The 72,089-nt window shown below is 39.0% G+C and overlaps 1 protein-coding gene across 1 annotated transcript; it reads right to left on the bottom strand.

Annotated features, from left to right (window-relative positions):
* Positions 1–24,522: 24,522 nt before the first annotated feature.
* Positions 24,523–42,593, bottom strand: LOC118806508 (probable polypeptide N-acetylgalactosaminyltransferase 8). The gene is made up of 11 exons (XM_036567938.1): positions 42,356–42,593; positions 32,985–33,357; positions 31,062–31,228; positions 30,641–30,824; positions 29,848–30,045; positions 28,227–28,341; positions 27,955–28,140; positions 26,802–26,939; positions 26,551–26,646; positions 25,951–26,118; positions 24,523–24,940 (listed from the first exon to the last, which is right to left on the bottom strand). The coding sequence occupies exons 1-11, from the start codon at positions 42,543–42,545 to the stop codon at positions 24,806–24,808; spliced, it is 1,950 nt and encodes a 649-aa protein (XP_036423831.1). The 5' UTR covers positions 42,546–42,593; the 3' UTR covers positions 24,523–24,805.
* Between the last annotated feature and the right edge of the window lie 29,496 nt (positions 42,594–72,089).

Below are 72,089 nucleotides of genomic sequence, written 5' to 3'. Positions count from 1 at the left end.
GGAGATTTATTTCGGCATAATAGAATCCGTTATCTTGTTAACTATCAGGCTAACGATAACTGTTCAGCCCTGTATTGGAAAAGAGGTTTATGTCAGAATCAGAATATAAGTTTGTATATAAGATGGTGCACACACACTCACACATGTATTTTGCTTATGTGACTCACCTGTCATTGTTTTTAAAATGGGGTTTACCTTATGTTTAGTCAAACTGCATTTATGTTAAACATTATGGTCTTCAAGTGTCAAGCGGTAGAAGTAATTATTATACATCGATTTTGATGCTCAATAATGCACAAACCCTAGACAGGGAATCCTGATAGCTATATTGATTAAAAGAACGTTGATGTGACTTAAATATTGTAGTTGGTTTCAAACTAAAATAATGTTCACAAGATTAAAACAAATAGCTAAATATGAGTAAAATAATATATATTATTGTAAGACTATTAAATTTCAGCCAAAATAATGCACTGCTATGTTCTGCCACATGGTGAGATAAAACATTAAGGTAAAGCAATAAAACATTGAAGTAAAGCTTATGTTTAAGATAAAATGTTAACATGGTCTTTCATTTAATTTTATGTAAATGTCCTCTTTGTTTATAGGTTAAGGCTTACCAAAGTTGTTGAGTGCCATGTTTTAAAGGATTCTGTGGCATGTTCTAAGTCTCTGGTAAGTGCATTTTTATGATCCAGATTTGATATTTGTATTTAACTATGAGGCTATTTGTTGTGTAAAGCTACTTTTTATTTATTTGTTTTATTGTTCAAATTAATAATCATTTTTCAGTCTCTAAGATGATCGGGATTTTGATGTTCATATGTTTCTTTTATCTGTTCCTTGCACGCTTGTCAAGTTTTTTTTTAAACAGTTGAAGGTATATTCTAACAAGTGCAATCAATATGTTCAGGTGAAGAATGTCCATCGTAAAGGAGAATCCATCATAAAAGCTCTTTTTCCGCACCTGAATGAGCACATCACCATCATTCTAATTCACTTCTAATTTCTAACTAATTACTTCATATTTGTGCTCTTTTAAATACTGTGTGTGTCTTCCAGGCACCTCAGTTCTAATATCAATTGCTAATAACATTTGCTTAATAAAATCAGCCCCCTCCCATCTGTGTAGTAAATCCAAATCGTAACGCGCCGTTGATGTGTTAGTATGTTAGCACCAACCATAGATTGTAGGTGCTAGTGTGAGAAGAGTGAACTAGAACTATCCATTTTGTAATGTGTATTTTACCATTGAATGGAGTTTTGTGGAGATGGGGGCTGATTTTATGTAGATTCATCATAAAATAAGTATTTGATATTAAAAAAACTGTCGGCGGTGCCTGGAAGTATTTAGAAGAGCTCAAATGACAATATATAATTATTTATAAATAAATAAAATTATAAATAAATAAACTTACTTTTTATGGAGCAAGAGTACGATGACGTTCAGTATTAATAACAAGATTCAATTTGTAGGACATTCATGGTGAAGACATATTGAGAGACCAGCACAGCACTGAAATGGGCATTTATGTCATCAGAAGAGGGTGGAGCTCTTGGAGAATATGAAGAGTTGATGCTGATGGAAACATTATTGTAGGAAACATCAAATCAGTTGCACCAGACTGCAGTAATGCTTGGAGTAATTTATGCACTGAATATGGCTCACCACAATGGGCGGAAATGCTGCTATGAATTTGTACATTCCTCATGCCAAAGGATGGTGCAAAGCTCTCCCCTAATATTCTTGGTTTGGAAAACAAAATCTTGCGATAGTCAAAGTAGGTTGTCCATTCTGGAAATGTATGGAACTTTTCACACTAGCTTCTGCTTTGATTGAAAGGCAATGGGCTTTTGAACAACGCTTAAGTCACATGAAACAGGAATGGCTGTATTTGTCAACATCTCTTAAAATTCAATGACATTTCATTGATTTTCTATACAACATGTCAAGATCCTGGTCATGTTTAAGAACAATTTGTCTTAAAACAGCATGCAGTTAAATTTTAGAGTCTTTTTTGCTAAAGCTGTACAAAGTAGCCTTTTGAACAGTTTGAGCTCTATAAATTTTCACCCCAAATTTGCAAAGTCTAACAAGCAAAATAAGGTTGTGCTAACTGGAGGCAGTGCTTTGACAAGAAGGCTGTACTCTGTAGGCACTATTTCTGGGGCATTATTTTGATCATTGATGACAATTGGATATTGTATAAAGTCATATAACATTAATACTGTGTTATTGTGCTGTTCTTTTTTAAATATCTGCTGTTGTAAAGTTGCACTTAAGGTTGGTGCTATCATTACATAATTACTGAATGTTACTTCATTGTTTCAGAAATTCTGGGCCATTACTTAAGACTTAATTAATTGTGATGAAAGGCACACGCATTTAGGTGAATGTGTTTATAATTGCAGTGCTCTGTTTGAAGCTTATTGTTGTATGTAAAGTTGCATTTTAGCTTGTGTTGCCTGCAAGACAAGCAATAATGTATTGATAGCTGTGCAGTTTTAGAGAAGTATTTAGTCTATTTTTTACTACTCAGCTTTATTTTGTCTACAGTCTTGTTTTATTACGTAATATTCAGTGTTTTTCTATAGTGGTAAAGCAAATGTGTATTTTAGTTGATCCTAATATGCATGTGCATCTGATGTACCTTAATAAAGTCACTGTAATTTTTTTTTGTCATGATAGTCATTGTCTTGACCATGTGTTTAAATAGATGGAACATTAATAACTGTAGTTGAAGTTTGATTTGTGAAAATTAACATTTAAAATTTCACATTAATAAATGCTCTGTGATATAATTAAGGAAATACATCAAAATTTAGTAGTTTTACTAAAAAGTTATTTAACAATCTACATAATTTAATGAAATAGCATGAACATGATTAAATTTAGTTAAAAGGAAATTTTACAAAATATAATTAAGCTGACAAAACGTAAAAGCAATGAGTAAATGTCATCAGAAAGGCATCAAAATTTGAGTTGTTTTAACTAAAGGTTATCTACAATCTACGTAATTTGCTAGAAGAAAGTAGAAAGAACATGATTCATTTTAGTTAAAGTTACTGAAGTTATTGAAGTAAATCCTGCAAAATATAGTTAAGTTGACATTGCTTATAGGTAATGAGTAAATGTTACTCAAATTATATATCTGAATGTAGATAATTTAATTTCGTGCAACGCTTTGACGAAAAAAAATTAAGTAAATTCAGAGAGTCAGAGAGTGATGAGCATGTGGTAATTTTTGTAGTTTTGATTATAAATTCTGTTTTTGTCGAATTATTGCTCAGACATGTGCTTCAGCTAACTGAGCCATGGTAGCGAAATAGCTAGCTTAAACTCACCCTCGGCAGCAAAGTTGGATTATAAAAAAAACGTATTATTTCATTTTTATATGTTCGGCTTGTGGGGTCTGCAGCCGTCTAAGGCAAGAGAAGATTAATACACTTTAAAACCTGTTTCAGAATAAACAGAGTGGAAAGCGAGCCCTTGTGTCCGACTGTATGATGACCGAATAGTGGTCGTTACACTATCAATGAAGTCGGGCCGGGTCGCCTCCAGAGCACTGACAGTAGCCTGATAACGAAGCAATGTTTTTTTTTTTTTATTATTTGAGGGTTTTTCCCATTTCGTAGGGCAAGATTTCAACCACTAGGGTGACACTCGAAAACAAGGGGTAGGAGTAGAAGAAAAGAAGAAATGGGATTGGGCCAAAGGGTTAAAACTAGATCTATTGATTTATTTATTAGCCTAGATTGTATATTATAGCATAGACATTGCATTTCTTTACTGTTTCTGCATAGAAACAACTAGCATGTCGCGCGTGTCACGCGGCAGAAATAGACCCAAAGCTTATTTTTGCGCTTCACATGGTGTTTAATATAGGAGCTTATTGCGCGCGGCACTGCACCGTTTCTGGTGTGAAATGGCGGCGCGCGCGACGCTGTGCCTCGACGCGCTCCTGTGCGGTGCTTTTTCTGTGCGTTTTTGTTTTAAGCTTGTTAATAAAGGTTCTTTCATTTTAATACCATGCATTTTATATTATTCCTAGTTTAATGTTTTTATAATTATTATTGTTAATGCACCGTTAGGATTGCTGCCCAATTTCGTTGCACTCTGTACAATAACAATAATAAGAGAGAGAGAGAGAGAGAAAGCTCTTTTTTAAGGGTGTAATCATACTGCTGATTTTTTCAAATTTTTTTTAATTCCTCATTGTATAAAAATATTTTATAATTCACTTTCTGGCTTGTTATATACTACAGACACATATCAAATAGATTTTGTTTTATTATTGTATACTTTTATATTATAAACTGATAATTAACACTGTCTTTTCTCTTCTGTATTGATCTTGGCTTTGTATTTTTTTGTTTTTTTGTTAAGTTTTAATATATGGATCATGTTTGTAGTGCTTTGACAATACAAATGTAAATTTGTCATGTCAGTACAGTAAACCTGAACTGGACTGAACTGAGAGAGAGAGAGAGAGAGAGAAAGAGAGAGGAGAGAGAGAGGGAGGGGAGATGACACGATTTAGTAAGAGAGAGAGAGTGAGAGAGAGAGAGAGGAGAGAGAGAGAGAGAGGGGAGATGACACGATTTAGTGAGAGGAGAGAGAGAGAGAGAGGGGAGATGACACGATTTAGTAAGAGAGAGAGAGAGAGGGAGAGATTTAACTCAGCTTTATTTCAAATTTAAACAATTGAAATAAAATAAGAACTTGAAGACTAGATGAGAATCACCATCATCGACACAGCACAGTACATCACTCTGTCCCCACACATCATAACCTCCTCTACCTGATCTACCAGCCTGTAACACTCATACTCCACTCTAATCTGCCGTCAGCCATTTTAACATCAGCTCAGGATTCACACAGCCAGCACCTGCGGCCTTCTTCCTCCTCGTCTTCCACACAGACAGTTTTGCCGTCCCTACATATAATTTAAAAGACAAGTCCTGCACTTCAATAGAAAATCTATCAGAGCATTCCTCACAAAAGGCATCAAAACAGCCTTTTAAAAAGAGAAACAACCCAGCACAGCGCACAAACAGATGCTCAACAGACCCTTTCTGAGCACAAAACCTACCCCTGTCCCTGTTCAGTTGAGTCACACGCACACACAAAGAAAGAGAAAGAGAGAGAGAGAGAGAGAGAGACAAAGCGACGTGGAAGCCGAGGCAGGCAACGTCTCCTCAGAGGTAGAGAGGGTGTAAACAAGCAAAAGTGCCCAGAATAATCTCATTGTCCACTCTTTATGAGGGTATTTAAATAAAAAATTATCAACAGGCAATTCTTCTGTCCTCTCAATGACACCAGCATAGTCATATTAATGATTAAAAGTTAACCAAAAGTTAATGATGAACAGATATTTCAGGGCCAAAAAGACCCTTTCAGTAAAGGTTTAGCCCCCTATTTCATCTGTTAATCTCTAGTGATGCCCCTGTCCTAATCCCTATATAGTGCACAACATAAATCATGGAACTTTGAAGCTTTGGTGCTCAAACAGTGCACTGAATGTTAAATAGGCAGTTGTGACTCTTATGGCTGAATCCCAAAGGCTTTCTATTACAGATACTGCACTATTTTGGTGTGGAAGTTATTTTTTCAATACATTACACATGGAGAAGGAAGCCATTTGAGAGACTTTTCAGATTATAAACTAAGTCAGTTCCAGGATATGATGTCAGACTTCAAATTTAAGAGACAGGGTAAAATAAAAATAACAGGAAAAAAATGCAGAAAACCCATCATCACTGACAAAATAAGTCTAATAATGAAGAGGGCAATTAGCTAGACCAACTAGAAAGCTAGTTGGTCTAATTTATAGAAGTACCAACATAGTCTACACACGACACTCAAAGAAATGAACCAGGATTACATTTTAAATAATAATAATAATAATAATAATAATAATAATACTAAACACATAAAAGTATCTCTCTCGTGCTCATAGCAGTCTTTGAATCAGATCAGGCCACCTGAATACACTCACCTATTTTTTTGACCCTTTGCTCGATTCCCTCCAGTTTCTTTAAAATGGCATCATAACCGGTCTTCTGAACTCTGCTGCTCTCTATGAAGCTCTGCTGATGTTTGGAGAAATAGACATACCACACCGTGTACAGCACAAGCACCAAAGCGCACAGGAAACCCACTCCTTTAATCACAGTGAAGCCCCTCATTTTCAGAGGAGAACTCCAGCAGTCCTTTGTGCCTGCGTGTTCTCTGAGACTGAGGTGACGGTCTGAAAACACCTGTGCTCTGGTAACGATAGAAACCTCTGCAGGAAGTGGTTGTCAGCGGCAATGTAACGAGTCACAATATCTCAGATGCTGATGACTAAAAACGGTTTTGAGGTTTTATTGGAGAAAGAGGAAGATCCAACCAAAAGCCAAAAGGCACATTTGGCAAAAAATTAACACAAGCAGAGTAAAAAAATAAAAAAAAATCTGAAAAGGCAGAGCAGCACAAAAACAGCTAGACCAAAAAGGAATCAGGTGAAAAACACAACAGGGCAGTCAGTTAAACAATGCTCAGTGAAACTGAGGCGATACCTGGCAATGAAGCAGCAACCAACAAACAATATTTATAGAGTTAGACTCAGTTACCAGTAACCAGGAGATGCTGATCTAGGATAGGCTGGTGCGTGAGAGTTCTGAGTCGTGATCCTCCACTGAATTCTGGGAGTTGGAGTTCGGGAGCACACGAATCGGAGGGAGGGGTGACAGGCCAGGTCTGCAAAGACCGGGCCTCAGCTCAGTTCATGGTAGAACAGTCTTGGCTTATCATCCCCCCCAGATTTTTTAAAATTAACCCGTAAATTGTGCAGTTGCTTTAACATGAGAATTCACACAATAGTAAAATGTGCAATGATGCAGCAATTTTGATTAGCTTGTCTTAAAAACAAAATCATTAAAAAAAACCCAAACACTGTATTTAACAGAACTTGAAAAAATGTACATCAAACATACCTTTTACACATTTCCTCTAAAATGTTCTGCTAGCACAGAAACATTTTAAGGGTAGCGCTTTATTTTATGGTGTAGTAAGTAACAAGTACTTCTAAATATGTAGTACTTACAAGTAATTTTCTGGCGTGTTTTGCACATAAATGCAAAACTAACAGGTATTTACAGCAGAACAAGAGACACAGGCGATGTTCAGACACACTCGTTTATTTTGGAACAGAAGGCCCTTTTTATTCACTTAGACGCAGACATGAGAGGGAGTTGATCAGTACAGAGATGAACAAGAAACGGGAAACCACATTGCTGCCAGGAAATGTACTTGCGGGTCAAGACGTTCTATCCTGACACAGACATATGATGATGAATGTAATGAAGGTGTGCTTGTAGTACAGCTTTGAACAAAAAAGATTAAGATTAAGAAAATCCATGGAATTTCCTTTGAAACAGTAAATCATCTATTCTTACAAAAGTACAGTATGGTGCTCCACAAGGCTATGTTTTAGGACCCTTATTATTCACATTATATATATGCTACCACTGGGTACCATTATCAGTAAACATGGCATCAATTTCCACTGCCATGCTGATGACACACAATTGTATATATTGACCTAAACAGATGATGAACCTCGACTTGATAAAATTGAGGACTGTGTAAAAGACATAAAAGATTGGATGTCAAGTAACTTCCTCCTACCCAACTCAGACAAAACAGAGGTTCTTCTTCTTGGTCCAAAAGCTGCTGGAAACAAACTGTCTAATTAATGCTTAAACTTAGTAGTTTCTCAGTTGTGTCAGGTACATCTGTAAAAAACCTTGGTGTCACAATAGATCCTGATTTGTCCTTTAATATGCACATGACCAATATTACTAGAATGACTTTCCTGCATCTCTGCAATATTGCTAAATTAAGAAATGCACGATCTCTACAGAATGCAGAAAAGCTAGTTTTCATGCATGTATTACCTCAAGGCTAGATTACTGTAATGCCCCGTTGTCTGGCTGTTCCAGCAAAAGCTTTAACAAGCTTCAGGTAGTCCAGAACGCTGCAGCCAGTCCTCACAAGAACCAGAAAGTTTGACCATATCAGCCCAGCTTTATCAAATCTACATTGGCCTCCAGGTAATTTCCACATTGATTATTAAAGTCTTTTACTGACTTATAAAGCATTAAATGGCTTCACCCCTCAGTACCTGAGTGAACTTCTCTCTTATTATGAACCATCACGCCTACTTAGATCACAGGGTGCTGGATTACTATTAGTATCTAGAATTAATAAAGTTAAATGAGAGGGTAGGGCCTTTTTATACGAAGCCCCGCAGCTTTGGAATAATCTTCCAGTCAGTGTTCGTGACTCAGACACAGCCTCAGTTTTTCAACTCTAGGCTAAAAACCTGTTTGTTTAGTCGAGCTTTTGCTAATTAGCTTTTCCTGTTAAAGGGTGCAGATTTGGGGGGTTCATTGGCATAGAGTATTATGCTAAACTGGGAGTGTTGGTGCTGTTGTCCTGCTGCTCTCATGCCTTCACTGTTATACTAACACTGTTAGAGCTTGGCCTCTGTTTCACTCGCTGTGTGTGTGTCTGCCAAGTTGAACAGCTTCCCATCCTGTGTGGTCTGATGCTGTTGCTTCATCTGTCTTTAACAAGTTCCCCATTTGAGTCTTGGTTCCTCTCAAGGTTTCTTCCTCTTGCTCTTAGGGAGTCTTTTCTTGCTACTGTCGCCATTGGCGATGCTCACTGGGGACTTGGACCTGGATTTTTTTCTGTAAAGCTGCTTTGTGACAACACCTGTCGTAAAAAGCGCTATATAAATAAACTTTGACTTGATTTCTTGATAATACAAGAAATTATAAGTATTAATTTAGAATCATATAAGAAAAAGACACAGATCAAATTAAAAGATGAACACCTCCAGACGTAGAGTTTTAGTTAAATGCAAAGTTTAAGAGATACGTTTTCAGATGCTTTTTAAATTGAGTGCTGAGCTTGACTGTCTAATAAAAGGTGAATTGAGCTCCACAACGTAGAAGCAGAATAACTGAACGAGTCTCTCCATGTTTTCTGTATTTTACAGAAGGTGTTTACAGAAGGCCACTTATCTTCAGATCTAAAATCCCATGCTGGAATATAAACAGACACTCATGCTGTGATGTAAGCAAACAAAGCAGAACTGAGATAGAAGAGGCCGAACTTTGGCAAGATTTCTCAAATGATAAAAATCTGCTTTATTGACTGCGTTTACATGCGGCATGAAAGAGAGATCAGAGTCTAAGATTACACCCAGGTTTCATACTTTAGGTTTAGTATACGAAGCTAAAGCACAAAGAAAAGCAAAGGCCCTAAAACTGAACCTTGAGGGACTCCACAAGAAATGCCATATCTTTTTGATGAATGATTTCCCATTGAAACCGTGAACTGCCCATTACCTGAATATGATTTAAACTTAAATTCTAAACGAAGCCCAAGAGGCATTCAAAAAGTTGAATAAAAATCTTGTGGCCAATGGTGTCAAAAGCTACTCTCCGATCTAATAAAACCAGAAGGATTTTGTGCACCAGGTCATTCACAACATGAACCACTGCTGTCTCAGTACTATAGTTAAAACAAAAACCTGACTGAAACTTCTCATATACTTTGGTTGATATTAGACATGCATTTAATTGTTTATAAACAACTTTTTTATGACTTTCCTTAAAAAAAAGCATGTTTGAAACAACGTTATATTGTTATATGACACAACATCATATAATTATTATATTCAAGATTCATTCAAGATTCAGGATTCTTTATTGTCATTTCACAAAGTACAACAAAATTGGGTAGCAATCCTAAAAGTGCATAAACAAAAAAAGATTAAACTAGTAATAAAGGAAAAAAATATAGGCTAATGTAAATATATAAAATGCAAGATATTAAAAGAAAGACTGTATTTTTAAATGATTTAAAAAAGTAAAAATAGAAAATTAAACTAAAATAATTTAAAATACAATTATAAAAGTAAAATAAAGTGAGTGGATATAAAATAATGTGGCAGCTATAATGTATAAAATAGATAATATAATATACAATATGTGTAATGTTTTGGTACCACTTTGCACTTAATAACGTTGTGGAAAAAACATTTCCACAGCTTTGCTCTTGAAACAGAACTAAAAACAAAACTCAAAACACCAGGTTTAGCAGGAAAAGGCACAGTTCTTTTATTGAAGATTAGGGCTTTTCAGCATCAAGCGTTAATCTTGAGTTGGTCGGCACACAACTAACAAATACTCGCTTTTTATACTCTGTTATGCTATTTATATATTTTGGAGTATAGGAGGCAGAAGTTGACCCCTCCTTGCCCTTCCTACATATTTCAAACTTCTTTCACACCATTATCTCCAAAAGTCATGCCTATTTTCACCACCCGTTATTCCAAACCATGGAGTAATATATTTTTTAAAATGTTGAAGGCCAAGGCCATCCTCAGGCCTAAAACTTTGTTTTTTTTTTGTTTGTTTCATTACATTTTGGATTTATATATTTTGATTTCTGCTACATATGCACTTCTCCCCTTTTCCCAATAATAATTTCAATATTCTCATGATATAAACAGACATTTATCTGTATGTGAGTGTCCTATCAACTCACAGTCGACACCTCAAGGCCATTCACAGAAAGCATCCTGGTATATACCAGGTATGTTTCAGGTTTTGCTTATTCAGAATTTCAGTAAATACATGTATATTTGATAGAGAAGTGCAGAATAAAGTGAAGTAAGTAGCTTTACTCCAGCACTGTGGGCATCTTTACAGCTGCAAATACCACCACAAAAGCGCGATGCCTGATCACATGGACATCCAATTAAATGGAGATGTTTTGATGTTTCTCGAGCTGAATTACTGAAAGTAATGATTTTTGATTTCTGTGAGCGCTGTCTCTGTTTCAAGGCCAGTCAAAATGTTATGCTCTCTGCCAAGCTTTTGCAACCTTCTGATCACATCTTTGCCATTGTTCCTGTCCCCCATTGTCTCAATCCTTTAGCCACAGCAAACCAATGTTTCATTGTGAAATTTAAGCTGCCACAGAATTATGGACTTGCAGGACATGTACAGGCTATGCATTCTGTTGAACTGGTTAGGTAGGTGCTGAGCTGAGAGTGATCAGAAGAAAATTCTAAATAAAGGCAACGCACACTTCCACAATCCAGTACCCACCCAACCAGCTCAAGAGTTTTCATATAAGTTGTAAGGAACGTATTACCCTCTTAGAGATAAGAGCAATTTTCCTCTCTCATGCCGGTTATTGAGTCAAAATGAAGAGCGCACTGCAGACTGACAGCCGATACAGGGTCAGTCCTGTTTAGCATAACATTAACTGACACCCTAAAACACTGATCTTCAGTTAGTCACTAAATATATTCACTACTCTTATGAGATTGTCACAGTGGGTTATTATTGGTTAGTCATTTAAACATGGATGACTTGTTAATTCCTTCTGAAAGTGTAAAAGATCTGAACTAAACCACATAAGTAAGGAGAGTAATATCAACCACTGTCTCTTCAGTGTCTGCCTGAGTGTTCATATCGTCATAGCCTGTAGGCATCTTGACAGCCGGACAGAATACAACACTGCAATGACCGCTTACACGCCCACACATTCAAATGGGCACAGAATATTTCTCAAGCTGCATTTTTGAAGGTAGTAAATTTTGTTTTCTAAGCACTGTCTCTGAATTATGGCCAGTCAAATTATTATGCTGTCTGTTAACAGTGAACCAATGTTTGAATCTAAAGCTTCAGCTGCTGTTAAAGGGTGTACACTTCAACGAATCACTGATCTTGATTTCTTTTACATTTCTGGGATCTTGCATGAGTGATTCATTGAAGTGGAGCATTAATTCTGACCATATCATAAAAAAAATCTCAACAAAGGTTGTTCTTTTTGAGACAATTAAAAAATATATGAAGCCAGAAAAGATCTATTGGTTAAATTTTATTCATCCATTATTGAGAGTGTTCTCACGTCATCTATTACAGTGTGGTATGGAAATGTAAATATCCAGACTCAGAATAAAAAGCAAGGCATTGTTAGTAAAGCTTTAAAGATCATTGGAATATCACTTCCCTCAGCTGATTGTTTACTTTCAGCACACTCTGAAGTGAGCGAAGAGCATAATTACAGATTCCTCTCATCCAGCGAACTGTATTTTTTCAAACTCTTCCTTCTGGGAGATGCTATAGATCCATAAAAAACAACCTAGCTTTAGAAGCTTTTTTCCCCCACTGCTTTAAGGTTACTAAACTCCTCTGAGTAGTGTAAATATAGTCTGACTGTAAGATTTCCAGCCTCTGTAAGAATTCACACATGAAATTACTGTACTTTTTCATGATTTTCTTATGTTAAATCTTCTATACTGTGTATTGAATTGTATAGTGTTTACTGTACATGTGTTATGTTGTATGTTTATGTGTATTGTGTTACAACAGAGTTGAAATTACATCTTGTTGTACTGGATACAGTTACCACTGACATGTCATGTGGCAATAAAACGAGTCGAGTTAAGTCAATGATAAATCTTACCTGGTTATTGCTTCTTTGTCATTGCTTTATCGGTTTGAGTTTAACCAAATATACGCCCCACGATCCATCAGTTTAAAATCAAACGCAACTCTTTTATTGTATGTCTATAATTTTTAACAGCAGCTTTTGCTGAGAGCCGGTAGAGTCAGTCGTTAAAACAGTCGTTACTGTACGGTGCTGTTAGAAGAGAAGGAGAGCCAGCTCTACTGATGAATTACCTCGTTTGTTCACAGAGCACGTTCCCATCAGCAGTGAACTGAACAGTGTTCGCTTCGAAGCAAACCGAGACCCGCGGGTTTCTGCCAGACCGGTTCAGCTGTTTGCTGCAGACCTGAATACGGGTGGAGTGGTCATACATGTCAAAACGGAGCGAACTAAAGGAAAAGGTATGATAATTTTACACCAAACAAACTTTAAACAGATTTTTAACTATCAAGTTAATCTTTTTCCCACTTAAGTTTTTATGACATTGCCATTACTGGCCCACTACAAGCTACTGCCTCCCTCCCTTAGGCCAGCAAACACTAGAGGGTGCAGCCCATAGGTTGAGAAACCCTGAGATAGAGTACATTGATTTCTGCCAGTCCAAAGCCAAAAAAACAAATTATAATTTAAAAAAAAAATTGTCATTAGTGGTCTGCAAATTTGGTACTTACAATGAGCCTCATTCAGTATTATCTTTCTAAGTTTCATCTTAAATGTCTTCTTGAAAAAGTCTATGTCACATTTATGATGTGTTCTTGAGCCACAGAATTGTTCACACCTTTGTGCTGTTGACTGTATGTAGATTCTGTTCTTATCTAAGAACAAATCCTAAACAAGAAAACACTGGTGAATGTCAGAAAACTGCATACTTGGGTTTTGAGAAGAAATTTCTTTGTAAGAATGATTGATGAGTGAGGTCTAATGTTCTTTAATTACAAAAGCTAAAGCAAAGGTCTACTTCAATGCATAGAGTCATCAAAGGTAAGACACAGTTTTTAATGCCCACCCTGGCAGAATGATTTAGCTCAGGATAATTTTTAATTTTGCTCTGTTGTTTTTTCCTTATCTTTTTGCACCTCAGCTGTCTGTCAGATTTTAACTCAGCTATGTCGTCTGCAGTGGGAAGAAGTTGGCAGGTGTAAACAGCCTTAAAAGACAAATATGTGAGCAAAAGGCTCACAAGCTCTCTTCACAACATGCATTTAATGAATGAAATAAGGTAGTAAACAAGTAAAAATGTACTGTTTGTCTGGTTTCTATACACATTGCATTACAAAACCCTCTGAATCCAACATAAACCAGTCCCAGAACAGAAAATGCATCCATTACATTTATTTTACTGTTTCAAAAGATAAATAACAAATCATCACCTTACATTATTAGTGCTCATATAGCATGAATGGAGCATAGCTTTGCCTTATCTTTTTGCTGAAATGGCTGCTACCTAGTTACAGAACCATTAGCTATTCATTTAGCTAACATATGTAAACTGGTTTAAAATAGACAAATTGCTCAATAAAACGCCAACATTTTTGACAACAAAATTTTGACTTGTGCTCTGACATAAAATATGACTATATCAGGCAAATAAATAAACTTGAAACAATTTTTAACAAGTATTTCTACTTAAAAAGGAAGATATATGAGCTGAAGGTTTGCAAACACAAGCTCTCTTTGCAGGGTGATTTTAATGAAGGGGAAGAGACTCAGTTGTTCCCCTTACTGCTCTCTATTTCCCCTCCTTGAGAGAAACACTTATGTGGAATTAAAAAAAAATCTTTTGATAAATTCTGTTTCCCTTCCTTGCAAGTATTCAATGTTCATGGAAAACAGACCATAAATGTTTGTTGTGATGCAAATTTGTGTCTTTGAATAGAATACGACTGTCTGAGATGATACTAGATTACAAGTTAATAAGGGTACTTATTATATGATATGATAAAAGGGTACTTTTGTCATAGAAAATGAAAAATAAAACACTTTGGCATGATTTTATGTTTGAAACCTTTAAAACTGTAACATGTTGTTTTTTTTGTATTTAAATGTTTTTGAAGTATTCAAATAATTGAAAAATGTTGGTTTGTAATTTCTGATTTCCTTAAATGTCAGGCAGCACAAACAACAAAGGACTTTGATTTTGATATGCATTTTAAGAAAGAGTCAGCAGGGTATTTATTGCCTCTTAAAGAAGACTCTTTCATTGTGTAATGACAAGGTCAGTAGCTTTTCATCACAAATATTGAAAGGCTTTATTTAACTGGTTCAGTTTGTGTGACACAAAAAAACAAAAAAGTGTAATAAAAAATTATTACAATAATGTTTATTTAGTTTAAAAAATGTATGTATAAATATGAGTTCAAGGACAAAGGTCTGCATGATTATCCAAGTACAAAAATAATTTTACACAAATTTGTACAAAGACACATTTTCAGTTTTGGTAAATAACTTTAAAATATAATATTTTTATTTACATGTAGTTGCACCACCTGACATTTTCTCTGCGGTAAAATTGTGATCATATTGAAAGCCTTACAGGCCACTGACTCATGGACTACTACACCTATAAATATTATGTTTACTGTATGTATAATCCACAATAATAATGTGCCCTTTACAAGCATTCATATATTCACTAAACTACTCTTACAACAGTGTAATATATGTAGTGACTGTGTAAGTGAGATGTCATGCCTCTCTTAATGCCGCTGTAGGAATTAACCCTGTTGTCGACGAGCAAGACAACGCCACAGAGAGAAACCGAGTACAGTGACAGAGCCGTCTGCAGCCGCCGAAGCTTAGCGCCACCACTGCCATGTCGGCGATGTTTGCAGAAGTCCAGCACGTTGGCACGTACCAGCCGAAGATTGTGCATGGTCTTCAGTTGAGCTCCTGAAGGTGCAGAATATTGATGAAGAATGAAATGGAGAAACATTAAAGGAATGTGTTAAGCAAATATGATGCAGCTAGTTAGCAATATCACAAAATGTCTGGGCTAACTGGTCCACCTGTTAGTTTTTATTAATTATTGGCAATGTTAGCAGTCTTATGTGAAGTAAGGATTCTCTGCATAGATTACATCACACATAACATTACTCGTCATACCTTATTCAAAATGCATCAGAATGCTTTGAGATGGAATTCATTATACATACATTATCCAATCCTCTAATGTCAGCAAATAGGAAATACTGGAAACAGCAGTGAGACACTGAATACACTGAATAACAGTTCTAAAGATCAATATTATTTTTAAGATCTCAAGACCGTCACCCATGTATAACCAACTGTCACAGTAAATCAGGTCATGCCCATGCAAGCACGTATGAGAGACTTGGCAGAACGTATCCAGGCATATTGAAAACCCTTTGGAAATGAAAGTAAATTACTGTACTGAGCACTGCACCTCAAGCACCTCACTGCAACATAAACCAGAGCACAGTACCTTATTCTCCTCACTGCAACATAAACCAGAGCACAGCACAATAATCTCCTCACTGCAACATAAACCAGAGCACTGTACCTTAATGCCCTCACTGCAACATAAACAAGAGCACTGTATCTTAATCTCCTTACTGGAACATAAACCAGAGCACAGTACCTTATTCTCCTCACTGCAACATAAACCAGAGCACTGCACCATAATTTCCTCATTGCAACATAAACAAGAGCACTGCATCTTAATCCCCTCACTGCAGAACAAACCAGAGCACTGCACCTTAATATCCTCACTGCAACATAAACCAGAGCACTGCACCTCAACCCAACCATGCAGGACAAACCACAACACTGCATTTAATCCCCTCACTGCAAGACAAACAAGAGCAATGTGCTTTGGTTTCATCACTGCAACATAAACCAAAGTACTCTCCCTTAAACTCCTTACTGCAACACAAACCAGAGCACTGCACCTTAACCCAACCATGCAGGACAAACCACAACACTGCATTTAATCCCCTTGCTGCAAGACAAACAAGAGCAATGCACTTTGGTCTCATCACTGCAACATAAACCAGAGCACTGTCCCTTCAACTCCTCACTGCAACACAAAACCAGTTTCTCTTATATACTTCTAAAGCATATTTGCTGCCAAAATAGAAAACTGCATTATGGGAAAGATTCCTGTTTCCCGCATTATTTGCTAGAATAAAATTAAACAAAAACATATCTTGTCTACAGGACCTACTTAAACATCTGTATAATGTAACTCTCCAGCCGGTGGAGTAAAAATATTCCAGATGGTTTCCTAAAATAAGATTTGGAAGATTATGGAGTTTGGAAGAGGGGCGTTTGTTACTCTATGTGGACTGTAGAACACTTCTTTTACGCAGTCTTGAGGAGCATCCTGCATTTGCCTCTTTGTGAGTGGCTGCTGTGTGTGCCCGCTCCATTGTACTCATAATCTCAGCACTGCATCTTCTGACTCAGCCATTTGTTATCTTTGCTTCCCACAGAAAGCTGACAGGATGGATGGCTTGAAAGGACAACAAAGCTGCCAAGTTCCCACACTGACAGAAAGATAGGAACCTAATTCCATTTAATAATTGACTCAAAAATGTTAATGTGGCTAACGATAGATAAAAGATACAAAGAAACAGTTTAGCATGATGTCAACTGGCTTTTACGCCTCATGAACAGTGGTATTTCTGGATGAAGATTTTGGAGTAAATTTCACACTTATTCACTTCCACTAGTAACTTTCACTTGGAAATAATATGCTCTAAGAGCTTGAATGATTACCAGTTTTAAAATATGCAGCTTCTAATTCTAGATAATGGATTTCAATATTAAATAAATCGTAGTCATTTAACCCTTTTATGAACATTTTTTTTACCATTGTATGTATATATCATCGCTGTCCAAAGAAAAACATGTATCTCCATTTTTGGCCATTTTTATTTTTCTGTGTCATTTGAACACAAAGTTCTCCTTTACATCGTGTGAAAATGTCATGATGACTGGACCAATAGAAATGCCCCAAAATCATTCAGAATAAAATTACATTACATTAAAACTTAGTGGCGTTTTTGCCCTCTCCTGTAAAGTTACCATTTTGGAGATACTTGTTTTTCTTTCGATAGCGACGATATGTTCATAAGGGTATCTGTATATTGATATTGCAGTACATATCTTAGACCAGCGACAGTCCTTTAATTCTTAAAACGTTAAGCTCATGGACAGAATGCACTAAGTGCTTTTTGCTATTGCACTGTGACTTGGCCCTTCGCATCATGATCACCCTTCAGGTTTCAGAATCAGATCCTGGTTCAGTTTAGTGGCTCTAGAATTCAGATGTAAATGCACTTTTAACCTGAGTGCACTGCTGGCCCTTACTTGATTGTGCTGTTGTTAGGGTTGTGGAGGTCCTGGTGCAGTTTGATCACCCACTCCTGGTACTCCTGCTTCTGAATTCCCATCACCTGCTTCAGCTCACTGACCCATTTGTTCTCCAATACCTAAAAGTCACACCCAAAAGTGATTACCTCTTACAGCAAGACACCATTACTATTGCTAATAATGAAATACTGGTACTTCTACTTTACTAGTACTCCACTATTATAATTAATAGTGTCCACTAACTTCATTAATAGCTTGTCATGTCAGAATGACTGAACATGTTAAAGGAGCACTGCTTTAACATGTTCTGTACTGCAAAGTCCTCGTTCCAGCTAGGCTCTAATGCATGCTCCAATGTCGTCTAATGGTAGAGAGCATGCATCAAAGGTCAATATCCAACCTATTTTCATAATGGTTTGTAACATATTTATTATTTTTTTCACATTTTCTGTCTCACATCTGTTTACAGCTTTAATATTTAAACAGAAAAACAATGCATTTACACATCTTTACATATTCACCCTACAGCAATTTAGCCCCGCTCATTCAGTCTGAAATTATAAGAAGTGTTTCAGCCCAGGCTGCTTTTTGAATGAAGCACCATACAGAGCAGCAAATCAGAAGTGAGAAAATGTACTTTTCAGTATTAAAGTCATAGTAACAAAAATACCCCGTTTAATTGTAAGTAATAAGGAGAGATGTAACCAATCAGCAGAATTCAGAGGCGTGCGGATTAAAAGAGTGAAAAAGGTTTTATTATCGCTGGGCAGGCTCGTTGTCAATACACAGGCAGGGGTCAAAACCAAAAAGCGGAGTAGGATCACAATGGTGATCATAACACCAGGCGAACAGAACCAAAGGGACAAGGCAAAAGACGTGGTCGAAAAACAGGCAAGCAAGTTCCAAAAACACAGATCAAAAAGACAGGGCAACAGTACAAAAGGGGCAGGCAAAAGGCAAATCAAAGAACGAAGCAAAGGTCGGATAATCAGAAACACACATATAGAAATAAACACTCAGTAAGTTTGCTGGGAAACAATACCTCGCACTGATTCTACCTACAGCCGGGGCTTAAATACTAAGCTAAACAGATCACATGATAAAGCACAGGTGAAACAGGTCAATACTCAGGAGACTTTGATCGTTGACAGGTGCGTGAGACATTGTCCGAAGTCACGTGATCTCCCAGAGTATTCTGGGAAATGGAGTCCGACTGTCCCTGAGTGTTCGTTACATGCGTGACAAGAGACTGGAAAATGGTAATGTAAAAATAAATATTAAAATTAATGAATAAAAAACTGTTGTTATGTTTTTGGTACATAAAACCACACAAATGTCAGAAGTTAAAAAAATAGAAATGCAAGACAAAAGTATGCTCAGGGCCCTTTAAATGCCCCCCTCATTGCTAGGCCACAGGTATAAATTAAAAGCTGTTCTTATTTGGTTATTTAGAAAAAAATAATAAGAAAATTAGTAAACTCAGAGCGAATATGGGAACAACTGCAGCAAAGCGTTTACAATTGACTGGTCTGTTTGTGAAGCTACTATAATAATTGACTGTTTGCAAAATTCTGATAAGTCCTGCCTCCATTAGCTATGGTTGTTATGTCCATCAAACTTTGAGGTCAGGCAACCAGGTAGCATCCATAGTACATGTGCTAAAAGTCTGGAGACTTTATTATTATTAATATGAATATAGGTTTCTCTGTACTAACACACCCACTAAACCTGGCAAGTAACAGGTAAGTGTAATCAGGTGTGTTTGAGTAGGTAAATCAGCTGCACTGGTCACCGGCCCTCCAGGAAGTTGTGCACCCCTACTTTACATGCTATGCGCTCATTTTAAAGTAGTGACTTTACTGGGTGCGTATTCTAAAATATTCTCCTACAAATGTAAAAGATAACTGTATTCTGAAAACTTTGCTAAATGTGACTTGAACTGAACACAGATACCAAATTGCTGTATTCTGAAAACGTATTCCCAATACTTTTATTCCATTAAGTGGCAACCCTTGTTACATCAAAATGTACACAAAATTGATTTAAAAAAAACTGCCTTGAATAGTACTGTGCCTTTCCTGGCCATAATGGTGAACATATTCATAACAAACAATGAAAGTCTGCTCTGGGCTTCTCTTTTCCTTTGTAGTCACTGACCTCTGTTTACACAGGTCTTTGTATTTATAGTATATCTCAGCATTTCCACTCAGCACAAATGGGTGCACCATTTGTATGACAACAGGAACTGATTTCACAACTTCATTCATTATTACATGGAGAAGACCTGCAATAAAATATATGAGGTGTCATCTTGCAGGCAGTTTAGCTCATTTGTTTCCCACCTCAGTCTTTACTGACAGGTTCTCTGCTGGAATGAAATCACTGACTGCCAGCCTGGTGCCACATCAGTGAACAGAAGAAATCATACTATTGATAAGGACCCCTCTTGAACTTACTACAGTAGGTCTAGTAAACTGATCCACGTGTAATAGAAGAGCTTTCAGATAATAGTTATATAATAGTTATTTAGTGGCACAAATAAGAAATGGAGCAATTTAATTTGTGGGTTGACGTGTTTATTTGTGGTTGGTTCCAAACTTGTTCCAACAGGCCCTTCTAGTCATAGGAGTTGTGTGTGGAGGGGGTGTGGTATGAATTTAGATGTGTACAGAGGCCTGATATCCAGCCTGAATCGTGAACCATAAGAAGACAGGGAGCTGCAGTAGTACTTTAGTACTCAGAACATACGCGCTACCGACTAATGATGAACTAAAAGTAAGTAGACTGCTCATTCACTCATAGAAGTTTAGTCTTTGTTGATGTTTGTGTTTTACAGAGTTTTGGTCTGTCTTCCCAAGGCTATGCGGTCAGCCACAGCCACAGGGTGTGTTACTGTAGATGCAATTGCAAGAAACACATTTTACAGTTATGTCAACGATCTACATGTTCATTTCTGTGGAGAACTATTACTGTATTTATCAATGGTTTTCCACAGTTCTCAATGGCACATTGTTGTTGCTGACAAGTGTTATACAAAAAAAGAGAAAAGACAGACTGACCATTAACAGCATGGGTTTTATTACTGGTTAGAGAACACTGAAACGGAGAGGAAGATGTTGTGTGTTTGTGAATGTGTTTTGTCTCTTACGCTATCCTGTCCCCTCACCGTACTTACCATATGTTATATCCTGCTGGGTGATGTAGTCCTGACAAAGAATGCAAGTAAAGAAGCCAGTTTGTGAACCCCTTTACTCCAGTCTCTGTCTGTGTTTATTAGTTGTTAAGTAATTTTTTTCTAATGATACAACAAAACCGGCGACAAGAGTAAATGCAAAAAGTAATACTATATTCAAAGTAGGTAGGTTGCAAAGGCTTGAACAGAAAAGAAGACACAACTTGTAGCATGAAAATACTGAAGAGAAAACACTGTAGACAAGTAAAGTTCTCTTTATTAAACACCAGGGCAGAAAGGCACATAACATACAACCATCCCTGTGGGGGAGGTCACCACCAGCCACAGGCTTGACCCTCACAGTGACCTCCCCTCATACGCAAACAACCCGCACCATACACACAATAAATATAACCAACTCACACCTATAACTTAAATTAATGAACAACAAACAACAAACAGTACTATTTTAGGAGGGTGTGCGCCTACCATGAGCCCCTGCCTGCAGCTGCTCACATGGCTACACCACCTTAGCTTCTTAAAGGCAGCCCAAGCCAGTAGCAGGTTGCCACAGTACTAAAGGCAGTGAGTAGGAAATACAAATCCAACACATAAAGCCAAACTAAGGAAACCAAAATTTTCATTTTTCATTTACTGGAGGAAAAAGGGGGAAATGGCGAGTCTAGTCAGAAGCATTGGGCCATTTGATGAGTCTGTGGAGCGTTTTGAGTACTTGTTTGAACACCACTGCAATGCAAATGGTCTTTCCAGGCTCCCTCAGCCCATCAGGCCTACAGAACACCAGCAGGCTGAAATCTTCTACTTCAGAGAAGTGCTAAATGCCCCGATAACATCGGTGCAAAACATGGTCTTTTGTGGAAGAAGAGGAGAGATGACAAAATGTCTAAATCCTTACGTGGTCTGAAGGAATGAGCTCACAGTTCAGTCTGGTTGCTTGCTGGGGGGCTACCCAGTTCTAATACCTCTACCCTTAAGATGCCTGGTGTCTACTCAGGGCACTGTGGAGTAGTGAGAATGAAGAAGATTGCTTGCAACTAATTTTGGTGGCCAGACTTGGATGCAGCAATTGAGGAGAAGGCCAAGGCTTGCCCAGCTTGTCAGAAACAGTGTTTGAAAAACAGTGAGAACTCTGGCAGCTGTGTTTTGAAACAAAGGAAGCTGTTTTTGGGAGTGCACTTAAGAGACCAAGTCAGCAATCAATTCTGCTCGAAATAAAGGTGTGTATGAGTCTCTCCAGGCCTGCTTTAGTTGGAAAATCTCTAATCTCATTAGTGTTCTTAAAATGCTGATTTAGTAAATGCTTTGACATGAGTGCTAAAACTGAAATCCATGTCCTCAATTTCATTTAGGCAGCTAGTCTGTGCCTCTTGGTGCTATTCCCAAATAAAATAATTCTATGATAATTTTATTTTTATTCAGCTGCAGAACGTTTTGTCCCATTAAGTGAGTGATGTGCTCAAGGCACGTACAAAGCGAGTCAATGGGACCATAGTTGTTTAGGAAGAAGGCCAAGTATATCTGAGTATCATCTGCATAGCTGTAGGTTTAAGATATCCTACAGTGAGAGCAGCTCACAAATCAAACCCTGGGGGGCACCACAGGTCACTGGCACTCTCTCAGAAACATTGTTTTCTATTTCAAGAAAGTAGCTTCTGTCTTTCAGGTAAGAACTGAACCATTTTAGGATAGTTTCTGAGAGTCCAACCCAGTATTTAATTGTATCTCTGAGAATTTAATGGATTGAGTAGCAGTAGAACAGAGTCTGTATTTAAACGAATGTCATTCTTAATTAGAGCAGTCTCAGTACTTTGATTAGGCAAAAATCCTGACTGAAATTTGTCTAGACAGCTATTTAAGGACAGAAAACCATGTGTTTAATCCAATATTCTGATTGGCTGACACTTTCAGATCTTTCTGCATTATGTTCTTTAGGAAACTTACTGGGGCCTTGCAGTGGTTCAAATCTGTTTAGTAAATGATGTGACTGGGACCAGTGTTCTGCTCTGGCTTTGTACTGTGGTCTCTGAGCAGCAGCTTTAGCATTAGTATTAGCAGGACATGCTTTGTTAGTGGAGGGTGGAAGATGAGACTACAAAGCTATTAGTAGCAAAGTGTTTGGTTTAGCTCCAATGTAGACACATTGCTCATTTATGCCAGCTGTACTTACAATAGCAGCTCCAGACACTATAGCTCAAAAAAAAAAAACATAAGAAACTGAACATAAAGAAAGTAAGTTAGGGTGACCAGATGTCCCTTCTTTTTGGGGACAGCCCCCATGATTTGTTGCCTGTCCATAGAAATGTCTTGTTTTTGCTAACAGTGGTCTGCTGACCACTTCTACCACTTGCTCACCTAATTTTAGAGAATACTGCTGTGTAAAACTCTAACCTAGCTAGTGTCAAGTGAGTTGATAACATCACCACAAATGTCTTCAAATGTCCACAAATGTCTTCAAGATACAGGGGAACCCAGGGATTGTGTGTGTATTTGGGGGGGGGGCTTGAATCATACTACCAGCTGATAGATCTGATTTCTATAGACATACAGTCTACTTGAATGTAGGCTACCATGCAATGTAGAAATAGTGCTTAATTTGTTTTAAAACTGTATCACTTTTTAGCCATCCAGACATTTGTTGACAGCAGCCGTCTCTGTCTCTCCAGAACTGAAGCTAACCCAGAGGTGTGTTTAGGGTCTGGATATTGAGCTATAGCCACACGTTTTTCTGCAGCCACTGGTCTCTTTTTACAGTCAAAATGTTTTATATGAATATGAATTATGGGCTCATACAACAACTGAATTTTTTGTGGTGCAGAATTCAAACCCTTCACATCAGGGGACCAGCCTTGTGTCTGGAGGATCGATTCTTATGTCTTGCGCACAGGTACACAGACATTAGGCCAGCCCATTAAACACTGGGCAGTCACATTTAGAAAGGTGAGTTACTACGTTTATGGGGACACTGTGTTCCCACCTTCCTCTTACATCTACCACACATAAGCTATGGCTGTTAGTCTTTATGTCTATCAGTTAAAGTGTGATGTGTATTCACAATACTTTTGGGATAATGTTGATTTAATGTCACATTGAGATAAAACTCTCTTTTGCGAGAGACAGTAGGGCTGGTATGAAAATGTGGGTAGTCGGTATACAAGGTATTACAAAGTTACTTAGTACCCAATTTTATCACTCCACCTTCACCATAGTTTATTACAGTGCCACAGTTACCATCATGAAAAAACATATTATTCCATAGACAAAAATATTGAATATTTTAAGGATATATTGACCACCGACCTGAAAATGTCCCCGTTTTTTTATTTTAGAAATCTAGTCACCTTAAAAGAAATGAAAGATAGCAGAGGTAAGCAGAGAAGCGTCCTAACAGCAAGGAAGCAGGAAGACTTCTTCAACTGTATTGACAAGAGTCAGGGTCAACTCCAGAAAACCCAGAGTCAGGCATTACTAGTAGCACCAAATAGTAATATATTGGTTCATTTATAAAAGCCAAAGAGTACCTATCCATTTGCATAGAGAACTTTAACATTTGCATGGAACATTTTGTAACTGCATGTAATGTACAGTGAATTATAACATTGAGTGTACTGCAGGAATTAGCCTGTAAAGTGATGCAGAGCCTTATATGAAGTACAAAACAGTATCAGTAACTAGTCATTAGTCCTGTGATTCCAATCAGAGTCCATTGATAAGTTAAAACAGTAGCAGACATTCCATTTCTTTTGGCCTTGGACCGGTTAAAAGTCTTTGATGACGTTATGTATCTTCCAGTATTGCCCACTACATGCCTGAACGACAAGCTGGTATTGTGAATCCTGTCCTTGGGTAACCTCAAGACATCGGTTTGTGTCTCTGTTCCTTATTGGCTGTCCCTGTAGATAAAGCAAAGACAGACACCTTACATAGTAGTTATTTATCACAAAAGTTATTTTATCACTTAACTTTGGAGTTAAGACCACACAATGTGCCTTACTGCTTATTTGTTTTCCAACTGCAGGGCTCAACTTTCCCTGCTTAAGTACTGGCTTTATAACAACACCTTAACATGATTAGTATTGTTTTCATGTTCCTTTTGAATTGCGTACTCTGGTGTTTTCCCTGGCTGTGTCCAAATAGTCAAATGAAACGTCCTTTCCTTTCGACACTGTGGTGGCATCAGGCATCTTTTAGGGGGGTTGGTCTGCTTTATTTTTATATGTATTATATATATGGTAATAAGTAAAAAACTGTAACCTTAGTAAGAAACGAACAAGATTAATACCACACACACACACACACACACACACACACATTTTCTAAGCCGCTTATTCTTCTGGGTCACATGGAGGATTCGAAGCCTATTCCAGCGGTCATTGGGCGGAAGGCAGAAAACATCCTGGACAGGTCGCCAGTCCATCACAGGGCAGACACACAGACATATACAATCACAAACACACTCACACCTAGGGGCAGTTTAGTGTGTCCAATTGACCTGACTGCATGTCTTTGGACTGTGGGAAAAACCAGAGCACCTGAAGGAAACCCATGCAGACATGGGGGGAAGATGCAAAGTCCACACAGAAAGGACCTTGGTCACCCGGCCAGGAATCTAACCCAGGCCTTATATGCTGTCCATGATTTTGCCTGATGTAGTAGCCAGGTGGATCCTCCTGCGAGTCAACTCTACCAATATATTTAGTGAGGCCATGAGCCGCAGATCAAGTGAAATCATGGCAGATTGGAAAGGAAGTTTCATTCAACTATGCAGATGGAGGCCTTGTCTTTACACAACTCATTCTGTTCAGGAAGCACTGTAGTTTGTGCGTTAAGATAGGAAAACAAGAAATAGTGCAATGCAGGGCCACTGAAAACACCGTAGCTAAAATTTGTTTAGAGTAAATACCTGTTTGAAGTCCCAGTACATGTGGAACCCTTTCTCCTTGGCGAATTTACAATCATGCAGTCCAGGTATTTGTCCATCACCAGGATCCACTAGGCAACGATTATTATGGTACCTACGAGATCTGATGCCTCCAATGTAGAGCTCCCCACTCAGCCTGTAGTAACAGTTCTGTATAAAAAAGGTAGATAAAACAGCAACAAATACTGCAGTGATTGAGTGTATCAAGCCTCCATAATTAGAGGTGGGCAATATGAATTTTTTTTTGGTATTGTGATAAATTTGGCAACAATATGCTTTTCTGATATTGTTGAAATTGTCAGTACAAGAATACTGAACTGCCTGCTTTGTTACAAATAGAGGATAATTCGTGCTGTTTAATTGGATTTAGTGCAGGGCAGTGTGTGAAACATCATTGTATTCATAGTATTTTTTTAAACATGGACCTTCTGGTCCATTTTTGTCTGTTCAAACCTTAGAAAAAAAAATAAAATATATATTGTGACGTACAAAACATGCAAAATGCAGAATGCAAAAAAAATCTGAGATATTTAGTTCATCAACTGTCAAAAATGATTGTGTCGAAGTTTTCAGAAAACATACCTGAGGGCCAAGGTAATGGCACTCGTACATAATAGGAACACTCCCTGGAACGGGTCCCTGATCAAGGCAGAATTTGTCTGTTATGTTGTTCTTCATCTGTCAAAGATCAGCAGAGAAAGAACCAATCAGGCACTGAAGTGCACTGAATAGTGTTCCAAATATTACCAGAAAGGCCAACCTAGAATTTATGCTCTTTTCATTTCTGAAATACGTAGAATGAACAAAATATAAAAGAAATAAATGCTACTTACGACGCCATAGCCGACTAGGTCCTCCCAGGAATCAAGCAGAGTATACACATTGTCTAAATACCACTTGAAAGGCTTACATTTTAGTTTCTCCCTCAGCTTCTTTCTCTCTGTTATGTCCCCTATATCAATTCCATGACCCTGAACAGCAACAAACAGAAATTGTTTTAATGTAGAATTCACTGTGCCTCTGTTTCAAATCAAAGGATTATTGTATCTCCACCTCAGTTTACTGTTTTGTTTTAACTCTCACCATCATATTTTTAAAAAATTATATCAGTTGTAGACTTTATATATATCTTTACATACAACTGAGTATCTATATGACTTTTAGATACAGTATAGCTCTTAATGGAAACATAATAAGTATCATTTTACTACCTTACAATATTCCTAACAAACGCTTTCTGTGATATCTCATTGTTTAAAGCACTCAGATGTTCTCCATAAATCTGAGTGACAATTTTCCAGTGATGGAAACTGAGAATAAAGATTTACACACAAATCCTTTTATTTCTTCAGACACTAATTGTGTAATATAATTAAAAATGACTTTTTGGACTAGACCTTATCTGTGCATTTTTGAAACAAATGCTACGTGTAATTTCAATAATGTCAAGCTTGGTTCAGATGGCAGTTTCACCAGAAAATGATTTATTATTATTATTGTGATTATTATTATTATTTCACTATTACTTTTTGGGAAGGCGAAGCAAACATGTCTTGCATAACTTTTAACTTAAATAATGTGACAACTTATTTATCAGCCATTCTCCCATGCTGCATGGATTTGGACTAGCCTTGTTTTTTATTAATAAAATTTTCTAAATATTATTTTATATAATAACGAATTACAATAATATATCGCCTGCACAGAGAGAGACGCTACAGACAGAAAAGATGTCAGGCCTTTCTCAAAGCTAACAGAGGTGCAACTTAATCCACTCAATCCAACTGTCCAAGTGTAATAGATCCAGACAGTACGGCAGAACACATGAGAATAGACTGTATGTAGAAATTACAGTTTGTGTACAGCTTACAACAGGCACCTCAGTAAAAACAAGAACTGTTTATAAGCCTACCTGAAACACAATCCTTAGCAGCAAAATTCAGTACTGTAAAAAGTACAACATGCTCAGGTCTTTCAGTTACAAACCTTTAAGGGGAGATTCCAGCTAACATAAACATTAGCTTTAAAATCATCCATCCAGATTTCAGCCACCCTTAGTGCATTTCTTCTCATTGGCGTGCTCAGATCTAGTGCGTATGGCTTATGGAGCCTCTCTATGTGGGCAAGCCTGCAGCACGGCACCACTTCAATGCTTCCTCCACACAGCCAAACCTACAGTAAAGCAAAGACCAGACTCATCAGATTCACATATTTTAATATGCTTGGATTGTAGAGTCAAGACACGTGGGACAACTTACTCGTATTCCGAACTCTACGTTCTCGCCTCCGTAAACTTCCATTCCTTTGTCCAGTTTTCCAATCTCTCCAAAGAATAACCGGTCAACCACAATGATCCCCATGATGGACGGACTCCTGACAACAACAGCAGCAATGAATTCACATTTCCCTGACATCACACAGTGGGCCCTAAGCGTTTCTGTTTGGGAAGTACGCCACCGGACTAGTCCACATCAGCTAGCCCACTGACTAAAACACAGACGTTTGAAGCATGGAAGCCATCCAAGTGACATTCTGTAGCCTTTTATATAGTCTTTTACAGTAAATCATATATACTCTCAGAATAAAGGTACAAAACTGTCACTAGGGCAGTACCCCTCTTGTCACTGGGATGGTACCCGTCTCGTCTCCAGTCTTTTTATTTTATTGTTCTGTTTTAAAACATTAGGTTATGAAAAGATGCAAATATCTACTTTTCACCTGGAAAAACTTATTGAAGTTTCACAACTGGACCTTAAAACTACTGTTGTATCTTTGAGGGCACATTTAAATTGTTTGTACCTTGATGAACGAAAAATGTACCTGCACAGAACCTTTTCTTTCTAACAGTGTAGTAAGGGCTTTAATAATGGCATTATTGGGGAAACTTTTTTCATTTTCTGTAACAGTGCTGAATCTCTGCACATTTTGTAGATATGGAAATCTTCATATTAAATAAAAAAGTATCAGCTGCACATTTTACAGGTTAATTTAAAAATGTGAGGGAGGATACCCCAGAACAACACTTCAATGAAATGGGCTGAGCCACAAATCTTTACATGCCCAGCCAATGCCCCAGTGGCATGAATGATTGAGTTGTTCAGCTTGTTTGCTATCTTTTAGCCTGTTAGCTAGCTAGTTCTAGTTAGGAAAATAAGTAGTTAGCCCCTGAGTTTAAAGAGAACCGGGCTCTAACTTCATCAGTACACTCCAATTTATTGGCTGGTTTCAGAGCAGAAATCCGCTTACTGCCCGACTCATGTAGACCCAGAGTTTTCCCATTATCAGATTACTCTATTGCATATAAACGTGTTGATCGGATTACTGACAAAACCTGATTTTCTGCAGTTATCGGATTATTAAGTGCATGTAAACACACTCACTGACTAGCTCCAGTGTTTAGCTTTAGTATTATCTTATCTGATCGTGCATCTTTCCTTGCTCGGATTCTGATTCTTATCAGACAGGAAAACCAACCATTTCCACATGCAGTTTGCATGATGCTAATTGGTGGAGTATAAGCCTGTTACTTGTTAGTTATATTAACCTTGTAGCTCCATGGAAAAAAGCAAACGTCAGATGATTTTATCTTTAATACTTGGCGGACACTCTTATCCAGAGTGAATTGAATCATGTTACAGATGTAGGCAAATGTAGGAGCCATGCAGTGCGGAATGCTTGCCCAGGCAAAAAATTGGACCTCAGGATGCCACATAAAGCCATACCAACAAAACATGTCTTGGCTGATTAGCTACGTTTCAGGTATAAGGAAAATAGTGTAAATTATTTTTTTTTTATTTACGTTGCTTGAAGTGTTACAGGTATCCACAACATGTTTCACATGTATAAGCAAAGCGATGCTATTCACTGAGTGTCACTTACTTTCCTGGCACTGTCTCATCATTAAGTTTGTACCACTCTGGACTGAAGGACTCATACAAGCACCAGAGCTGCCAGTCAAAACCATGGGTGGCTGCATTGTATTTAACCACCTCGAGGGTGTCAGGGGTCACTCTGTCAAACACTGGATTCAGCACCACTGTCCTGTCTTCTTTTATTCTGGCCAGCAGTGGCTCTGCCCTAAAAAGTGTGGGATGAAATTTTGATTAAGTTTCACAAAACTAACCTGTAATGACAAAATGATAACAAGCAGATAACACGTTAAATGACATACTTTTTGTAGCTGCACCTACTGCTCCCTTAATCAAGACACTTAAAGGGGAATTCCACTGATATGTCAAACTGTCTGCATAATTAAATGGTTAAGATGTGGCTTGATGCGATAAGCTTCATTTTAGAGAAAATTACCAAGTCCACAGTGGTAGTGATAGGAACCAGACGTCTGAAGCATTTAATAGCAAGCTTAATCACATGAAGTTATTACACTAAATGCACTGCCAAATGCCTGAGACTTTTAGGACTGTTCTTAGATGAGATTTTGACCTAAAATGCTTTTTCTTTAATCCATTCATAGCAGATAGGTACATGCAGGCCATTCTAAGGCAAAATGAAAAATAAATCAACCACTATTTTTAATATTACACGTTCACTGGATGTTTTGAACAGAAAATGAAATGGATATATTTGTGTTGTAGACACTGCGACCCCTGGTTCCTGTCACCACCACCATAAAGAAAGAGATTATCTCCAATGGATTTGTAAGAATTCCTTTTACCATTGATCATGCACCTCAATGTGGGCATCAAAAATGGCCACAACATCACCAGTAGCTGCCTCCCATCCTGAAATGCGTGCTTGTGCCAGACCCTGTCGATCTTTGTGTTTCACCCTCTTAATTACATTAGGCTTCTCTTTATGAATTAAATCAACATATTCATCCAGCTTGCCCTTGAGATTCTCTATGAAAAAAAAACACTTCAGATTAAAAACAGATTAAACCCAGCACTGCGTCAATGATTCCCTGCCCCCCAGATCTGTACATGATCTGTGGATGTTTATCAAGACTGTTTAGCAGGTAAAGATAAGGTGGTCAGTGAACAGAGAGGCACCGCAGGTGTTCACTTTGCACCTTTGGAAAGACAATCGCACAGCTCCTACTGTATATGATATTAAGACTTGTGAGTGAAGTTACAGACCTTTAGTGCTGTGGTCGTCCACCAGTATGATGTCCTTGAGCAGGTGAGGAGGTGTTCTGTCGATGACGCTGCGGATGGCTCTCTTTATGACAGACAGAGCCTCATCCATGTAGATCAGAACCACACTGATTGTTGGGAGATCTTTTGGATAAACCTGAGTAGCACATCTGAGTGACCAGAAACACAGTTAATGTCTTCAGGAAGTCGGCCTAGACATCTGAAGAACACATGTTTAGGTGATTCTTCAATTAGGGCCACATTTAACCTTTTTAGGCAGCATTCAAGAATTTTAGTTATCTAGTCTAATCTGAATCCAAAATCTGCCAATATTCAGTCATGCTTCTGTATTGTGGTTAATATTAGGATGATCAAATAATGATGTTAATATTTAATAGCGCAGCATTGCATCCCTCAGCCTCAACAGGTTAACAGAACTCACAATTCTGTATCCTTTTTTGTGTTTTCATCATTAGCATTAACCAGCACGAATTATCCCCCCACCCCACCTTATCTACTGAAATAAAGAAATCCTGACTGCTGACAGGGTGGAAAAAAATTCAAACCGCCTGCCCTCAAGTATCGACCCCAAAGCCTTTGTAGCTTCGCCCCTGAATAGTTTCTCCCACCTTCAACATGCATCATCAGACGGGGTTTTCCTAGTCTTTAAAGAGGAGAATCTCACTCTAGAACAGGGGTCGGCAACCCAAATGTTAAGAAGAGCCATTTTGTCCTTTCAATAAAAATCAAACCACCTTGGGAGCCACAACATTTTATGTCCATTTTACCATCTTGGTTGTAAATATGTCTCAGTATTTGCTAATGTCCTAGTATAGGCCAAAATAATCTAAATAAAAAATCACTTACTTTGCTCTGCCTTAAGCTTCAGCTCACCTATAGCCGCTTTTCTCGCATCTCCAGCAGGAAACTGTTCGGCTCACGTGGAACAGTTTCTTATAAAATGTCTGCCAACGTTTGACTTTTTACGAGGCTGAAGTTGCTTCTCATTCTCTTCTTCTTTGAATATTCCCGTTCCACCTTAAACGGTGCCTGACACGCCAGGATGTAACTGCTGCATGATTTAAGGTGGAACGGGACAATCTGAACAAGAAACTGGCGAATGAGAAGCTTCACAACTATTTAGTGTTTGACAGTTTCTCGTTCCAGATTAAACATATCAGGAAAGCAGCTGGAGTGATTATAAATGTAGTCCATAGTCTCCAAATTATCGATGTGCATCTTAAATCTTAAATCTTTGCCTTTTTGTTAGCTACTAGCTAGGTGAGACTGTTGTCATTGTTATGGTGACCAGCAGTTTACATACCAACCTTCAAGGTTAAAGAGTAAATTAGCAGTTCTACATTAACTCCAGCATTTAAGACCATTTACTGTTAAAACTGTTGAACGATCAGCAGAGCTTTATTTTACTGCAGAGGCGGATTATTTTACTTTTACCTAAAAATCTAATTTTGCTGTGGATCCGCAACAGAGCAGTAAAAGAGCCACATTTTGCCAACCCCTGCCCTAGAGACTATATCATTTCGGCCAGGGCGCCCCTTTTAGTTATTGTGAGAAGGTGCAACTTTAATAAATCTTTTCATTATATTATCATAGACATAAAAACTGTACTTACTTTTCAACACATACATAGTAAAAAAACTCTTTATCGAAGCACAGTAAAATGTTTAGAGAGTATTATCTAACATTTACAGAACAAATTACTTTCAAAATATTTTCTGATGAGAAAAGTTTACCTAACCAGCCACTGAAAATCATTCGATGTATATATACACTAAGTATATCTGAAAATGATTTTTTCTGGTTGTCTCATTTAAAAAGTGTGACGTATCTGCATGGAGACAGTAAAGGAGCTGAACTGCTGGGAGCTTTATTTATTATGGTTTATTTATGTATTTATTTTCTTACTTGGGGTCTCGAGTGTCTGGTATGCTCCTGTTGAGGGGCAGTCTGTCACTGAGGAACACATTGTAGCCATAATCCTCAAACAGCTGCTGTGCCTCCTTCTGCTCCTCCTCTGTGAGATCACCACCCCACTTGGAGAAAAGAAATGAGTTGGGGAACAATCTTTTATATTCCTTTGGTTTCTCCGGTTCCTTTGGTTTCTCCGGTTCTTTTGGTTTTTCCGGTTCTTTTGGTTTCTCTGGTTCCTTTGGTTTCTCCGGTTCCTTTGGTTTTTCCGGTTCTTTTGGTTTCTCCTCTTTTTTTGGTTTCTCCTCTTCTTTTGGTTTCTTCTCTGCTTGATTTTCTTCTTTTTTCCAACTCTGCTCCATTTGCTCCTCTGTGGAGAAGATGCCACTGTTCTGCTTCAGACTGATAATTTGCTTCTCAGGGCTAACCAGCATAGCGCTGCTCTCATTGCAAAAACATTTAATGTTCACTTCATTTAAACATGAGCTTATTCTTATCTAGTCCAAGTATTTTAGCAGCCACCAAAAGAATAGAATGCACACAATTGGACCATAATTACCTGGAATAATTTTAGGTTTATTAAGGTGCATATTCAGTTTATGAATGTTATTCTGTGAAGTTCTGAGACACGCCAATGAGGTTTTACAGCGACGGCAAAAGTCTAGTTTTTGGGGGTTATCCCTGGTGCCCTTTTGGGCCTCCAAACCTTAAAATTAAACACTGACTGAATCTCAAATGGCTCCCTAGTCCAGGGGAGACTAATCACTGCAGATTCACAGTCCTGCACTCTCAGCCTTTCACTCTCAGACCCCGACTGTCAGATCCTCACTCTGACCCGCATTCTCAGCCCTGCATTCTCAGACCCACACCTCAGACTGGGGTTCTTAGATCCACACTCTCAGACCCGCACTCTCAGGCCCTGCTTTCTCAGTCCCGCACTCTCAGAACCACACTCTAAGCCCCGCAGTCTCAGCCCTGTCACTCTCAGCCCCACACACTCTCAGCCCTGCACTCTCAGACTTGCACTCTCAGAACCAGATATGATGTACATAGTGCACTATGTGAGATAAGTAGTGCAGTATATTCCCAGAGAGGCCTGTACAGCACATATGGTCGAATCTCTTTTTGTTAGATGTATATGTGTATATATGTATATGTATGTGTGTGTGTGTGTGTGTGTGTGTGTGTATTTATTTATTTATACATATGTATATCAGTAGTGATACTTATTTGTGCCATCATGTGCTTGAATTCACATCACAATACACTGTGATAGCCAGGTAAGAACTGGGGGAGGCGCTGTTGCTGCTGCTGCTCTAACCCATCACTTCCTCAATTGAGCTCCTAGATTTACTAACATAACTGAGGAGAAAGCAATCCTCTGCTGTGTAGTTTTGGGGAAAAGTGTAATCCCCAGCTCAGCCAATCATATCACACCTCGCAAGTTGTAAGCCAATCCCATCAAGTCTGGGGAGAAACGTTTGTTTTCTGTAACTGTTATATGATGGTAAAGTCTCATATGGTGTTACATTACATGTATTGTGAATGTCTTTCCACAGCGCCTTTAAGTTCAGCTTCCAGTACAACATGTTTTGGAAATATGAGTATTCCATTAAATATTTTTCCACACCATGTATGATTCATATATAAGTGTAAGTGATGTAGCAGATATGAATAATTTGCATGTACATTTTGCACTTTAAATTAAATTAAATTTGTTTGTTAAATTAAACTACATCTCAACATTGTTTCTGAATGCAGAATGTGATTATAAAGTCTCTTAGGATGTTCAAGTGTGTTCACTCTGAATCATGTCTGTCTCTGTGTTCACTTTTCAACCCATGTTTCTTCCAACTTCTGCTTTTACTGCAAAATAAAGATTATTTCACCCCATGTAGGAATGATTGAGAATAATTTGGACTTCACTAATGAAACTGGAGTATAGCTTTCTTTGAATGCCATAACTATTTATGTTAAAATACCACAAAAATTGTAAAATAATGTAATGTAAAATATCACAAGTGGCCAGCGTAGGGTTCTCCTTTAGCAGCTGTAGCCAGTCAGCAGCCTGTCCACGTTGTCCACCCACACACACACACACACACACACTAACAGCAGGCCATGTAGGAGGAGAACAGAGTGAAGGACACAACACCTCCACACTTTTATTCCCTGCAGGTTCACCCCAACACCATATGTGTCATATAAATGTGTAGGGGATGTACAGTGTGTGGTGAAAATGTGTTATTTTATATGTTCTTCACAGAAAATGCGCAAAGGCCAAGAAATCTGAGGTTGAAATATAATAAATTGCATCATTTTTTCTTTTAGTAATCATTGAAAATGGGTCCCACAGACTCAAACACTACACAAGTGTTAAGCATATGACAGTGAAGTGTCCTATAATGTTAAATTACATTTTAGTTTGCGTAAAGACACCTTTATCACCTTCATCACCTTTTGTGGCAACAATAATGGAGCCGACTCTGGGTGTCAGGTTCCTGGACAGGGATTAAGCCTAGACTTCAACTACAAAACATCCTTCATTGTGAGGAAAATGTAGTACAGGAGTAGGTGTAATGACTGTCCAGGAAACTGACCCTAGATGTTAATTTAAGGTGTGGCTACACAAAACTTCATACTTGTAAACCAAACTGAACAAATTCTGTGGACATTTTTTGTAGGACTGGCCCTAATAATCTGAATAATCAAGTATTCCTTTGTTACATTGGTTTCTCTACTTAGTATTTGAAAGCTTTGTCTTTTTAAAGCCAAAAAGTAGCCAAAGAAAATTATTAGATAAAGCAAAACTAAACTAGAACTTAAACGTGATGGTAATAAACGATAATTCCAAGTCTTTATGCCCTTACTGTCTAGATACATGACTCAAATACTGTACGCATAGCATTTACATGATAAAACTAACACATTAAATCTTCTGGATGTGTTGAACTGCAGTAATGAACACACTTAAAGTTATGGTTAATTACAAAATGTAAATATTATTTTTGAAGCCTGATTTTGAGCAAGAGTTTACTGGTACTTCTGTGGAAATACCAACATGTATTTGATGTCTGTAAAATGCTGTTTGGGCCAGCCCTGAGTTTTCTCATCATACTAAATAGACATGAATGTGTTAATATGGAGGAAGTACTGATTACACAGAAAAATGCTTGAATATCTTAATGATTTACACCCAAAATACCCAGCTCTGAGGATCACATTTCAGGAAAAGTAGGTGCGGCCATTGTGTGCCATTGTGGCAGGCAGATATTATGCCAGTACATAAAGTCACCTATTTTACGTCGTACGCTTTAAGACATCCTCATACCACAGTGTCAGGTTTCAGACATAAAGACAGAAGTCCGTTCTGTTTCAGCACCAAAAATGGACAGCCTTTGATGGATCGGCCTTTGACAAAAAGGCATCAGACAAAATGGCTTCAGGCACTAAAGTTCATGTGACGTTCACAGTTTCGCTCTTTCTTACTAGAGTAATTAGAGTTTACAGTACTGAGCTGCACATTTGTTTGACATAAATTAAGCTTCACTGTTTGCTTCCGTGTCTGTTTCAGTGTTGGGGACTCAAAAATCTTAAAAATCTCCAGAAGAAGCGCGAGCAAACACTTTGTAGAGATGAAAAAATAAAAGGTGTCATGTCAGAGTGGTGTATGCAGGATGTTATGAAATAGGACCCAAAATTTTTTTTTTTTTTCAGATTTGCCACTATTTTACTATTATCAAGTCTACAATATTTAGTAGGATTGGCTCTAATAATTTGAATAATCAAGCATTCATTCGTTACTTTGGTTTCTCTGTTTAGTATTTGAAGGCTTTGTCTTTCTAAAGCCACAAAATAGCCAAATAAAATGAGTAGATAAAATATAAATTAAATATAAACTGTGATGGTAATAAACAACAATTCCATTTTTCTTTACCCTTTGGGTCTAGATAGATGACTCGAACAATATACAAGTACATGCATAGCACATCGCTGCTCTCTGAAGAAAAACTTGCATCTCCATTTTTGTCATTTTTCAGTTTTGGACGTGATTTGAAAATGCCTGTTGCCTTTTACATTGTGTGTAAATTTCATGAAGAATGCACCAAAAGAAACGGCCCAAAATTGCTTAGAAAAAAGTCTGGTTCCATTGACTTACATTAAAAGTAGAGTAGGTTTTTTCCTTCTCCTGTAAAATTATTATTTTGGAGATTCAAGGTTTTCTTCCGACAACAGCGATATACATGACAAAACTAACACAAAACTGCTGCCACCTTCTGGATATGTGTTGAACTGCAGTAACATTACCTACATTATCAACGTCACATATAAAATTCAGACATGTGTCGGTCACCTGCAGCAGGTGAATCAGTAACTGGTAATGTATGTGTATATTAAATGTATTATTGTAGTATTTTATTAAATTGTAGTTAATGTACTATTTATTATTGAATGAATGTACTAAAACACACTCACTGTTATATATTTATAGTTGTTGGTCTGTTACTGGTCCTTATTTTAACAAATCAACACCACCATTACTTTGTTCAAAGAATAGACTGTAAAAAATGGCTCATCAGATCAACATAAAAAAATTACTCTATGTGGTAACAAGTAAATTAGCTAGTTTTATCCAACCTAAATAAACATGTTGAATGAAGGAATCTTTCAATCTGTGTTTTTTTTAAGTTAAATAAAACTAGTTCAGTTGGTTGTTACTTCATAAAGTAATTTTTTAGGCTGAACTGACATTGAGTCATTTTTACAGTGTTGATTGATTAGTTATTAGCTTAGTTATGTTGTTGTGCAAATGTTTAATGTTTACTTTCTGTTAATCTTTAAATGTGAAGTCAGGAGAAACCCTTTCACCTCCAAAGCAACAGTTGGAGACATTTTAAATAAGGTGGCTGCACATTGTACCTGACCTAGATGGGCCAGAAAAGTGAGGTCTAGACAGGCTTAGAGCGTTATCACTGAAAATACACAAACACAAACACACTCATATATGTAATATTCTGGGTAAATGTGTTAATGTTAGGTATTTAAGTGAGTTTGCATGAGCACACAAAGATGCCCACAGTAGTTTTTATATCTTGTCAGGATGTGGCATCATACAAATGACTTAAATGTTTTATGTATATGTAAATAGCTATGAGTCAATTTGCAAAATATGATAAAGGTCACCCTTTATCAAATGAGCTGACTGTCCTGAGTTATTTTTAGCACACAGCACATTCTGAATACGCTTTGTCACAAAACCTGTTATTGTCCCTTATCGAAGCATTGCTGGTTCACATTTTACAGCAGAAACTGTCAAACGCCAGCGCTGCTCTCCAGCAGAACCCAACAAATCTGTTCAGTGACTCTGCACATTCAGGTCAGGTGATGCCACAAGGCTGCGGACTGATCTATCTAAACAGTGTAAAGTGTGTCTTACAAAGAACCACTCTGGATTCGGTCATATGTGTGTCGGGCCTAAGAGCCTCTCTCCTGTGCCCAAGGCCCGTGGGCAGAAGATGGATTCTCCTAGCATGTTTTAATACTATTACCTTAAGAACTAACTGCAGTATAACCTCTTCTAACAAAATAAGAAAAATGTCTAAGTGTAAAAGAGCAAAGTAAAATAAGAGACTTCAGTCACTGAGTTCTTGTGGAAGGAAGGAAAAGGCCTTCTTCTTTATTGAGCTTGAATGGCAAGATGGTTCCCGGACAACCACAATGTAGACCATCGCAAAACACCCATTTTCATATCCTGTTTGGGGTGATGAAGTAATCACCCCTCCCTTTCTATAAAATTCTATACCATCTTAGTTCCCATCATCTCCAAACCTTACACTTTTCCATGGGACTGGTCGCATTGTAAATTCACCTACTCTAGAAACTGGTTCTTATCATCTCAAGGACAGCTCTTCTTTCTCACACAGCAGATTCTCACAAACTTCTGGAGCCCTTTTTGTTAAAAGGGCACTCTGGTGTCCAAGTTCCCATGCAAGCTAAGGCCTATCTTACAGTGTGAAGATTACTACTCTTTTGGTTCATAAACTCTACTTGTTAGAACTATCAAAGATAAAGATTATTTATTCAAAACATCCATCATGTGCATAACTCCGTACTGGACATAAAGCACAATATGTGGGTATAAAAGCAAAAATGTCATAACTCATGGTACAATATTTAGGGAGCAGTAAACCATTTGAGATTCAGCGTTAGGATTTTCATCCTAATGCTTAATTTTTCCTGTTTTCCTGTTTTAACTGCAAATTTCAGCTCTTTACCTGCTTGTTTTATGTCAAAGAATGTGAAATATTGCACGTAAAAGAAACTTGTGTCCATTTAATTGCTTTAACTCTGAAACCATTGTTATCTGCTTTTGCCAAAAAACTAAATTAAACTAAATAAACACGTTGGTCGGACTATTAACAAAATCAGATTTTCTGCAGTCATTGGATTATTAAGTGCATGTAGACGCACTGAGGACTGTTAAAGATCTGCTAGCTACCTGACCCGAGCACATAGCGTCACATCCCCTAACATCGGCTGCTTCCACGTTTAGTGTATTTCCCCTCTCTCTCTCTCCACCTGAGGCAATTCAAAACAGCTAAGCTCTTGCGTGGAAGCGGCCAATACTGGGGGACATCCGATGTTAGGGTACCTGACGTTACAGCAGCGGGTGGGCTGGGTTTCAAACCAGTGACTTTTATGTAAAATCTGATCTAAAACCTGGCTGCTTTCAAATTTTGATGTTGTTGTGCATCAAATAATAAGTTGTGGATGTAACACATATGGTACCCAGATAGCATGCGGATGTGGGCCACTTCCGGCAAAGATAAGGCACTGCCGGCCCATGGTCAGCACTGGCTAACTACATGTGAGCCAAAAATGGCCCACATGTTAAAATGCTCATATGGCCCACATGTCTCAAAACAGATCTGGGCCACTTCTGGCAAACTTTGCCAGTGCTGATATGAGCTACATGATAATCATGTATCATATATTATTTTAAACAGGGATTAAAAGGATTTGAGGGAGCACAGTTTACATTCAGATCTTAGCCATATTTGGTACAGTACACTGTAAAAAATCCAACCTAAAATGTTTTAGATTTTGTGCCATTTTATTTGTTATTTCAACAAAGAGAAATACCCGGTTAAAATGCGAATTTTAGTTAATTCAACACAATCTGCCTCAGTACTAGGAACACTACTACATATCCTAGTTTGCGGTTTAATTCAAATTTAGTTTACAGTGATTTGTGGCTGCTTAAAATGTTGTGTTCGTTAAACAACAAAAGTGATCTGAGGTTCACTGAACTTAAACTTTTCTGTCAGGCATGTCACTTATTTTAAATGAAACAAATCCTTTTCATGGTGTAGTAAACATTTTGGGCGTGTAAGCTTGTAAAGGGAAGTACCTGAGTAGTGCAGTAGGCTAAGCTGTTGCTCATTTATCAGGAAATAGTCAGTTCAAATCCCATCCACGCCATAGCTGTCTGCAGCTGGTAGTCCAGGAGTGTTAAACACCACGTCTCCCTGAGCCTCATGGCACTGTCCAGCGTTTCCACCCAATAAGGCAGTTTTTGTAATGACTTGGTTTTTGTACTAATGGTTTTTGAGTTCTGGGTCAGTTCTGGCATTCATGGTTTAGAGGTGACTGAGATGTGGCCCTGTAATGGCAGTAAACAGGCTGGGTTCTGGCAACCGCATTTGTGCCATCATTCCATGTGGTATGTGGGCCGCATCTAAATGCCGGATATCAAATGTGCTATCTGGGTAGCTGCTCTGTTAACTTACAGTATGATGTTCAGTGAATTTGAATTTTTAAAACAGCCAGTTTATATATATACGTAATACATATATATATAAATACATATGTTAGCATCTAAAACCCATTTCACACCAGATGCAAGGCGGCACATACTAATGAGGAACCACTCCGCGACGCTTGGTATTTCACACCACGTTGCGAAACAGAGAGAGAGAGAGAGAGAGAGGGACTGGGAGAGAGAGGAGATGACACGATTTAGAGAGAGAGAGAGAGAGAGAGAGAGAGAGAGAGAGAGAGAGAGAAAGGAGAGAGAGGGGAGATGATGTGATTTAGAGAGAGAGAGAGAGAGAGAGAGAGAGAGAGAGATTTAACTCAGCTTTATTTCAGCAGTATGATTACACCTTGACAGCAGGTTTATCTGAATTTATACAATTAAAACAGAATAAGAACTTGAAGACTAGATGAGAATCACCATCGACACAGCACAGTACATCACTCTGTCCCCACACATCATAACCTCCTCTACCTGATCTACCAGCCTGTAACACTCATACTCCACTCTAATCTGCCGTCAGCCATTTTAACATCAGTTTAGGATTCACACAGCCAGCACCTGCGGCCGCCTTCTTCCTCGTCTTCCACACAGACAGTTTTGCCGTCCCTACGTATAATTTAAAAGACAAGTCCTGCACTTCAATATAAAATCTATCAGAGCATTCCTCACAAAAGGCATCAAAACAGCCTTTTAAAAAGAGAAACAACCCAGCACAGCACACAAACAGACGCTTTCTGACCACAAAACCTACCCCTGTCCCTGTCCAGGCTAGGCAACGTCTCCTCAGAGGTAGAGAAGGCGTAAACAAGCAAAAGTGCCAAGAATAACCTCACTGTCCACTCTTTATGAGGGTATTTAAATAACAAACTCTCAACAGGCAATTCTTCTGTCCTCTCAATGACACCAATTAAAAGTTTAAGATTAAAAGTTAGCTAAAAGTTAATGATGAACAGATATTTCAGGGCCATAAAAAGACCCTTTCAGTAAAGGTTTAGCTCCCTACTTTTAATCTCTAGTGATGCCCTTGTTCTAATCCATATATAGTGCACAACATAAATCATGGAGCTTTGAAGGTTTGATGCCCAAACAGTGCACTGAATGTTAAATAGGCAGTTGTGACTCTTATGGCTGAATCCCAAAGGCTTTCTATTAAACAGATACTGCACTATTCTGGTGTGGAAGTTATTTTTTCAATACATTACACATGGAGAAGGAAGCCATTTGAGAGACTTTTCAGATTATAAACTAAGTCAGTTCCAGGATATGATGTGCAGGGTAAAATAAAAATAACAGGAAAACACAAAGAAAACCCATCATCACTGACAAAATAAGTCTAATAATGAAGAGGGCAATTTTATTGGAAAGCTAGTTGGTCTAATTTATAGAAGTACCAACATAATCTACACACAACACTCAAAGAAATGAACCAGGATTACATTTTAAATAATAATAATAATAATAATAATAATAATAATACTAAACACATAAAAGTATCTCTCTCGTGCTCATAGCAGTCTTGAATCAGATCAGGCCACCTGAATACACTCACCTATTTTTTTGACCTTTTGCTCGATTCCGTCCAGTTTCTTTAAAATGGCATCATAACCGGTCTTCTGAACTCTGCTGCTCTCTATGAAGCTCTGCTGATGTTTGGAGAAATAGACATACCACACCGTGTACAGCACAAGCACCAAAGCGCACAGGAAACCCACCCCTTTAATCAGGGTGCAGCCCCTCATTTTCAGAGGAGAACTCCAGCAGTCCTTTGTGCCTGCGTGTTCTCTGAGACTGAGGTGACGGTCTGAAAACACCTGTGCTCTGGTAACAGAAACCTCTGCAGGGAGTGGTTGTCAGCGGCAACGTAACGAGTCATAACAGCTCAGATGCTGATGAATAAAAACCGGTTTTGAGGTTTTATTGGAAAAAGAGGATCCAACCAAAAGCCAAAAGGCACATTTGGCAAAAAATGAAAAAAAAAACACAAGCAGAGTAAAAAAAAAAAACAAAAAAAATCTGAAAAGGCAGAGCAGCACAAAAACAGCTAGACCAAAAAGGAATCAGGTGAAAAACACAACAGGGCAGTCAGTTAAACAATGCTCAGTGAAACTGAGGCAATACCTGGCAATGAAGCAGCGACCAACAAACAATATTTATAGAGCTAGACTCAGTTACCAGTAACGAGGAGATGCTGATCTAGGATATGCTGGTGCGTGAGAGTTCTGAGTCATGTGATCCTCCTCTGAATTCTGGGAGTTGGAGTGCGGGAGCATACAAGTGGGAGGGAGGGGTGACAGGCCAGGACTGCAAAGACTGGGCCTCAGCTCAGTTCACAGTAGAACAGTCTTGGTTATCGACCCCCCCAGATTTTTTTTAATTAACCAGTAAAATGTGCAGTTGCTTCTTGTTTATTTAACATGAGAATTCACACAATAGCAAATGTGCCATGAGGCAGCAATTTTGATTAGCTTGTCTTAAGAATAAAATCATTAAAAAAACAAACAAAAGAAGAGTGAAAACACTGTATGTAACAGAACTTGAAAAAATATACATCAAACTACATCAAACATCTCTTTTACACATTTCCTCTCAAATGTCCTGCTAGCATAGAAACATCTTAAGGGTAGCGCTTTATTTTATGGTGTGGTAAGTAACAAGTATTTCTAAATACATGGTACTTACAAGTCATTTTCTGGCACGTTTTGCACATAAATAGTCATTTAGATTAAAAACTAACAGGTATTTACAGCTGCATTTAGTAGTTAAATATGAAGAACAAATATTAACAATGAAAATTGTAAGAATTTTTATTTATATAGTACTAATTCATCAAAGTGCTTTACAGACAGGTAATAAAGCTAATAAATGTAAACGGTGAATCATCTATTCTTACAAAAGTACAGTATGGTGTTCCGCAAGGCTATGTTTTAGGACCCTTATTATACACATTATATATGCTACGACTGGTTACCGTTATCAGTAAACATGGCATCAATTTTCACTGCCATGCTGATGACACACAATTGTATATATTGACCTAAACAGATGATGAACCTCGACTTGATAAAATTGAGGACTGTGTAAAAGACATAAAAGATTGGATGTCAAGTAACTTCCTCCTACCCAACTCAGACAAAACAGAGGTTCTTCTTCTTGGTCCAAAAGCTGCTGGAAACAAACTGTCTAATTAATGCTTAAACTTAGTAGTTTCTCAGTTGTGTCAGGTACATCTGTAAAAAACCTTGGTGTCACAATAGATCCTGATTTGTCCTTTAATATGCACATGACCAATATTACTAGAATGACTTTCCTGCATCTCTGTAATATTGCTAAATTAAGAAATGTCTCTACAGAATGCAGAAAAGCTAGTTTTCATGCATGTATTACCTCAAGGCTAGATTACTGTAATGCCCCGCTGTTTGGCTGTTCCAGCAAAAACTTTAACAAGCTTCAGGTAGTCCAGAACGCTGCAGCCAGAATCCTTACAAGAACCAGAAAGTTTGACCATATCAGCCCAGCTTTATCAAATCTACATTGGCCTCCAGGTAATTTCCACATTGGTAATAAAAGTCTTTTACTGACTTATAAAGCATTAAATGGCTTCACCCCTCAGTACCTGAGTGAACTTCTCTCTTATTATGAACCATCACGCCTACTTAGATCACAGGGTGCTGGATTACTATTAGTATCTAGAATTAATAAAGTTAAATGAGAGGGTAGAGCCTTTTTATACGAAGCCCCGCAGCTTTGGAATAATCTTCCAGTCAGTGTTCGTGACTCAGACACAGCCTCAGTTTTTCAAGTCTAGGCTAAAAACCTGTTTGTTTAGTTGAGCTTTTGCTAATTAGCTTTTCCTGTTAGTTAAAGGGTGCAGATTTGGGGGGCCCTTCCTGGATCGGGGCCTTGTCATGGCGGAAGGGCTTGTGTGGTCTAGGGATCTTCAGAGCTAAGTCGTCGGGAGCAACATGCTCCTGGTAGGGTCTCCCAGGGCAAACAGGTCTGGAGTGAAGACCCAGACTAACTCGATCCAAAAACCTCCATGATAAACGGACATAGAACATCATGTACCCTGCCCGGGAGAGGGTCACCGGGACCTACCCCTGGAGCCAGGCCTGGGGGTAGCGTCCCTCGGCGAGCGCCTGGTGGCCGGGCAGCCCACGTAACCCGGCCGGGCTCAGCCCGAAGAGGCAACGTGGGGGGACCATGTGGGCCCACCACCCGCAAGGTCCAGCATGGGGGAGTGGTGCAGTGCCATACACGCAGTGGGAGATTGCAGGGGGGCCCTTGGTGGCCTAGGCCCCTGCGGCAGAAACTGGCTCTTGGTACGTGGAATGTAACCTCACTGGGGGGGAAGGAGCCAGAGCTTGTGCGGGAGGTTGAGAGGTACCAACTAGATATAGTTGGGCTCACCTCCACCCACAGTATCGGCTCTGGAACCAAACTCCTGGATAGGGGTTGGTCCCTCTCCTACTCCGGGGTTGCACAAGGTGAGAGGCGCCGGGCGGGTGTGGGGATACTCACGAGTCCCCGGCTGGCGGCAGTGCAGTTGGAGTTTGTCCCGGTGGACGAGAGGGTCGCCTCAATGCGTATTAAAATCGCAGAGAGGAAAACTCTGACTGTTGTGTGTGCTTATGCACCAAACAACAGGTCGGAGTATTCGGCCTTCTTGGAGCAAGTGGGCAGGGTTCTGGAAAGGGTCCCGACTACAGACTCCATAGTCTTACTGGGAGACTTCAATGCTCATGTTGGCAATGACTGGGAGACCTGGAGAGGCGTGATTGGGAAGAACGGCTTGCCCGATCTAAACCTAAATGGTGAATTGTTATTGGACTTCTGTGCCAGGCATGGATTGTCCATAACGAACACCAAGTTCGAACACAAGGATGTTCATAAGTGTACATGGTACCAGAGCTCCTTGGGTCAAAGGTCAATGATTGACTTTGTTGTCGTTTCATCTGACTTGGGACCATATGTTCTGGACACTCGGGTGAAGAGAGGTGCTGAGCTGTCAACTGCTCACCATCTGGTGGTGAGTTGGATCAGATGGCAGGGAAGACTGAGGGTTAGACCCGGTAGGCCCAAGCGAATAGTGAGGGTGTGCTGGGAACGACTGTCGGAGGCCCCTGTTCGGAATGATTTTAACTCCCACCTCCGGGAGAGCTTTTCTCATGTCCCAGAGGAGGTAGGGGACATAGAGTCTGAATGGACCCTGTTCAAAACCTCCATTGTGGAAGCTGCCAGGCGTAGCTGTGGCCAAAAGCTTGTTGGTGCCTGTCATGGCGGTAACCCAAGAACCCCCTGGTGGACACCGGTGGTGAGGGAGGCCGTCAAGCTGAAGAAAGAGGCCTTTAGGGACTGGATGGCCTGAAGGACTCCCGATTCAGCAGATAGGTACCGACAGGCAAAAAAGGTGGCAGCTGCAACGGTGGCAGAAGCAAAATCCAGGGCGTGGGAGGAGTTTGGTGAGGCCATGGAAAAAGACTTTCAGTCGGCCTCGATGAGGTTCTGGACAACTGTCCGGCGACTCAGGAGTGGTCGGGGTGGCTGCGCCCAGGCTGTATTCAGCAGGGGTGGAGAAACTCTGACTTCAAATGAGGATATTGTCGGTCGGTGGAAAGAGCACTTTGAGGAACTCCTTAATCCTGGTGACATGCCTCCCTCATGGGAGTCAGGGCCAGAGGCCTCTGGCGTGTCAAGCTCCATTTCCCTGGTGGAGGTCACTGAGGTAGTTGGCAAGCTCTTCAGTGGCAAGGCACCGGGGGTGGATGAGATTCGTCCGGAGATGCTTAAGGCTCTGGATATTGTGGGGCTGTCGTGGCTGACACGCCTCTGCAATAGTGCATGGACCTTGGGAACAGTACCCTTGGACTGGCAGACCGGGGTGGTGGTCCCTATTTTCAAGAAAGGGGACCGGAGGGTGTGTGCCAACTATTGGGGTATCACACTGCTCAGCCTCCCTGGGAAAGTCTATGCCAAGGTGCTGGAAAGGAGACTTCGACCGATAGTTGAACCTCAGATTGAGGAGGAACAATGCGGATTCCGTTCTGGCCGTGGAACAATGGACCAGCTTTTCACCCTCTCACGGATTGTTGAGGGGGCATGGGAGTTTGCCAACCCAGTCTACATGTGTTTTGTGGATTTGGAGAAGGCTTACGATGTGTTCCCCGAGATATCTTGTGGGAGGTCATCCGGGAGTATGGGGTGCCGGGGTTACTACTCCGGGCCATTCAATCTCTGTACGCCCGGAGTGAGAGCTGTGTTCGTATACTCGGCATTAAGTCGGACTCTTTCAGTGTTAGCGTTGGACTCCGCCAGGGTTGTGCCCTGTCTCCACTCCTGTTTGTGATATTCATGGACAGGGTGTCAAGGCGTAGCCGGGGTCAGGAGGGTCTACATCCCGACCCTCACCTATGGTCATGAGCTGTGGGTAATGACCGAAAGAATGATATCGCGAATACAAGCGGCAGAAATGAGCTTTCTTCGCAGGGTGGCGGGCTACACTCTATTTGATAGGGTGAGGAGCTCGGCCATCCGGGAGGAGCTCGGAGTAGAGCCGCTACTCCTCCGCATTGAGAGGAGCCAGCTGAGGTGGTTCGGGCATCTGATCCTGATGCCCCCTGGACGCCTCCCGGTGGGGGTGTACCAGGCACGGCCTACCGGAATAAGACCCCGGGGTCGTCCTAGGACCTGCTGGAGGGATTATATCTCCAAGTTGGCCTGGGAGCGGCTTGGGGTCCCCGGGAATGAGCTGGAGGAAGTTGCGGGGGACAGGGTCACCTGGGATTCTCTGCTCTCCCAACTGCTACCACGACCCTATCTGGACTAAGCGGTTAACGATGATGATGATGATGATGATGATGATTTGGGGGGTTCATTGGCATAGAGTATTATGCTAAACTGGGAGTGTTGGTGCTGTTGTCCTGCTGCTCTCATGCCTTCACTGTTATACTAACACTGTTAGAGCTTGGCCTGCCGGAGTCTCTGTTTCACTCTCTCAACACTGCATACTGTAATCAGTCACTCTTAACAGAACTAACTGACTGTGTGTGTGTCTGCCGAGTTGAGCAGCTTCCCATCCTGTGTGGTCTGATGCTGTTGCTTCATCTGCCTTTAACAAGTTCCCCATTTGAGTCTTGGTTCCTCTCAAGGTTTCTTCCTCTTGCTCTTAGGGAGTCTTTTCTTGCCACTGTCGCCATTGGCGTTGCTCACTGGGGGGCTTGGACCCGGATTTTTTTCTGTAAAGCTGCTTTGTGACAACACCTGTTGTAAAAAGCGCTATATAAATAAACTTTGACTTGACTTGACTTAACAGTAATACAAGAAATTATTAGTATTAATTTAGAATCATATAAGAAAAAGACACAGATCAAATTAAAAGATGAACACCTCCAGACGTAGTTTTAGTTAAATGCTAAGTTAAAGAGATACATTTTTAGATGCTTTTTAAATTGAGTGCTGAGCTTGACTGTCTAATTAAGGTGAATTGAGCTCCACAACTTAGAAGCAGAATAACTGAACGAGTCTCTCCGTGTTTTCTGTATTTTACAGAAGGTGTTTACAGAAGGCCACTTATCTTCAGATCTAAAATCACATGCTGGAACATAAACAGACAGTCATGCTGTGATGTAAGCAGTGCAAGTCATTTAGAGTATCAAAAATGAAGCAGAACTTTACCGTCTATCCGGAACGATACAGGTAGCCAGTGCAGTGCTTTTAAACCGGGAGTGATATGATCTCTCCGTTTTGTTTTTGTTAGACTGTGCAGTAATACATTTGATTGTTTAGGAAGTCATGAACAAGTTCCTCTGCATCGGACTGAAATAGACGAGGTCAAACTTTGGCAAGATTTTCAAATGATAAAAATCTGCTTTAGTGACTGCGTTTACATGCGGGATGAAAGAGAGATCAGAGTCTAAGATTACACCCAGGTTTCATGCTTTAAGTTTAGTATACAACGCTAAAGCACAAAGAAAAGCAAAGGCCCTAGAACTGAACCTTGAGGGACTCCACATGAAATGGCATATCTTTTTGATGAATGATTTCCCATTGAAACCGTGAACTGCCCATTACCTACAGTGGTGTGAAAAAGTGTTTGCCCCTTCCTGATTTCTTATTCTTTTGCATGTTTGTCACATTTAAATGTTTCAGATCACCAAACAAATATAAATATTAGACAAAGATAACACAAGTAAACACAAAATGCAGTTTATAAACAAAGATCTTTATTATTAAGGGAAAAAGAAATCCAAACCTACAGGGCCCTATGTGAAAAAGTGATTGCCCCCCCTGTTAAAACATAATTTAACTGTGGTTTATCCCATCTTTGGAAAGCTGAGTTCAATTTCCCTAGCCACACCCAGGCCTGATTACTGCCACACCTGTTCTCAATCAAGAAATCACTTAAATAGGACCTGCCTGACAAAGTGAAGTAGACCAAAAGATCCTCAAAAGCTAGACATCATGCTGCACCCCAAAGAAATTCAGGAACAAATGAGAAACAAAGTAATTGAGATCTATCAGCCTGGAAAAGGTTATAAAGCCATTTCTAAAGCTTTGGGGCTCCAGCGAACCACAGTGAGAGTCATTATCCACAAATGGCGAAAACATGGAACAGTGGTGAACCTTCCCAGGAGTAGCCAGCCGACCAAAATTACCCCAAAAGCGCAGCGACAACTCATCCAAGAGGTCACAAAAGACAAAAAGAGTTCCAAGACGAAAACCACTGCTGAGCAAAAAGAACATAAAGGCTCGTCTCGGTTTTGCCAGAAAACATCTTGATGATCCTCAAGACTTTTGGGAGAATACTCTGTGGACTGACGAGACAAAAGTTGAACTTTTTGGAAGGTGTATGTCCCATTACATCTGGCGTAGAAGTAACACAGCATTTCAGAAAAGGAACATCATACAAACAGTATAATATGGTGGTGGTAGTGTGATGGTCTGGGGCTGTTTTGCTGCTTCAGGACCTGGAAGACTTGCTGTGGTAAATAGAACCATGAATTCTACCTGTCTACCAAAGAATTCTGAAGGAGAATGTCCGGCCATCTGTTCGTAACCTCAAGCTGAAACACATTTGGGTTCTGCAGCAGGACAATGATCCAAAACACACCAGCAAGTCCACCTCTGAATGGCTTAAGGAAAACAAAATTAAGACTTTGGAGTGGCCTAGTCAAAGTCCTGACCTGAATCTGATTAAGATGCTGTGGCATGACCTTAAAAAGGCGGTTCATGCTCAGAAACCCTCCAATGTGGCTGAATTACAACAATTCTGCAAAGATGAGTGGCCAAAATTACTCCACAGTGCTGTAAAAGACTCATTGCCAGTTATCACAAACACTTGATTGCAGTTGCTGCTGTTAAGGGTGGCCCAACCAGTTATTAGGTTTAGGGGGCAATCACTTTTTCACATAGGGCCCTGTAGGTTTGGATTTCTTTTTCCCTTAATAATAAAGATCTTTGTTTATAAACTGCATTTTGTGTTTACTTGTGTTATCTTTGTCTAATATTTAAATTTGTTTGGTGATCTGAAACATTTAAGTGTGACAAACATGCAAAAGAATAAGAAATCAGGAAGGGGGCAAACACTTTTTCACACCACTGTAAATATGATTTAAACCATTCTAAAACGGTGCCCAAGAGGCTGACCTAGCATTCAAGAAGATGAATTAAAATCTTGTGGACAATGGTGTCAAAAGCTGCTCTTCGATCTAATAAAACCAGAATTGAAGGATTTTGTGCATCAGGTCATTCACAACATGAACCACTGCTGTCTCAGTACTATAGTTAAAACAAAAACCTGACTGAAACTTCTCAAATACATTGGTTGATATTAGACATGCATTCAGGTGTTTGTAAACAACTTTTTTATGACTTTCCTTAAAAAAAAGCATGTTTGAAACAACGTTATATGTTATATGACACAACATCCTATAATTATTCTATTCAAGATTCATTCAAGATTCAAGATTCTTTATTGTCATTTCACAAAGTACAACAAAATTGGGTAGCAATCCTAAAAGTGCATAAACAAAAAAATATTAAACTAGTAATAAAGCAAAAAATATAGGCTAATGTAAATATATAAAATGCAAGATATTAAAAGAAAGACTGTATATTTTAGAATTATTTAAAAAAGTAAAAATAATAAATTAAACTAAAACAATTTAAAATACAATTATAAAAGTAAAATAAAGTGAGTGGATATAAAATAATGTAGCAGCTATAATGTTTAATATATATAATATTATATACAATATGTGTAATGTTTTGGTACCACTTTGCACTTAACAAGGTTGTGGAAAAAACATTTCCACAGCTTTGCTCTTGAAACAGAACTAAAAACAAAACTCAAAACACCAGGTTTAGCAGGAAAAGGCACAGTTCTTTTATTGAAGATTAGGGCTTTTCAGCATCAAGCGTTAATCTTGAGTTGGTCGGCACACAACTAACAAATACTCGCTTTTTATACTCTGTTATGCTATTTATATATTTTGGAGTATAGGAGGCAGAAGTTGACCCATCCTTGCCCTTCCTACATATTTCAAGCTTTTGCACACCATTATCTCCAAAAGTCATGCCTATTTTCACCACCCGTTATTTCAAACCATGGAGTAATAAATTTTTTAAAATGTTGAAGGCCAAGGCCATCCTCAGGCCTAAAACTTTGTTTTTTTTTTGTTTGTTTTTTTCATTACATTTTGGATTTATATGTTTTGATTTCTGCTACATATGCACTTCTCCCCTTTTCCCAATAATAATTTCAATATTCTCATGATATAAACAGACTTCGTCTGTATGTGACTCACAGTCGACACCTCAAGGCCATTCACAGAAAGCATCCTGGTATATACCAGGTATGTTTCAGGTTTTGCTTATTCAGAATTTCAGTAAATACATGTATATTTGATAGAGAAGTGCAGAATAAAATGAAGTAAGTAGCTTTACTCCAGCACTGTGGGCGTCTTTACAGCTGCAAATACCACCACAAAAGCGCGATGACTGATCACATGGACATCCGATTAAATGGAGATGTTTTGATGTTTCTCGAGCTGAATTACTGAAAGTAATGATTTTTGATTTCTGTGAGCGCTGTCTCTGTTTCAAGGCCAGTCAAAATGTCATGCTCTCCGCCAAGCTTTTGCAACCTTCTAGTCACATCTTTGCCATTGTTCCTGTCCCCCATTGTCTCAATCCTTTAGCCACAGCAAACCAATGTTTCATTGTGAAATTTAAGCTGCCACAGAATTATGGACTTGCAGGACATGTACAGGCTATGCATTCTGTTGAACTGGTTAGGTAGGTGCTGAGCTGAGAGTGATCAGAAGAAAATTCTAAATAAAGGCAACGCACACTTCCACAATCCAGTACCCACCCAACCAGCTCAAGAGTTTTCATATAAGAAGTAAGGAACGTATTACCCTCTTAGAGATAAGAGCAATTTTCCTCTCTCATGCCGGTTATTGAGTCAAAATGAGGAGCGCACTGCAGACTGACAGCCGATACAGGGTCAGTCCTGTTTAGCATAACATTAACTGACACCCTAAAACACTGATCTTCAGTTAGTCACTAAATATATTCACTACTCTTATGAGATTGTCACAGTGGGTTATTATTGGTTAGTCATTTAAACATGGATGACTTTTTAATTCCTTCAGAAAGTGTAAAAGATCTGAACTAAACCACATAAGTAAGGAGAGTAATATCAACCACTGTCTCTTCAGTGTCTGCCTGAGTGTTCATATCGTCATAGCCTGTAGGCGTCTTGACAGCCGGACAGAATACAACACTGCAATGACCGCTTACATGCCCACACATTCAAATGGGCACAGAATATTTCTCAAGCTGCATTTTTGAAGGTAGTAAATTTTGTTTTCTAAGCACTGTCTCTGAATTATGGCCAGTCAACTTATTATGCTGTCTGTTAACAGTGAACCAATGTTTGAATCTAAAGCTTCAGCTGCTGTTAAAGGGTGTACACTTCAACGAATCACCGATGTAAGTTCCCATTTCTTTTACATTTCTGGGAACTTGCATGAGTGATTCATTGAAGTGGAGCATTAATTCTGACCATATCATAGAAAAATCTCAACAATGGTTGTTCTTTTTGAGACAATTAAAAAATATATGAAGCCAGAAAAGATCTATTGGTTAAATTTTATTCATCCATTATTGAGAGTGTTCTCACGTCATCTATTACAGTGTGGTATGGAAATGTAAATATCCAGACTCAGAATAAAAAGCATAGCATTGTGAGTAAAGCTTTAAAGATCATTGGAATATCACTTCCCTCAGCTGATTCTGTTTACTTTCAGCACACTCTGAAGTGAGCGAAGAGCATAATTACAGATTCCTCTCATCCAGCAAACCATATTTTTTCAATCTCTTCCTTCTGGGAGATGCTATAGATCCATAAAAAAACAACCTAGCTTTAGAAGCTTTTTCCCCCCACTGCTTTAAGTTTGCTTTAAGCAGCGCGGCGCAACTTTTGTTTGAAAATGGCGGGCAGAAGCGCTTCACTAAGCAGCGACGCCATCTTAAAATGTAAGTTGTTCTGATTTTCTGGGGTATTTATCTGTTTTCTAGTCATAAAGGTGCACAAATAGCCTATACTTTCCGTGTTTGACCACAACTATTGTCTATTTTGCTGTTTCATTCAGAGCAAATACAGTTAAAATCACTATATAAACTGCCAGAGCAGATCCATGTTGGCTAACTGTGATTCTGATGGTTGAGGTAAGTAAACGCTGGTCTCGTGCAGTGGGCAGGAACAAGCGGCGACGTCACTGCTGTCTAACTAGAGCGTCTCATTTATCTATCTCATAAGGATAGATGACGGTTGGAACGCTGCCTACTTAGACAGCTGCCTATGTAGACAGCAGCTATTTAGAGAGCTCCCTAGGTTTTGAGACACACCCATAGTCTAAGATTTCCAGCCTCTGTAAGAATTCACACATGAAATTACTGTACTTTTTCATGATTTTCCTAAGTTTCCTATGTTTCCTAAATCTTCTGTACTGTGTATTGAATTGAATAGTGTTTACTGTACGTGTTATGTTGTATGTTTATGTGTATTGTGTTACAACAGAGTTGAATTACATCTTGTTGCACTGGATACATTTACCACCTGCATGTCATGTGGCAATAAAAGAGTCGAGTCAAGTCAATGATAAATCTTACCTGGTTTCTGCTTCTTTGTCATTGCTTTATCGGTTTGAGTTTAACCAAATATACGCCCCACGATCCATCAGTTTAAAATCAAACGCAACTCTTTTATTGTATGTCTATAATTTTTAACAGCAGCTTTTGCTGAGAGCCGGTAGAGTCAGTCGTTAAAACAGTCGTTACTGTACGGTGCTGTTAGAAGAGAAGGAGAGCCAACTCTACTGATGAATTACCTCGTTTGTTCACAGAGCGCGTTCCCATCAACAGTGAACTGAACAGTGTTCGCTTCGAACCGGACCGAGACCTGCGGGTTTCTTCCAGACCGTTCAGCTGTTTGCCGCAGACCTGAATATGGGTGGAGTGGTCATACATGTCAAAACGGAGCGAACTAAAGGAAAAGGTATGATAATTTTACACCAAACAAACTTTAAACAGATTTTTAACTATCAAGTTAATCTTTTTCCCACTTAAGTTTTTATGACATTGCCATTACTGGCCCACTACAAGCTACTGCCTCCCTCCCTTAGGCCAGCAGACACTAGAGGGTGCTTCACGGCCCACCGGTGGTCCGCAGCCTATAGGTTGAGAAACGCTGAGATAGAGTACATTGATTTCTGCCAGTCCAAAGCCAAAAAAAACTAATTATAATTTAAAACATTTTTGTCATTAGTGGTCTGAAAATTTGGTACTTACAATGAGCCTCATTCAGCATTATCTTTCTAAGTTTCTTCTTAAATGTGTTCATGAGAAAAGTCTATGTCACATTTATGATGTGTTCTTGAACCACAGAATTGTTCACACCTTTGTGCTGTTGACTGTATGTAGATTCTGTTCTTATCTAAGAACAAATCCTAAACAAGAAAACACTGGTGAATGTCAGAAAACTGCATACTTGGGTTTTAAGAAGAAATTTCTTTGTATGAATGATTGGTGAATGAAGCCCAATGTTCTTTAATTACAAAAGCTAAAGCAAAGGTCTACTTCAATGCATAGAGTCATCAAAGGTAAGACAATTTTTTTCAATGCCCACCGTGGCAGAATGATTTAGCTCAGGATAATTTTTAATTTTGCTCTGTTGTTTTTTCCTTATCTTTGTACGCCTCAGCTGTCTGTCAGATTTAAACTCAGCTATGTCTGCAGTGGGAAGAACTTGGCCAGTGCCTTTAGTTAGCAGGTGTAAACAGCCTTAAAAGACAAATATGTGAGCAAAAGGCTCACAAGCTCTCTTCACAACATGCATTTAATGAATGAAATAAGGTAGTAAAAATGTGCCATTTGTCTGGTTTCTATACCCATTGCATTACAAAACCCTTTAAATCCAACATAAACCAGTCCCAGAACAGAAAATGCATCCATTACATTTATTTTACTGTTTCTAAAGATAAATAACAAATCATCACCTTACATTATTAGTGCTCATATAGCATGAACAGAGTGTAGCTTTGCCTTATCTTTTTGCTGAAATGGCTGCTACCTAGCTACAGAACCATTAGCTATTCATTTAGCTAACATATGTAAACTGGTTTAAAATAGACAAATTGCTCAATAAAACGCCAACATTTTTGACAACAAAATTTTGACTTGTGCTCTGACATAAAATTTGACTATATCAGGCAAATAAATGAACTTGAAACAATTTTTAACAAGTATTTCTACTTAAAAAAGAAGATATATGAGCTGAAGGTTTGCAAACACAAGCTCTCTTTGCAGGGTGATTTTAATGAAGGGGAAGAGACTCAGTTGTTCCCCTTACTGCTCTCTATTTCCCCTCCTCGAGAGAAACACTTATGTGGAATTAAAAAGGCATCATACAACGCAAAACTGCAATCTTTTAAAACATTCTGTTTGTTCATAAATGTTTGTTGTGATGCAAATTTGTGTCTTTGAATAGCATACGACTGTCTGAGATGATACTAGATTAATACACTGTCTGGGTTTGTGTCTAAATTTTTCAACAGAACAAGTAAAAGGAAGAGCGGGGGGGCTATGTGCATTATGTAAGGGAAATGGGTGTTATAAACGAGCTGCCCACACCCTTTTGACGCCACTGTTCTTTCGAATGTACGGGTTAGAGTTAATGCTTATGACTTTGGGTACTTGTGGTTGACTCCTGTTACGACCCCCACTCATAGTACCTTTTCTGTGTCTTTGTGTGGCCATTTTCTGTGTTTTCCCTGTTGTTTTTCTGTGATGTGCAGGTCTGTGACCGGCCACATTGGGCGCACTGGGGTATAAGAGGTCGCCGAGCCACCATCTTGGGAGATGGTCTCTATTTTGTTTGTTTGCTTTCAGGTTTAGTTTGTTTTTGTTGTCATTAGCAGTTTTGTTTGTTATTTTGGCATATGCTCGTCTCCGAAGCCATTCCTTCCATTCAGTTTAGCCGCTTGCAAACTTCCATACTTTTACTAAAGTCAAAATAAACCTGCAGTTTGCTAATTTAAATGGCGTCCGGTGTTTGGTCTGGCAGCTGCTCCGGGGAGACAGCCCACTCTTATTCTCTGTTACAGCCTGACCCTAGACCCTTGAACCTCAAGAAGAGTCGAATTTCTTCAAAAAAATGTGAAATTACATAACTTTTGTTACTCACCCAACTCTTTGATGCAAGTCATTTATTGGGTTAATGAGTTATGCTAGATATTAACTACATGTATAAAACTAATGTTAAGCAAAATGAACAAGACCAGCGTTAAGATTTTGACCAGTCTTCTCACCGGTTTGCTCAGCAGAGCAGCTTATCACAGTGAGCTGTACAGATTATTGAGTTTAGTGTGATCAGACTCCTACAACTGACTGTTAACTGCCCGAATGACATTTAAATGAAACATCCACACAGGGCAGGTAGAACAACTTTTATCTGGTGTCTGATTATTTATCATTTGCATACTCCTTGTATGTGACGCAGTTTTTGTGTAGTTAGTTCAGGTCCATGAGTGTTTGTGCAATCGTAAATATCTGTGTGCAGGTGTCTCAACATTCTTGGCTATAAGTGTATAAATGTTGACATGAAAGTTGTTTCTTTTAACAGTTCTTGATCGTGGCAAAAGTTCTAGCATGTGACAGTCCAGTGTCTGTTACATTCAGGAGACTAGCAACATCAGAACTGCATTTAGTGTGCCAGTGGACTCTTACTGGAGATACTCACCAGGCAAACTGACCATTTTCCTCATGGTAGCAAAACAAAAGACACAGCTCTCTCTGTTTGACCGATTTTAACAGCTTCTGCAGGTAAAACAAGCACAACATTCACCACAAGGCTGAAGTTGATTTATAGTTCACCAGCTTCATATTGGAATTTGTCATTCCACCTTAAAAAGTGCAGCAGTTAGGCACCGGAACATAACTGCTGCACCATATAAGGTGGAATGGAAAATTCTAATAAGACTTTTTTTGTCATTCACCATCAACTTTGTTTAGCTTGGTCGTTTTGGTTTCTGTTGTTGTCTAAATTCAATTCAAACTAGCGGTTGTTTTTAGTTGGCTGAACTAGTTGTGGGCTACTTTTTATTTAAATCCTATGCACCCAATGTTCCCAAAAATAAAAAGTTATAAAATATATAGTACTTTTTTAAATTCTTTTCATGTGTAGTTGCACTATTCTTTGTGTATACAGTATGCCTGTCATTGTTAACTGTGAACTGTGAATCTACAGCAATACAGTGCTAACATGCTGTCATTAAAAGGCTACAGTACTATTCCCATTATTCAGTGTTATGGCCTTAAATTAGCTGAAGAATACATACTGAATTGTTTAGATTAGGACTATTGACTTGGGACTCCCCTTCACTGACTTGGGACTTGAATCGAGACTTGACTATCTTGACTTGGGACTTGAGTGTCAAGACTTGAGACTTACTTGTTACTTGCAACTTAGTGACTTGTTCCCACCTCTGCTTGATACAGCCCTTAAAACAGTAACTAAAATAAAAGTGTCCAGTTTTAGTGGTTTTTGGGGTGAGTTTTGCCTTAACGTTTGACTGCAGCTTAGAAATGTGATGGGAAAAACATAATGTACTGTTCAACCAGATTCCTAAGTACTTGCAGGTGTTAATCTGTGCCAAGAACATTCCCTCCCTAGTGGTGATGAAAGGAAGGGGGTGGTTCCACACCCCTCTCATGAAACCACATACAAGCTTTCATTTTGTCTTTTACAGATGTCGCTCATCCTCCTGGAGGACGTTCTCTTAACTCTTAAAGCTTGTTTTAAGCTGTCTCTTCTAGAACATAGTTGAAAGAGAATCATTCCAGGCTCAAGCACATTTTGAGTGGTTTGACAGTACGTATAAAAATGACTATGATATTTCAATATCCTTTAGGTTAGAATGTGAATACTCCCTGTAACAATGGGCTGTACCCTGATTAATAATTCTCTAATTTGAAACATGTAAGTGTAGTGCCAGTGACAATTTACAGTACGGCTCACCAGGCAGAGTTCTGTATAGTCAGGGATGGGGGAGTAGCTAAGTAATGCACTACTTTTTGTAGGTAACTACACATTTTTGTAGCTAATAGCTGTAGCGCCTACAAATTTTTGTGTAGCTATAGCGATAATTTTCGCTACAATTTTGCCATGGGCTTCAGGCAATCTGCGCAAAATGTGAACCACAGAATGTGGTCATTAACTCGGCTGGTGGCGATTGTGCAATCCTGACTGAGCCGGACAGTTCGAGCAAAAGTCATGCGCTGATCACCTTAGTAGGCTTGACTCAGGGGTAACTGAAATGTTAACAAAGAGCCATTTTGTCCTTTCAACAAAAATCAAACCACCTTGGGAGCCACAACATTTTATGTCCCTTTTACCATCTTGGCTGTAAATCTGTCTCAGTATGTGCTAATGTACTTGTATAGGCTAAAAACATAATATAAACGAAAACACAGACTTACTTTGCTCTGCTTTAAGCTTTAGTTCAGCTGTAGCCGCTTTTCTCGCACCTCAGTCAGGAAAGTTTTCCGCAAAAGTTTCTTATAAAATGTCTCTCAACGTTCGACTTTTTCCAAGGCTGAAGTTCACCAGCTTCTCGTTCCAAATTCTGGCACCTCGGGCACCATTTATGGTGGAACAATTAAAACAAGAAGCTGGCGAAAGCAAAACTGCAGCCTCGCGACTTTGTGTTTGACAGTTTCTTGTTGCAGATTAAACATATCAGGAAACCAACTGCAGTGCTTTTAAATGCAGATAAGTCCATCCGTCTCCAAATTACTGATGTTTGTCCAAGTGTTAAAAGTTGTTAAATTAGTAGTTATGCGTTAACTCCACTGTTTAATGCCAATTATTGTGAAGACTGTGTTAGAACAATTTTACAGTAAACATGCAGATTGTTATTTTACTTAACAATCTAGTTCTGCTGTGGAGCCGATTACTCAGTGGAGAGATTACTCAGGCCTGATTCTCACCCCAAACAGAAACAGGGTCACTGATGAGGATTTTGAGGCTAAAGTGTTGCTGAAGTTTAATAAAGGACTCTGAATGTCATGTCTGTAAATATCTTGCTGAAATGTTTAAACTGGAGCAGTTTTATTTCAACTGTTGACAATGCTTTGCACAAAATTGTTTGTGGTTATTTTAGTTTATTTTTATTAGGAAAAACCTGGAATGATTGACTTTGCCTTTACTTAGTCTAGATTTTTGTTGGATATGACGCCTTTGGTTGTGTAAGTTTGAACTTTGTGTAAACAGACCACAATATAGAAAATATACACATATGCAGTGACTGATGTGTCTTTTTTCAAAATTTATACAAACATTACTTCATTTTATAGTAAATTTGTTTTGGCTAGTTTATGTTCAATAACAGAGACCTACAGATGCAGTTTAGTAAAGGAAAACTCATTTGTGAACCTGAGTTTAAAGCAAGTTTTATTAAACTAACTAAGTTGCAAATAAATCTTAAACTGAAACTTTGCTTGTTCACAAAAAGTTATTTCAGAGCCACTCAGTTCTCCCTAATGGAAATTGTTTGCCTTCAGTGTTTTGTGCTTATGATCATTTTAATAGACATCAGTGTCAGACTAATTAATGACATTCTATTAAAATATTGGTTTACCAAGAGTGACACTGGAGTGTTTTCACCTAAAATGAGTTAATGAAGCAAGAGACTTGTTATAAAAATGATAACAGGACATTAGAGTCATAATTAATCTTTTAGTACTTTTACTTTCGATACTTAAGTACATTTGAAGGCAAATACTTTTGTACTTTTATTCAAGTGGAGGTCTAAAGGGAGGAACTTCTACTTTTACTGGAGTAATATTTTACCTTGGGTATCTCTACTTTAACTCAAGTACATGATTTGTGTACTTCGTCCACCTCTGATTGTATTTGACTTTATTTTAAGCAACCATATTTATAGGGATATGTGGATGGAGTGCTAAGCTATAAGGTGAGTTACGCGGCTAAATTTATGTAAAATGAATGTGTACCATAAGGGGACAGGAGTGTTTCACTGGAAATGATGACACCTGGGCCTGATCCTCTTCAATTGACCTTGCAACATGCCAGGAGTAATTACATTCTGAATCATTAATCTGGCATCCGTCTGAAATAAGACTTAGAAGCACAAGTTCTTTATAAAACACATTACATTCAGTGCCTTGCAAAAGTGTTCAGCCCCCCTGAAGGTCTTACATGTCTGTTGTCAGAAGAAAACCTTCCATCTCCAAAATGAGAACTTTACAGGAGAAGGGAAAAACCTACTTTACTTTTAATGTAAGTCAATGGAACCAGCATTTTGGGCTGTTTCTTTTGGTCCATTATTCATGAAATTCACAAACAATGTAAAGGGCAAAAGGCATTTTCAGATTAAGATTATAAAAACGACAAAAATGGAGGTTTTCTTCCGATGTGTATATATAATATATATATATATAATATATATATATATATATATATATAATATAGTTTACCAAGTTTAGTGTAATAGGGCTGTTGCTGTGCAAAATGAGTGAAGGAGGAGTGTCCTTTCCTGACACAGGGGGGTCATTATTATGCAGTGTGATAGCAGTGGGCAGGAATGACCTCCTGCAGTGTTTCTCATCACAACAGACAGGCCTCTGAGTTGTAGTGGAGGTCTAAGGTGTACAGGGTAAGGAGGAAAGGTAAGAATACAGTCCCCTGCTGTGCTGCCAAGCACCTGTTCAGACATGCATCCCTCCAAGCCGCACAAACTGTGGTCTGTCTGTCTTGAGTCTTGTCTAGTCTTCATTTTCTCTTTACCCTTAGAGAGATGTTTATATCCAGGAGATCTCTGTTTTATCCACTCATAGCCAGTTATTATGATCAGTTAATGTGAAATAAGTGGCTTGTCTGTATCATTTGTAAATAATTTGTCATCTATCTGTATCTGGAGCTCAAAAGCATAGAGGTTTAAATACTTATGCAGTTTTTAATTTATTTATTTTCAACGCTAGCAGAGAAACCACATTGCCTATGGGAACATACTAGAGGATAAATATATGCAATAAAATGAGTGAGCAAATAGCGCTGAATTTCGGGGAGGGGGTTGAATACTTTTGCAAAGCAGTGTATACTTGATAGCAGTGCTTCTTGAAAACATCAGTGGCCGACAGGCCTATTATCAAACACACCCATGCACTCACACATACACAGCCACACCCACGTGCCTGGTATACAGAGAATGTCTACAAAACACTGAAGAATCCAAAAGGGCAAAAGCGAACAGCGTGACGAAGAAGACTAGACTACCTACCTGGAACCTAACTAGAGTCTGTATGATATGCTTTTATAGAGCTATTGTGGAAAGTGTGTTGACCTTCTCAACACCACGGTAAATACCCTCTTGCGCTAGGAGCACTTGAAGGGGGCAATGGACTCCTAGACTTTGTAAGCAGTGGGGTTGATGCTCTTCGGCAAAGGTGGGCTGGGGGAGTGGGCAATGCAACATCAGAGCTTGCTGTGGTTACCAGGATGCTTTGCACATTTTTAGCCAGACTATATTTAGTTAAAAAAAATAGTAAGTAAAGGTTTTCATATGCCCATTCAGTGTGCACGTTAAAGGATACAGGCTTGGCACACTGTTGAGCCGGTTAGGTAGGTGTGAGTTGATACTAATCAGAAAAGAAATTTTGACAAACCACACCCAACCAGCTCACAATAAAATAGGAATGTTACCCTCAAGGAGATCAGAGTAATTTGCCTATCCTGTGCTGTTGCTGAGTCAAAAAAGAAGCTGCATTTTGGGCATGAACTTCAACACTTCTTGTCTACGTTTCTTTTCTCTACACTCCACACTACAACACTGTTCACCTCATTTTCTGCTTTATTTTTACTGGTAAAAATCTTTAAGTAATCCATGTTATGTGATCCACACAGAGCATGGCAACAAAAACACTGTACTGTATTAAGGTAGATGTTAGTTACATATATAAAATCAATGTTTACTGCCTCATTAAGCAAAATTAACAAGATTTTGACCACTGTTCTCACCGGTTTGCTCAGCAGAGTCCTTTAACACAGTGAGCTGTACTGATTTTCGAGTTTGGTATTATCAGAATCCTACAACTGATTTTTAACTGCCTGAATGACATTTAAAGGAAATGTTCATACAGGGCAGGTAGGACAACAAGTCTCTGGTGAATTATTTATTTATCTTGCCAGACTAACTTTGAATACTTTTTGCATGTGACGCAGTTTTTGTATACTTAGTTCAGGTCCATGAGTGTTTGTGCAATCGTATACTGTCTCTTTACCCAAGAAAGAGTCAGCAGTGGTCAAACTCTTAAGTAAATCCTTAAATGTCTTACATGCATGTGTCTGAAAGCTCTTGGCTACAAGTCTATAAATCTTGACATGAAAGTTGTTCTCTGTAATGGTTCTTGATCATGGCAAATGTTCTGACAGTCCAGTGTCTGTTACAATTAGGAGACTAGCAACAGCAGAGCTGTGTTTGGTGTGCCAGAGGATTTTAGAGTAGCAGGGCGATGCAGCAACACTGTAGTAGGTCGGATTTCCAATCTGGTCATATCATAACATCTTTGGTGATTCTTTGAGGACGCTGAGGTCAAGGCTCATCTGACGGATTCTCAGATGTTTCAGGCGAGTTCTTATTGTTGTCATTGACTAAGCTGTACCCTTGCTCCCCTCAGAGTGTAAACTCTTCTGGAAACAAGACCTCACCTCCACTTTAACAGCTTTACTGTCGCCTGGGTTGTTTTACAGAGATGTTTGATGAGAAGAACTTTCCAATTTCTGGGAACATCTGGTGCTACAGTGGTGAAAATCTGTAAATCCTTAAATTTGACCTAAAACATCATTGGATTTTCACACAATAGTCCTAATAGTCGATGAAGAGAACCAAATTAAACAAATGAGACAAAAAAATTAGACTTGATTATTTATTTATTGAGGAGGATTATCTAATATTACATATCTGTCAGTGGCAAAAGTATGTGAACCTTTGCTTTCAGTATCTGGTGTGACCCCCTTCTGCAACAATAACTGCAACTAAACGTTTCCAGTAAATGTTGATTAGTCCTGCGTATCGGCTTGGTGGAATTACAGCCCATTCCTCCGTACAAAACAGCTTAATCTCTGTTATGTTAGTGGGTTTCCTCCCATGAACTGCATGCTTCAGGTCCTTCCACAACATTTCTATAGGATTAAGGTCAGGACATTGACTCGGTCATTCCAAAACATTAAATTTATTCTTCTTTAACCATTCTTTGGTAGAACGACTTGTGTGCTTAGGGTCGGCGTCATACTAAATGACCCATGTTCTCTTGGGTTTCAGCTCATTTTCCTTTAGAGTTTGCTGGTATAAATCAGAGTTCATTGTTCCATCAGTGATGGCAAGCTGTCCAAATGCGACAAAACAGGCCCAAACCATGATACTACCACCACCATGTTTCACAGGAGGAATAAAGTTTTTGTATGCTGGAATGCAGTATTTTCCTTTCTCCAAATATAACGCTTCTCATTTATACCAAAAATATCTATTTTGGTCTCATCCGTCCACAAAACATTGTTCCAACAGCCTTCTGGCTTGTCCATGTGATCTTTAGCAAACTGCAGATGGAGAGCACTGTTGTTTTTGGAGAGCAGCGGCTTTCTCCTTGCAACCCTGCCATGCACACCACTGTTGTTCAGTGTTCTCCTGGTGGTGGACACATGAACATTAACATTAGCCACTGTGCGACAGGCCTTTAGTTGCTCAGAAGTTACCCTGGGTTCCTTTATGACCTCACAGACTTTTACAAATTATCTGCTAATCCTAAAGGTTCACATATTTTAGCTACCCACACATATGTCAGATTGGATCATTTTCCTTAATAAATAAATGACTAAGTCTAATATTTTTGTCTCATTTGTTTAATTTGGTTGCCTTTATCTACTTATAGGAATTGTGTAAAAATCTGATGAAGGCTTAGGTCAGATTTATGCAGAAATATAGAAAATTCTAAAGGCTTCACAAACTTTCAAGCACCACTGTAGGTGTTCAGTAATACAGATATTCAAATACGGCAGCTAAATCTTCAAAATGCATCCACTATAGCTTATCTAGACACGATATACTATTTTCTTTCACCGTTTTAAACAAATACATCATCATATTTAAACAATTTAAACTATTAGTGCTCATATAACATAGCATAGCCTTGTCCATTTGCTAAAATAATGCAGCTATGCAGCTACAGCACCATTAACTATTCACTTAACTAGCATATAGTCTAGCTGCTTTGGAGCTTCACCATCCACTGCTAGTGACATTTTAACATTAATCAACCAGGCTGAGGATAATTCTGTGAAAAGTGATTTTCATGTGGAGGTGATTTTGCATAAACACACAAGTTAGTGACAGCCCATGTTCAGATTTACACTTGACTTTGAATAAAGTACTGGAATGTGCTACCACATCCCTGCTGAAACAAACAGCACAGACCAGCAAGCATTTAATGTTAGACTAAGCTGGTCTATGCTGGTTTGATTCTGGTTACCCCAGCATGGTCATGCTAGTTGACCAGCATATAAGCATACCAGCATCACAACAAAACACATGCTTGTTTTGGTGGTGGTCATTTTAACATATTAACTTCCATTGCTGCTGACCAGCATGCCAGCAGTATATGTTTTGCAGTTGAATTTGAATAAAGATGCTGCAATAGTCCTGCTGAAACAAACAGCACAGACCAGGAAACATTTCATGCTAGACTAATGGTCAGCTCCCATTGCTGCTGACCAGCATACCTGCAGTAGTGTTTATATGAATACTGCATTCTGGTTGCTGTGTACACAGTCTTCGTTTTGAATCACCTTAGAGCAGAAGTGCTGGAATAGCCAAGGTGATGACTGCACTGCTGTTAGCAATACACTAAAACATGATGTTGTGACATTGTGGGACATTAGCGTGTTTGTCACAGGCCGCCTGTTTGGGTAGGCCTGTGTCACAGGCCTACCCAAAATTACTGGGGAGACTATTATGCGTTGCTATAATGCAGCAAGTTTAGTTTAGAAGAGCAAAAGCACATGCAGGGGTGAAGGCTTGTGTCAGTCTCTGTTATGCGTAAACACGTATTTTGGTTTTTTTGTTTCTCTCTCTCTCTCAGTTTTATGTGAGAAGGACCTTTAATCAATCAGAGGCCTGGCTGGTGTAGTTGCGGGGGAGGAGGAGCCTACACTTTTTAAAGAGGCCTTCAAGACAGGTGAAAAGAGAAAGGACTGATCACATGTGGGCTGTGTTTTAGTTTGCGGTTTTAATCTCTTGTGGTTGGATTGCACTTTTAAAAGACTGAAGTCTGACATCCTCTCACATCTTAAGACAATGTCACAGAGCCTAAGTCACAGACTGTGATTTTGCAAGACTGGTGATCTTGCAGGGTCACTATCTGCCAGACTGCAACTAGATTTTTGAGATTATTTCTCATCATGCATCTGGAAATTTGCAAACAGAGAAACCCTTTTCCTTCTACACTTTGTGGTGGTACAAATGGGAAGATACGTTGGCTGAGCATGCAAAGATCTGGGGCTCAGAGCAGGTCACAGTAGAACTGTATACTCTGGCAGATCATAATCCAGTACTTGTAAAATGTGCGGTTCCTTGGCACGTCACTATTTACATGAGGCAAGACTTAAAGCTCAATAATAATAATATTAAACATGGTTGATATTGTCATAGCATCAGGATGAGAAAAAGACTGACCTAAGACGGCCATCCTGACCACCTCACCCTAAACGATCGAGATGACGCGAGCACGATGCAACTCTAGCAAGACTCTCATGATTTTATTCTGACATTTGAAATTTGTCCGCCACTGTAAAACACTTGAAAAGTCGTTTGGTGTAAGGCCGACCCTAATGTATGATCGTTTGTCTTTTGTGTTAGGTGAAGCACTTGTTGTGATATTTTACCTGCACACTTTTAACTTTTAAGTTTTAGAAGAGACTGATTATTTGTACCACATAAGGTACAAGATAAGACAGATAAGAGGGTCACACCTAGTCTACTCTGTCTAGTGCCCTAGGTCAGAGGGTCGGCACTGTCACATGTACTTTTAATTACTGGCCAGGGAACTGTAGGATGGTTAGCTTTTGTAGTTTAGCTAAGTACTTTTTGTTTCAGAGCAGACAAGTATGGTTAGATTTTGTTTAGTTCTTTTCTTTGGTGCCGTCCATAGTCCTTCAGTGTGGTACTAGATATCATAGCACATCACTTTATCATGGTTGGTGTCACGCATTCGGCTCCCTCTATGGAGGAAACGGACTTCATCTCCCAGAATTCTGGGAGATCATGTCACTGAGCAGCCGCACTCGGAATCCAACTCCGACAAGAGCACCATTTCCCACGATACCATGGAGTCTCACATGACTTCGGACTCTCACAGGTGCTCCTATAAGCGCTCACAATCACCTGAGTTTTGACTGCTTTCACCTGTGTTGAGGATCATATGACAGGTAGTTTAGAGTAGAAAAGCCTGGGCTTTAGTTAGACTCACTGCGAGGTAATGTTTCTCTGAGACTACTGAGCGGTTTCTTCTTGTTCTGATTGCTTACCGTGTGTTTTGACCTTCTGCTTTGTTTGATTCCGTTTTTGCCTATTGCCTATTCCTTTGGTACTTTCGCTGGTGTGTATGATCTGTGTTTTGACCTTTGGACTGTTTTTTGACTACAAGCTCTGTTTATCCCTACGGCCGCTTTGTGTACATTAAATCTCCTTCCTTCCTTCACGTCTGGTTTTCTGTCCGAGCGTTACAGTTGGTTTTAATAAAACGGCTTCAAAAGCTCTACTGGCCTCTTCCTCCAGTTTTTAATCCATCATCACCAGGTCAGTCTTTAAATGCCACATGTTATTGATCCCAAAATGCCCTAGACAAAACGTGGGGTCGTAAGAGTCCTGATAAAATGTGGGATGTACATCTGCACTCAAACAACGAAACTTCAAACTAAATGTTCTCCAAATTGAAGATCACTTTCCTCCTCTTAATATATATGATTGTGAAAAGACACGTTGCTTTCGAGAGTGAATGTCATTTCTGTGTTGTTTTTGTGTTGTGGAGCAGTGTTGAAGTGCTGCTTCCACTGGATTGAACATCATTCTTCAACAAGGAGCTCTGTGGGCCTCAACGGTGATGAATAAGGAGCTTGAAACCTTCCACTGCTTTTGGATCTCTGCAGCCTTTTCTCTTTGTACATCATTACCTGAAAGAGCCCTGCCAGAAAACTGCACTTTGAGAGTGAGACCTCTTTCCCTGTGGAGCTAAAGCTTCCAGGCTTCTTTGCATGTGCAGCTAAAAGGAAAGGGACCAGCAATGAGAGGCTGCCATTGAGAGGTCTGAGGAGTCAATTATTACCTTGATGTTCCTTTCCAAAGTTAATCTCAGGTGTTTTTATAGAAGGTACTTGTAAACTTAGTCAAGTCATCTCTGATCTTCGTGGACACACTGGACACTCTGTTGCCTGTTCTCTGTAGAGTGTGTGTGCTTATTTGTGATTGATCTGTTATGATTAATTGACCTTGATTTACTTAAAGACGCTGATTTTTACTCTACATGATTACAGCTTTTTAAAAAAAGTGTTCTGGTTTAAAGCCTTTTATATGGGCATAAATATTGTCATAAATATTCCTTTATTTAAGGGAGGATATTTTTAAGCATATTAAAAGCAGTGAGCATTTCTCTCTCTTGTTGGACTCGTCACGGCTGCCCTAAATGACGCTGATATCAGATATTTTTAATGTGCATACGGTGTGGAAAAGTTTGAACACCCCCAGTCAAAGTACATGTTTGTTCTCACTCATTTTCTAAGTGAGAATAATTAACACATCATCTACAGAGAACACACACATTGCATTTTTATTATTATTATTTCTTTGCAGATTTTAGTGCACAGTTTCTATTTGCTGAGTGTAACATATTGGAATATGCTCTCTAAAGATCCAACTTACTCAAAGGTTCTTTAGGGAACCAAAAGTAGTTCTTCTAGGAACACTTTCTGGTCTAGTGTAGGATGACAAAGGCAGTAAAATGAATAAAAGCAGATATTTTAGTGCAGTATCTCAGCATTGCCTAAACATTCCTGCTCTTCTGGAGTAAAATAATACATCATCAAAAATCAGTTTGAAATATCGGTCAAATCAATCTGTCTGATCCTGATACGATTCCGATATTATCGTGCATCCCTAATTCAGATTTGTGGTGTTTACATTTGGATTAGCATGTTTGCTCTTTACAGTTACATTTAATTACCCAACTTTTTTTTAACTGGGCATTAAAATGTGACGGCTATTTTTGTTCCAATGGCTGCAGATTATTTGTATCTACCTCATAAAGAGTCTGGCATGCTTGGCATTCCCACACAAATGATCCTCCCAGTTTCTCACTGTTATTTACACTGAAATGTGTCCATGTTTGACTACTAAATGTATGGTTGTGTGAACTCAGGTAGAAGCCTTAATTCTAATGAGACGTCAGTGCCAAGTTCGTAATGCCATCCTTGCCCTGTCATCTGCATTGTTATGCATGTTGAATGTCGGCATGTTTTTCCAGCCAAGCTGGAACTCTACACTGAGCTGTACTCTACACTTAACCTGTTCTCTTATGATAAGACAGGCTAGTTTCTGCGGACTGAGGTTGAAAGGAATTCCCAGAATTTCCTTAAAAGGAGAATCTTTTTTGTACAATAAGCTGCCCTGCAAGCACTCCAACTTTTAAAAAGGAATCATCTTCTGCTTGTCTGTCTGAGCAAAATGTTCTAATACATTTTTCTGTCTTGTTTGGGTGGGCGGCACGGTGGCGCAGTGGGTAGCGCTGTCTCCTCACAGCAAGAAGGGCCTGGGTTCGATTCCCGGCCGGGTGACCAGGGTTGTTTCTGTGTGGAGTTTGCATGTTCTCCCCGTGTCTGCGTGGGTTTCCGCCGGGTACTCCGGTTTCCTCCCACAGTCCAAAAACATGCCCCTAGGTGTGACTGTGTATGTCTGTCTGTCTGCCCTGCGATGGACTGGCGACCTGTCCAGGGTGTGTCCTGCCTTCCGCCCAATGACAGCTGGGATAGGCTCCAGCTCCCCACCGCAACCCAGAAGGATAAGCGGTTTAGATGATGTATGTATATGTATTTGCTGTGTACAGATTTGTACTCGTGTGTCGGCTGCATTAGAGACTGAGCTGCACCTACTGATTCTATCACCCCTCCACTGTCCCTGCTGTTCATCTCTGTCCACACTAGTGAAATGACTAGAGTTGGTTAAACATGAATGATATTTGTTTGCAGTTTTACCTTTTTGTACATTATTTTGGGCTCCTTGTTTTTAATATAAATGTTTTCTTTTTCTGTTTTTGTTTTTTTTATTTTAACAGTTGACTATACTTCAGTAGCAGAACGGCATCAAAAAGGACTCTTGTATGTTTCATTTTAAAGTGAAGTTTACAAGTTCTTATCTGACTGACATAGATTATTTTGGAAATGGACTGAAATGTTTTCCATACTGTACATTTCTTAGAATAAATAACTTTTTCCATGAATTTTTGTTCTCTTTTTTGGTTCTAAATAAAAATTAATTAAATAAATGCGATAAGCAGGGCAAAACATTGCTTTTCCCAGGCTGTTGAAGTTAGGGTCAGTGTCAGACAGTACAGATGCCTAAATATAATGCCTGCAGCAGTGTAGTTTACAATCATGCAGATACGGGTCAACAGCTTTAGGTAATGTTTACAATAACCATCAGAATGAGGAAAAATGTAATCTCAGTGAATTTGAGCCTGATGTGATTGTTGGTGCCAGATAGACTGGTTTCAGTTCCATAACTGCGGCTCTCCAGTATCTAGAGTTATTCAGAATGCTGCAACAAGAAAAATAAACAACACCCAGTAAGACCAGAAACTCCAGTTTGATGAGAAAGGCTACAGTAACTCAGATAGCTACTCTGCATAATTGTGGTGAGCAGAAAAGCATCTTGAACTTGAAGCATCTTGAAGCATCTTGAACCCAAGACCATGTTGGGTTTCACTTCTGTTAGCCAAGAAGAGAAAGCTAAAACTGCAGTGGGCATAGGCTAAACGAAACTGGAAAAACGTAGCCTGGTCTGATGAATCTTGATTTCTACTGAGGCAGATGGTAGGGTCAGAATTTGCTGCCAACAGCATGAATCCATGGACCCAACCTGTTTTGTGTCAACAGTCCAGGCTGGTGGAAGTGGTGTAATGGTGTGCAGAATGTTTTCTTGGCACACTCTGGGCATGTTAAAACCAATTAATCGTTGTTTGAATGCCACAGCCTATTTGAGTACTGTTGCTGACCATGTGCATCCTTCCATGGCTACAAATTACCCATCTTCTAATGGCTTCTTCTAGCATGATAATGCACCATGTCACAGAGCAAAAGTCATATCAATTTGGCTTCATGAACATGACAGTGAGTTCAGTGTTCTTTAGTGGTCTTCCAGTCACTGGATCTGAATCCAATAGAACACTAATTTAGCCTGTTTTGACAGCAAAGGGAGGCCCTACACAGTATTAGTATTCCTATTGTGTTCCTAATAAAGTGCTTGCTGAGTGTATATATCCAGTTATGGAGGAGAGTTATATGCAGGGTGTTAAGGCAAAATAGTCCCCAAAGGAATTTTTAGTTAACACTATTTTTTGTAGTTATTATATACAATTTCACCATTATCAATAACTTATCAAAACCTTTTATAAAAACTGGTTGTATTGGATAGTAAATAAAATGACTATATTTGTGTTGCAACCCTTGGTTCCTGTCACCAACACTGAAAAGAATACCTAGTTTATTTAATCTATCCTTCATTAAATCAAATCAGGTGTACTGCTGATGGAATGGAGCAAGAAGTCAGGAACCAAACCTGTGTTGTTCTAACTCTATTGTTCTAACCCAGGGGTCGCAACCCAAATGTTAACAAGAGCCATTTTGTCCTTTCAACAAAAAACAAACCACCTTGGGAGCCACAACATCTTATGTCCATTTTACCATCTTGGCTGTAAATATGTCTCAGTATGTGCTAATGAGCTAGTATAGGCTAAAAATGTAATATAAATAAAAACGCAGACTTACTTTGCTCTGCTTTACGTTTTAGCTCAGCTATAGCCGCTTTTCTCGCATCTCCGACGGGAAACTTTTCCAAAAGTAGCATATTTTCTTGTAAAACGTCTCTCAGCTGAGAGCTTATAAGTCCATTCATCTCCAATTTATCAATGTTCGTCTTAAAGCTATCTCTTTGCCTTTTCGTTAGCTACTAGCTAAGTGAGATTGTTGTCATTGCTATGGTGACCAGCAGTCTACGCGCCAGCTACAGGGTCATAGGTTGTTGAAGTAACCGTTATAGGCTACATTAACTCCAGCTTTAAGACAATTTATTTCCAAAACGCAGTTAGAACGATCAGCAGAGCTTTATTTTGCCATGGAGGATTATTTTATTTTACCTAAAAATCTAATTCTGCTGTGGAGCCGCAACAGGGCAGTAAAAGAGCTGACCCTTATTTTAACCCATATTAATGTTTTTAAAAAACAATTCTTGTTCTATTTTATTGTATTTATTTTTATTTCTATTTATTCTAATATTATATATTGTTTTACTGGCTAAACACACACACTGCTAAGACAGATCATTTGAATGAATTTTCTTAACTTTCAAACACTTTTGCACAGTGCAAGACTTTGCAACTTGTGC

This window comes from Colossoma macropomum, unplaced genomic scaffold (assembly GCF_904425465.1).
Source record: "Colossoma macropomum unplaced genomic scaffold, Colossoma_macropomum, whole genome shotgun sequence".
Classification (NCBI taxonomy): domain Eukaryota; kingdom Metazoa; phylum Chordata; class Actinopteri; order Characiformes; family Serrasalmidae; genus Colossoma; species Colossoma macropomum.
Note: the sequence above shows the minus strand (reverse complement) of the source record. Positions and strands in the feature narration are given on the sequence as shown.

Bases quoted from the DNA above. Each gene is read 5' to 3' on its own strand.
- LOC118806508 (XM_036567938.1), bottom strand. From the start codon at position 42,545: ATGAGGGGCTGCACCCTGATTAAAGGGGTGGGTTTCCTGTGCGCTTTG. The intron at 31,229-32,984 runs GTAAGAAAATAA...CTGGTCACTCAG, and splicing joins CCAGACACTCGAGACCCCAA to ATGTGCTACTCAGGTTTATC. The intron at 26,940-27,954 runs GTTTGTAACTGA...GTTGCTGTTCAG, and splicing joins GCTGGAATCTCCCCTTAAAG to GGTCATGGAATTGATATAGG.